Source organism: Nuphar pumila, chromosome 4, assembly GCF_984573655.1.
Source record: "Nuphar pumila chromosome 4, dmNupPumi1.hap1.1, whole genome shotgun sequence".
In the NCBI taxonomy this organism is placed as follows: domain Eukaryota; kingdom Viridiplantae; phylum Streptophyta; class Magnoliopsida; order Nymphaeales; family Nymphaeaceae; genus Nuphar; species Nuphar pumila.
This window is the reverse complement of record NC_143252.1, coordinates 2400936-2473024: the sequence shown is the minus strand read 5'-3', so window position 1 is coordinate 2473024 and position 72089 is coordinate 2400936. Positions and strand designations below refer to the sequence as shown.

Here is a 72089-nt window from a genome sequence, read left to right as displayed (position 1 = left end):
TTTGCACCGCAGTCTACATTATTAACCACATACCAACTCTTGTTCTTAATCGCAAAAGCCTGTATGAGCTTCTTTTTTGCAAACCGTCCAAGTTTAGCCATCTCCGTGTCTTTAGGGCTCAATGTTATCCCCTGTTAACACTTTATTGCACCTCTAAACTTCAACCTAAGACTCTTCTGTATTTTTCTTGGATATTCCTCTCATCATAAAGGCTACCTTTGCTTTGACCTTTCCCAACATCGTGTTTACACCTCTCAACATGTTTATTTTGATGAGTCTGTCTTTGGACCTCCCTCTTTATCTTCCTGTTCCTCTTGCTCCACCCCTCCAGCATGGGTTCTTCCCTCTTTTGTTGCTCCACCACCTCCCAACCTTCTTTCACCGCCCTCCTCACCTTCAGTCGTTCCCCTTGCCTCTTCATTCTTCCTTCCTCACCTGTCCCTTCTTCTCTGAGTCCCATTTCAGCCCCGTTTGACCCTTCTTCTCCCATACCATCTTCTTCTCCTCATTCTGAACCCATTGTCACTCCCCCACCTGATCACACTCACCCAATGGTCACCCATTCTTGTTGCCAAGGGCTTTTATCAAGAGGAAGGTATTGACTTTTTTGAGACATTCAGTTTTGTCGTAAAGCCAACTACCGTTCATGTTGTTTTTGCTCTTGCAGTTTCGTCAAGGTGGCTTATACATCAATTAGATTTGAATAATGTTTTTTTAAACGGTCTTCTTTCTGAAGAAGTCTATATGGCACAACCTCCTGGTTTTGAAGACCCTACTTTTCCACGATATGTATGCAAGCTGGACTGAGCCCTGTATGGCCTCAAGCAAGCTCCTCGTGTCTGGTACCAATGACTCAGTTCTTATCTCTAGTCTTGCGGATTTCATATATCGCTCTCTGATGCCTCGTTGTTTATTCTACAAGATCATGGATTTGTTCTATATATATTGGTCTATGATGATGATATTATCATTACTAGCGACTCTATAGCTCAGTCTAGCCTTTTCCATTAAAGATCTGGGTTGTCTCAATTACTTTCTTGGCATTGAAGTTTTTTATGGTTTCTCAGGGCTTCTTCTCTCTCAACGTGCCTATGCACTCAATTTACTTCATTGCGCTACAATAGTTGATGCAAAACCCATCTCCACTCCTTTAAGTGCCACTGCTCGGCTATCTAAAGATGATGCACCTCTCTTCCACGACTTCACCTTATATCATAGTGTTGTGGGCAGGCTTCAGTACCTCACCATTACGTGGCCTGATATTGCTTTTGCAGTCAATAAAGTTTGTCAGTTCATGCATCAACCCACAGTTGCTCATTGGTATGTTGTCAAGCGTATTTTGCGCTATATCAAAGCGACTATTCATCATGACTTGCACTTCTCATGGTCCTCCTCATGTCAGCTTAGTGCCTTTTCAGACACTGATTGGACTGGTAGTCTCGATGATCACAAGTCCACGAGTGGTTTTGTCATGTTCTTAGGGTTCAACTTAATCTCGTGGTCTTCCTGCAAACAACGAACGATTGCTCACTCCAGCACTGAAGCCGAGTATAAGTCTCTTGCCTGTGCTGCATCTGATCTTCTGTGGCTCAAATCTCTCTTCTATGAGCTAGGTTGTGAGCCCACTTCTCCTCCCATTCTGTGGTGTGACAACCTTGATGCCTTATATCTTTCCGTGAATCCAGTTTTTCATGCTTGCACAAAACATGTTGAAATTAATTTTCACTTTGTTCGAGATCATGAAAAAAAATGACATCTTCAAGTTCAGTTCATACACTTTTCTGATCAGCTTGCGGATGGCCTCACTAAACCTCTTTTATCTTCACGATTCACCTTTCTTAGAGACAAGCTCAATGTTGTGGACCTCACGTTGAGTTTATAGGGGCAAGATAAACATCACGTAAACAAGGAGTACAAACATGATATTTAGGAAGAGTCTACACTCAGAGAGTCTGATGAAAACACGATAGGCTCAAAGGTTGCAGACGTGATAAAGAATTCTGTGGTTATAAAAAATGATAATCTGGACAGACCTTTCTAGAACTCTCACCTCTCTAGAATTCTTTTTGTATTACCAATTTATGATAATCATTATCATAAACGGTAACCCATGTGTTAGCATTATAAGTTTTCATGTACTGTTACATTAATCTATAAATACCATTGCTCGGTCTCTCGTTGGGTGTAGGAAGAGGAGGTGAGAGAGAATTCAAATGAAGAAAAACGTGGGCTGTTGGAAAAGGTTGGACTTGATGATGTGGAATAGTCCCATATTGAACAGGTTTGAGTTTATTGTGGGCTTTATAACCTACATGTAAACTCTTACACTAGTTCCTAAGAACAAGAGGATGGGATGACTACCATGCACGCGCACGCGCGTGCCCGCCCACCCGCTGTGTCGTGCAGTGTCGTGCCATGTCGTGCCGTGCCGAGCCAAGCCAAGCTGGGTCGGGCTCGTGCTGGTGCTCGGGTTCGGGTAATTGGCCCTTTAGGGCCATATTCAATCAAGACCAAAGTACCTTTTTGCCCAAAGTTTCTGTGATTATTTGGATTCATTAATGGGTTATGAGAAATGATAACGGGTCACGACTCCTCAGAGTCCGTGCTCGTTAATGGGTCTTGTCTCTTCAGATTTTGTTAATGGATATCGACTCTTCGGAGTCCGTTAACGAGTCTTGATGCCTCGGATTTCGTAACGGGTTCCTTCCACGTTTTGTAACCATTTGTGGGTTATAAAACATGGTTAGGTACGAGTGTGTTGTAACACAAAATTTTGAGGAAGAAAGGCTCTGTGTTTTCTCTCCCTGCTTCTCTCGCTCTCTCTCTCCTGAGTTTTCCCTGAAGAGTTTTTTTCCGCAACATTGGTTCGTAGAGGTTGTCTTCGAAGGACGATCCGTCAGAGTGCACCGGTTCTGATCGTCGAGGCTATTGTATCCTGGGGGAAGGACGTCCGACCCTGTTTTGCATTATATGTGGGGGGAAATCTTCTCTAAGGGGAGTACTTTCGTACGCCTTAGCCTATTATATAATCTAAACATGTTCCTGTTGTTTTTATTATGTTTTATGCAACTATTTGTTGATTTGCTTTTGTCTGGATTTTGGTGTAATGCAGAATCCGACATGCTTGCTCCCTATTTATGGTTCGGTCGACTGTCTTCCATGAATATCATGTTTGTACATGTTCTGATTTCGTTTATGTTGTTGATTGTGAAACTGTGTGATCTAAAAAATGATCCATCAGTCTTAGAGAAGATTCTAAGCATGTCGACTTCTTCTGCCTTTGTAACAAAAGTGGACATGTCTGGTATGCTGAAAAAGTTTGCTGGTCAGAATTCCAAGCGTTAGCAGTAATGCATGAAAATTTGGTTCACTACGATAGGGATGTTATCTGTTCTGGAACTCGACTGCCCTTCAGTTTCTGATACTGACCCTGATCTTGCTGCGGTTAGTGCAACTGTAGAGTGGAAAGGGAAGGACAATATATGTTGTGGTTGCATTCTGTTGGCTCTATCCAATACTTTGTTCGATGTATACTGCTCCTCATCTACCAATGCTAAAGCCCTATGAGACCAACTTGACAAAAAGTGCAATACCGAAGACCAAGGTCTTGAAAAGTACTCGGTTGCCATGTTTCTGAAATATCAGATGGTTGAGGGCAAGTCGGTAACTGAACAGGCACATAAGTTTATGTTGTTGCTCCATAGTTTGGCTGAGACTGATATGAAACTTTCTGAGAAGTTTCAAGTTATGACCATCGTGGAGAAATTTTCTAAGTCTTGGGTAGACTTTGGTATGTCTCTCAAGCACCGTAGAGGGAAGATCTCCCTGAATGATCTTATGGTAGCCATTGCCATTGAAGAACATAGGAGCCAGAAACAAGTCGTGATGCCAACTGAACAACCTATAGTGAACATGATGACCAGATCTTTTAAGGGGCAACGGACAAAAACCGAAATCTGCAATGAAAATCCAGTTTAAACCTAAGTCCTAAATCCATAAAAAAGGCAAAGAATAAACCATGTTGAAACTGTGGACAGGTTGGGCACTGGGCTAAGGAATGTCCTTCCAAGAAGGTCAAAGCTCATGGGACCACAGATGGAACGCCTCAAGTCAACATGGTGACTGAGGTCGTTAGGACCAGTATTGAGTATGTCTCTGTTAACCCATAAATCTATCACGTTTATGAGCCAACTGAGTGGTTGGTTGACACTGGGGCTAATATGCACGTTTGTGCTGATAAGTCTGTCTTTGTCTCATACCAGGCTGCTGCAAGCAGATCCGTGACTATGGAAAATTCAACGGCTGCAAAGGTGTTAGGGATTGGATGCGTGGATCTGAAGTTTCCTTCAAGACGAGTTCTATCTTTACACAGAGTTAGTTAGAAGAAACATTCTAAGTGATTTATGTCTTGTTAGAGAGGGTTATAAATTTAACTTTAAATGTAATAAAGTTGTTATTTTATATTCTGGATCATTTATTGGCAAGGGGTATTTAGATGATGGTTTGTTTAAACTTTGTGTTGCACATGTTTGCAATGATAAAATAAAAAATGATGTTTCTTTTGATTCATTGTCTAATGTTGCATATAACATAAAATCATCTGATTTATGGCATAATAGATTAGGTTATGTGAATTTCAATTCTGTGAAATGCATGATGAACTTGAAAATGATTCTTGAGCATTCCATTGATAAAACTAAAAAATGTGAAATTTATGTGCAAGCAAAACAATATAGGAAACCATTCCATATGATTGTTAGAGATTCTGAAATATTGGATCTGGTGGACACAGATATATGTGAGTTTAACAGAGTGTTAACCAGAAATCATAAAAAGTATTTTATCACTTTTATAGATGATGACACTAAATACTGTTATGTGTATCTGCTAAAATCAAAAGATGAAGCTTTTGATAAGTTTCTTATTTTTAAGAATGAAGCAGAAACACAAACTGGTAGAAAACTTAAAAGATTGAGGTCTGATAGAGGGGGAGAATATACCTCTAATAAACTCGATGAATATTGCAAATCTGTTGGCATAGTTCATGAGTTTACTGCTCTATATTCTCCTCAATCTAATGGGATTGCAGAAAGGAAGAATAAAACCCTAACTGATATGATAAATGCTCTACTTGAGAGTTCTGGATTACCTACCTATATGTGGGGGATGCTTTGAATACGGCTTGCTATATTCTGAATAGAGTTCTTCAGAAACATAAGGACAATAGCTCTTTTTGAATTCTGGAAAAATAGGAAATCGAGCTTGAAATACCTTAAAGTGTGGGGGTATCTTGTAAAGGTACTTGTCTCAGAGCACAACAGGAAGAAGCTGGGTCCTAAAACCGTAGATATTGTCTTTTTGGGTTATATAGAGAACAATTATGCCTATAAGTTCTTAGTAATTAAGTATGAGATATCTGACATAGATGTAAACTCTATTGTTGAACTTTGAGAAGCTACATTCTTTGAAGATGTATTTCCCATGAAAGTTTGTGTACCTCAGAATCTTTCTTCTTTTGATATATCTTCAATCTCTGATTTCATTCTCGAACATGTGGAAAGGATGACAAATGTGGGGGTAGAACCATCTTGTTCATATCCTAGACCCATTGAGTCTGGGGAAGTTGCTGAACCTAGAAGGAGCAAGAGACCACGAATTACCAAGGATTTGGGAAGTGATTTTATCACTTACCTTATCGAGGATGATCCTCCCACTTTCCGAGATGCTATGGCTTCACCTAAAGCAAGGCATTGGAAAGAAGCTATAAAGAGTGAAATGGACTCCATTGTCTCTAATGGCACTTGGGAACTGGTTGACCTCCCTTGTGGTAGTTCTACTATTGGGTGCAAATAGATTTTTATGAAGAAGTTGAAACTAGATGGATCCATTGACAAGTACAAGACAAGACTGGTTGCCAAGGGGTTCAAACAAAAAGAGGGAATAGATTATTTTGATACCTATTCTCCGGTTACTCGGATGACCACTATTAGGGTGCTTATTACACTCGCTTTCATTTATGATCTTTCGGTCCATCAAATGGATGTGAAGACCACTTTCTTGCATGGCGATCTTGAAGAAGAGATCTATATGGATCAACTTGAGGGTTATGTGGCTCCTGATAATGAAAATAAAGTTTGTAGACTTGTTAAGTTATTATATGGACTAAAACAAGCCCCTAAACAATGGCATAAGAAGTTTGATAATGTTATTTTATCATTTGGCTTTCTTGTCAATGAATCTGATAAATGTGTTTATTGCAAAGTTAAAAGTGATGGTTGTATTATTTTATGTCTGTATGTAGATGATATTCTATTGTTTGGTTCCAATATGAAAATTGTGAATGAGACAAAGTCGTTTCTTAGTAGTAAGTTTGATATAAAGGATATAGGTGTTGCAAATATAATCTTAGGCTTAAAGCTGACTCATTCAGCTGAAGGGATAGTCATTTCTCAATGTCACTTTGTTGAGAAAGTACTTAAGAAATTTGGCTATAACCAAGGGAGATCTATAGCAGCTCTATATGACCCTTCTATTTCTCTTCATAAGAATACGATTAGTGTCCCTGTGTCTCAATTAAGGTATTTCTAGATTATTGAAAGTTTGATGTATCTAGGAAATTGCACGAGATCGGATATTTCATTCTCCGTGACAAAATTAAGTAGATACACAAGTTGTCCAAATCGCACTCATTGGAAGGCATTGGACAGGGTACTTAGGTACCTGAAAGGAACCATTTCCTTGAGTTTGCATTACAAGAGATTTCCTGCAGTTCTTGAGGGATATAGTGATGCGAGCTAGATAGCAATGAACTCTGGGAGTTATGGCGTGACAAGATATGCATTTACCTTGGGTGGCAGCGCAGTCGCCTGAAGATCAGTAAAGCAGACCATCTTTTCTCAGTCTACTTTTGAGGCTGAACTTTGTGCTTTAGATATCATAGGATTGAAAGCTGAATGGTTAAAGGGACTTCTTGAAGAACTTCCTTTAATGAGCAAACCATTTCCAGCAATATCTGTGCATTATGACAATATGGCCACAATTGCAAAGATTAAAAGCATAAAATATAACCAAAAGCAGAGAAGACATATCCAAGTCAGAATAAAATTTGTAAGGGAACTGGTGTCTCAGTTAGTGGTTGTTGTGGACTATGTTAGATCCAAAGAGAACACAACTGATTCATTAACGAAAGGACTAGATAAGTCATTAGTCCTGAAATCTAGAGAGGGGATGGGACTGAAACCCATCAGTAGTTCATCTACAGTAGCAACCCAACCTATCTGAGTGGAGATCCTACAAAGTAGGTTCAATGTGATAATAACAAGTTGTAGGGTGAACTGGATAACACCTTATTTATGAGATACTATGTATCTGTGTCTGTTCTCCTGATTACTTTGGAAAGGTGATGTAGTTGCTAGTTAAGGAAGAGTTAAAACTCTGAATGAGTTCAAAGCCTTATAGGCGAGATGTTAGCAGTGCATCTCTGGAGAAGCCCACCTATGTGAGTGTGACTGTGTGGCCGCAGTTTAAGGAATTGGGTTATTCTTGAAGTCACTCATGAAACAAGATTTGAGCGCATGGCCTTTAACACGCCGCCCCTAAAGATTACAACCAGAACCTTTATCGTGTTGTTGCTAATGGACACTTCTATACCAAAGGTTCAAGTTCAAGACTTCAGTTCACTTTGTTCCTGTGGGGGTAAAGTTAGTCAACTAAGGTAGTGGTTCAAACCGGAAGGTACGATTGCTGAAAGCATGATATGTCCTGTTGCAGATTATCCCATCTTGCATCTTGGTTTTCTCCTATTTTCATTCTTTGAATTTGTGAGGAAATATTGGGTGTAAGAAGAGGAGGCGAGAGAGAATTCAAATAAAGAAAAATGTGGGTTGTTGAAAAAGGTTGGACTTGATGATGTGTCATAGTCCCATATTGAATAGGTTTGAGTTTGTTGTGGGCTTTATAACCTACATATAAACTCTTACACTTGTTCCTAAGAACAAGAAGATGGGATGACTACCACACACGCGCACGCCATGCGTGCCGAGCTGAGCCGGGCTCGGGTTTGGGTAATTGGCCTTTTAGGGCCATATCCAATCAAGACCAAAGTACCTTTTTGCCCAAAGTTTTTGTGATTATTTGGATTCATTAATGGGTTATGAGAAATGATAACGGGTCACGACTCCTCGAAGTCCGTGCCCATTAATGGGTCTTGTCTCTTCGGATTTCGTTAACGAATCTCGACTCTTCAGAGTCTGTTAACGGGTCTTGGTGCCTCGAATTTTGTAACAGGTCTCTTTCATGTTTTGTAATCGTTTGTGGGTTATAAAACGTGGTTAGGGCTGGGGTTACGAGTGTGTTGTAACACAGAATTTTGAGGAAGAAAGGCTCTACGTTTTCTCTCCCTGCTGCTCTCGCTCTCTTTGTCCTGAGTTTTCCCTGAAGGGGTTTTTTTTGCAACATCGGTTCGTAGAGGTTGTCTTCGAAGGACGATCTGTCAGAGTGCACCGGTTCTAATCGTCGAGTCTATTGTATCCTTGGGGAAGGACACCGAACCCTGTTTTGCACTGTATGTGGGGGCAAATCTTCTCTAAGGGGAGTACTTTTGTACGCCTTAGCCTATTACATAATCTAAACATGTTCGTGTTGTTTTTATTGTGTTCTATGCAACTGTTTGTTGATTTGCTTTTGTCTGGATTTTGGTGTAATGCGGAATTCGACATGCTTGCTCCCTGTTTATGTTTCAGTCGACTGTCTTTCATGAATATCATGTTTGTACATGTTCTGATTTCGTTCATGTTGTTGATTGTGAAACTGTGTGATCTAAAAAAACGATCCATCAAAAAACAGTGAGAGAAATTCAAGCTTTTCAATTTTCTGCATCTCTTTTGGTATACATGCTTTTGAATCAGGGCTGGATCCTGAAAACATATTTTGTGTATGGTAAGAATCTATATGTGTGGTTCAGGTCGGAAACTAGTCTAGCCTCTTTCTTTTTCACTTGAAAAACAACAGGTTTAACCTGTTTTTAATTGATCCAATGTCACAGGATTTCACTTTATAAACCAGATTTAGAACTCTATTGCGAGATCCGAGTTGGTTTAATTAGGATCTACAACTGAAGGTGTGGGGTTTTGTGTTCTGCCTTTTCAAGAGAGGGGGCAGTACACTGGCCATTCCCCACCCCTTCTTCAATAGAGGGGCTCCCTTTTTGTTATAAAAGGTGCCTCGGGTTGGGCAGAACACTTGTATAAGTGTCTGCCCCAAACACTGGATCGCTTTCCCTGGAGCTGGGCCCACTTTTCAAAAATCAGATCAAAGTGTTGGATTCAAGCCGGACTCGACCCTTTTCCAACCTATTTTCATCCTTAATTACCTTTAACTTGGTTGGGCAGTGGGAATTTTCTCAAATCCCTTGTGACTAGGGCAACGAAATGAGATGAACCACGTGGGTTGGCTTATGCTCGACTCATAAAGAGGTTGCTCGAATGCGTAAAGTAAGCTTCACAGGCAAAACATGAACCGCTGATTTTCGGTTCGGCTTGTATAAGTTCATTAAATAGTAATACATATATGTTAGGAAAATGGGGTAAAATGTTCAACACATAGCTGCCAGAAGTGCTGCACCCAAAAAGGGCAAGTGCACTTTTGAAGCGGGAAGCATGGGGAAAATTGCTTATGATTTGTGGGAAAAAAAAACAGGCTTTAACAAAGGCCATGACCGCCGCAAAAGTCTGTTTTTTTTTTGTTTAACGTGCACCCACAGCTGATCTCGCCTGTGATCAGCAGCGGGCGTGTGTCCGACCCAACAGTGAGCGATTTGCCCGTCCACTGTTACGGGTTACTCTTATATATCCTGCCTGACCTGACCCAACTAAGCCCAGCGGCCTAAATGGGGGGCTGCAGGCTGAGGGTTTTGTGAATCAGCCGGCTAGAACCAAGCATGAGATTGGCCCATCAATTGACGGGGCTAGCCCAGTAAATGGCCTGGCCAGCCCGCTGCCACCCCCTAGAGAGAGAATAAAAAATGGCAGTAAACCACTGCAACGGGTGTCTTATCTTTGAAAAAAAAGTCGTACTTTTCTTTGGTTCTACAAGATAACTTGACCTCCAAGTCCTTGAAAATCCCAAATGGCCCACCACCATTCAACAAAACCGTCACGCCCACGAAACTTTGCCATTTTCAGCTATAAAAGACAGAATTCTGCATCAAGTCACCACCACCCCTGCCGCCCCTCCTCCCCTCTCTTTCTTTTTCATCTTCCTCTTTGTTTCTTGTAGGACTTAAAGGGCGTATAGAAGGAAGCAACATAAAGAAAATGCGGAGGGAGGGAAGACAGCATGGAGTTGTGAGGAGCTTCACGGTGTTATCAACCAAAAATAAGGTTGTCAATAAGTTCGATTCGCTTCGGGCCACCGGAAAATTCCAAAAAGTATCGTCCAAACCGACGAATCACTCAAAATTCACCGGTGTTTGCCGTCATCCGAGATGCCATGAATGTCACGCATTGCCGGTTAGTAAGTCAAAGGACAAGGCTAAAGGTTTCCACAAGCTCAAGTCTAATGATGTAACCATGAATCAAAAGTTACTTGATTGGAGAGTTGTCGACATGCATAAAGGATTGAATTGCACCAGATCATCAGCGACCGCTACTAGCTTGGAGTGCTTGCTCGGGGATGATATCGATGAAGACTATTACGACGAAGAACATATGGAGGAAGACGAAGATCTTGCGGAAGTTAGCAGCAAATTAGCTTTGAATATTGGCAATGCTAAGGTCTCTGAGGTTATAGATGTTGATCATGGTGCTGACGATGAAATGATTGATCGATGATAAAGATGAGCTTAAGGTTGGTGATTATGACATTGATGATGATGATGGTGATGGCGATGATGATAATGATTATGATTTGGTGCTTTGTCATGTCCAAATCGATTGCGAATCCCAGGAGGAAGGATGGTGCCTAGTTAAGGAGGATTTTTGTAAAAGGTAATCCATTAGTCTAAATCTGCTTGCATTTCATTTTGTAAAAGGAAAGTTTCACGCGTGTTATGTTTTTTATTATCAAGATTACGGGGAAATGATGTGTAGGCTAACAAGTTGGTCTAGTACTATAGGAATTTCTTGTGTTGAAACTCTTTGATTTATGGGTTATGGACTTGTGGTTCTTGTGGCATGCCTGAAAAGGAACTTGGTGTAATTTGTTTCAACAGGAAATGATAATTGTAATTTTTTCTGTTAAGTTCATTGCTAGTGTCACTAGTTATTTGTACCTTATACAAAAATCCAGCAATTTTTTTTTATTTAAAATGTAAGGGTAAGGGAGGCTCATTTTTGCATGGGAAAAAGATACTATTGATCTCTCATTGTGAAACACTTGCATGCTTGAAAGTTAGGCCCATTGATTTGGAAACTTGAGACTCAATTCATTCTCAAATGAAGGCTCCTATTTACAAAGTTGCGAATTACTCAACACTTTTACTAGTTACAGATTTACCATTGCAACTTGTTAGATAGAGTTACAGAGTGAAAGAAATATAATTGCCTTCGGTTAACGTTATTAATAAAGATAAAAGCCATTAAAAATTCTTATAAGAAAATGTTAAATTTGGAAACCTTGGATTCATTTGCAGAGCATGAATGAAACCTTCCGTTATAGAGCTACAACGGGTCTAGTAAAGAGGGTCCAAAATCCAAATTAACCAAGCAAGGTGCTAATCTTTAAAGAAAAAAAAAACAAAAAAGTTACTATTTTTTTATCTCGTGTTGGGAATTAAGCAGCTCGAGTAGAATCCAACTCATTTATTCCCTAAATCACCCTAAATGAACAGGCTATCATGTCATTTTTCAAATCTTTACAAATAAAAACAGTTGGAACCAGAACTGCCCCTGCATAATCTTTATATGTGTCAGCTATAAGTGTTTTTATTTCACGTAAAAAACCTAGCCCTGGTGGCAGGTAGATCATAGATCGACTGCCTACGGGGTAAAACTCCGAGGAGGCTAGGACCCTTGCTCTCAAACCTACCTATGCCGGATGTCAACTTGCAGAAGGGGATATGATGCCTGTAGGATTCTAACCTCAACTGCCAGTGTGACAGTCTCGGCCCAACCACTGCACCCAACACCCTGGTGGCGTTAGCCGTAAGTCTCTTATTAGTAATATAGAGTCCCTGGTAGATTTGCATGCATTTCCTCTTTAATGAATATGGTAAGATTTTATTCAGCCATGTAATGCCACGAGAACGCTCTTCTTTTGAAGCCCATCTTGTTGGAGAGAGAGTGAGGACTTTTCAAGCTAATAGGGACAAAGTTGAACATAGTACTGATCAAACTTATGTGTAAATAGAGATTGTGAACAAAGTGGTAGAAACCTACCTCTATTGCTTCGTAGGAAACCACCCAAACAAGTGGCATAACTTTTTACTATGGCCAAAGTATGCCTACAACACAAATCATCATTCTTTTATAGAGATTACCATGTTCGAGGCATTATACAGGTTTCCTCCTCCATCAGTAACCGCATACAAGTATGAGAGTGTTGTATCTTCTGAAGTAGATCATACCCTACATACATGAGATGAAATTCTTGCTATATTGAGGCAGATCACCGTGAAGGCCCAACAATGAATGAAACAAATCTACAACAATGGTCAATTTGATCGGGCATTCAATGTAGGAGATTGGGTGTGGCTCGCTAGAAGACCCTTTTGGGTTAAGATTATCACAAGCTTCAGGCAAAGTACTACGGACCATACCGGGTTGAGGAACATATAGGAAAACTTGACTATCGTCTAGCACTCCTCGAGGAGATGAAGATTCACCCTGTCTTTTATATATCTTGGCTCAAATAGTTCCATAGTGAGCCTCTAACGGTTATGGATGTGCCCCATGATGAATATTGTGTGCCCCAGTCCATTGCCATCCTGAAGACGAAGAGATTACGAAAGTATAATCGAATGATGTGAAAACATCTTATCGAGTAAGACCATGGCGGAAGGGATTCAATAAAATAGGAATGAGAATTCGAATTGAAAAAGTGGTTCTCAAATTTCAGACCTTAGGGGCAACGTGATTCAAAAGGTGATAGAGTTGTTATGGTGCTAAATCCAAAGAACTCGCCAGATCAGTTGCTCAAGGATCTAGATGTCACCTCAACTGTGAAAGAGGGTTTTCCACATCCAAGTGGGGCCCATAGAGGTGACATGGCTGCTAAGATGACTTCTCCTTCAGAAGAAATTTTAATGGACATGTGTCAACACCAAAGCCAAAGAGAATGTCCCAGTAGGGCCTATAGAGGGGCACCAATTTGGAGGAAGAAAGTGGGACGTCCCCACCTCTCCGGAGCCTTTTCCCTCTTTCAAGGAAAGAGAGGTTGTGTAGAGTCCATCTATGTCTCCTTTATTGATTTTTAATTTTTAAAATTTTAGGCTTATAGAGAGTTCAATTCATGTTTGAGACTCTTGTCTCCTATTTTATCTTAGTTTTGGTTGCTTAGTAGGATATATTTTTAGGCAACTAAAGGGTATTTTGGGTTTATGAGATAGTTTAATTTTATGCACTAAATAAGGACTACTTCAGACCTCCTCTTTATATAAAGAGGCATGAGAACCCCCTTGATGAATATGAATATTGATTCATTCTCAAAGCTCTCTCTCTCTTCCCTCTTCTCTCTCTGATCTTCGTCTAATACACATGAAGATCAAGGCTTCCTTAGGCTGGTCGACACCTCCCCTGAAGAACCCAAGCTCTCCCTGCCTTATACGCATGTGATTTAACTGTTCTGAACACTACAAGAAAAATGCTACTTAGCGACGGAAATTTGCGACGGATTTTTTCCGTCGCCAATTTGCGACAGATTAGCGAGCGAAAACTATTTGTCGCTAACGTTTGAAATATTTGCAAAATTAGCGACGGAAATATCTCCGTCGCTAAAGTCGTCGCTAATTAGCGAGGGATTAGCGACAACATTTTTTCGTCGCCAAAACACTACAAAAAATGCTAATTAGCGACGGAATTAGAGAGGGAATTTTTCCGTCCCTAATCTGTCGCTACTTAGCGATGGATTAGGGACGAAAAAATTCCCTCGCTAATTCCGTCGCTAATTTTCGTCCCACCTGAGACGCGAAATTTTCCCTCCCTCCGTTCAAAAATTTTCCTCCCTTTGTTTTTTCCTCTCGTTCGATTTAAACCATCCCCACTTGAGACGCTTCTCAGGACACCAGAAGCCCCACTGACGATGCACACAAAGAGTCGATCCCCACCTATGGAGAAGTCGCATATGGAGCCGTCGTGGCTTCACCGGAGCCGAGACGTCAAGGGGGCGACGAAGAGGAGGCTGCTGTTGGGGAGCCACTGGAGCCTGTCGGAGTTGCCGACGGACCAGACAGGGGTCTTGTAGTAGAAATCTGATTGCTTGCCGGTGTGGCTGTCCCACACCCCTATGCCGTACTCGTTGCTCCTCCCCCTGCAACTCGCGAAGATCCGCGTGGAGTCGCAGCTGAAGCTGAGCGCCCCCGTCGTGAAGCTCTTCGGCTGGTTCTCGTGGCATACCTGGAACTTGAAGAGGAGCTCCCCCCGGAACGCGCCCCCACTGTGAAGCTCTTCGGCTGGTTCTCGTGGCAGACCTGGAACTTGAAGAGGAGCTCCCCCCAGATTTGCGCTGAGTCGCAGCCTGCCGAAACGCGCCGGTTCTGTGCAAAAAAAAATTGCTCCTTGCCGAAAAACGCGCCGACAGCGAGCAAATTTTTTTTTTATTTTTTTATTTTAAATTTAACGACGGATTAGCGACGGATATTATCCATCGCTAATTTAAAATAGCGAATGACTCATGATGGATCATATCCGTCGCTAATCCGTTGCAAATTAGCGATGGAATTAGCGGCGGATAAATTCTGGCACTACTTAGCGTCGAAAAAATCACGATGAAAGTTTTTCGTCGCTAATCCGTCGCTAAACAGTTTAGCGACGAATTTAGGTCATCGCTAATCCACAGGTTTCTTGTAGTGGAAGATCTGGCCGAAACTTTTACATTATGGATCATGTACCTACACTCTAGAATGCGATGTATTTTTTCTATATGCTACAGACCTTCTAACACTCCTTAATCCTAACCCCAACCTTAGCTAAATCCTTACATAGTTTGGCCCGTTGACCTCACTAGCCTCTTCCTAGACCTAGACAGATATCTCTGAGCCCTAAAACGTATATCAGACCCTTACATATGTCTCTAGGTCACCCTAGAACCCCTTCATAAGGTCATTTCAGTTTTGAAATGAAAACCCTAACCAAACCACTTACTAAGCCCCACACTTACTCGATTAGCCATTTGACCATGTTTTTCATTGTTTCATTGTAGCCGCAACCACGAGAAACCTCAGGCCTCTCCCTCACTGTGTCAATCAAGGTTCAACACCCTAACACGTGTCCCACATATCCCACAACCCAAAATCCACAAGTTTGATCCTCTTCAGTTCGTCGAGCTCAAATTACAATATTTGTCCATTGTAAATCTGGACCTACCTTAATTCTAATCCTTCTTTCGAGCCTTCCACATCAAAAAATCTAAGTGGTATAACATAAGCGGACCAATATCCGAGCTGTTTGCATCTCTATTGACAACATCCTAGGTCAGTGTATAGGTAGTCACTGCTCAATTCTGTATGAGCCGGATCCAGATATAGCATATCGGACATTCTCAAAGAATTGGAGAAGTATGAGATCAGGACATCATGAGTGGGAGCTGGTTTATATCCAGGTCAAGCACATGTAAGTTTAATTTAGATGAATCCTTGTGGTATATAAAACTTTACATACATAGGATCTAGTTGGATCTAACCCATAGTTACGGGATCCACTCATTTGTTGCTTTAACCTGACTCAGGTCCATATCTAAATGTTTTTAGCAGAGCCCAAGGATTCTAATCTTTTAAAAGACTGACAATTTGGAAAGTCAAAACATCAAATTCTCGTAGCATCAAATTTAACAATCAATATGCTGATTTAATTGGAGCTTGAATGTGCAAAAAGCATTTCTAAAATAAATGCAATAAAAATCATAAAACAATGACTAATACAACGTTAATACAACCAATTTGGGAAGTCTTTCTTCGGCAGAACGCACGAATTTTGTGCTGGCCTTACAACTTCAAGAGTTGCAAAATGAAAAGAACCCAATTCAATGTTAAGAAGAATTGCTTCCAGTGAGAAGCTTGTTGATCCTCTGTTGTTTCTAAAGCAGCTAATCAAACACAAAACCAATACTTTGAAAGATGAGATATCATTTGGACTTGCACTTCAAATCATGTTATGAGCATCCACGCATTCCACTCTTCAACAGATCTCATCAGCCAAGCACCTACTCAAAGATGCCGAATCTATCATTCCCTAAAAGGCCAAAGTTCTCTTGATAAATTAAAGATTTTCATATTATCTAGTAGATAGCCTCCTAGTTCATGCTTCATCAACTCATTGATCCAGCAGTTGCTATAAATCTGTCAGAAAGAGCGTGTGTGATCTACAAGGTGTAAGCTGAAAATCTACTCAAATGCAAAATGAATTTGGAAAATAAATATATATCTAGGACTCTAGATTGCCTATAAAAAATTATCATGGTGATCGCTATCTGCATTTAGTTCTGATACCCAAATGTAAGAAATTGTATTTCTACTCTTTGCTCTTTGTCTTGTCCAATCTATCCACTCTCTTATTTGATAGTACTACTGAGAGGACTACTAAAAACCCAAAGACAGAGAGAGTCCACAGGCCGACCATCCAATACCTAGGATACACAATCCAAACATCAGGTGTATCGTGCAGGCTATGTTGTAAATCTCGATACAGTCTAATTGTGGCTTTTTTTCTCTCTTGCCATCTTCCATTAGAAATGTTCGTCAGTAACTGAGTTGAATTGTTTTTGCCATCTGATTCAAGGCACTTCCTTCTTTTGTGATGAAGATAAAGGGCTTCATTCAGCTTCTGGGCACACTCAATGATTAGTTTGTCCCTTCTTAGAGTGCCGTCATCAGTAGCGGTAAGCATGGAAGGATCAGGCGGATCTGGAAACTTTGACCAGCAGACATCCACCAAGTCAGTATTCCTCCAATCAGCTTTGTCAAAACTCCAGTTCCCTACCCCAAATTTCAGCCCATAATGAAAGACCCTGGGTTCAACCCCTGGCTCAGGAACATAACCAGGATAGATTAATATGTCTGGGTTTATTTTGTGCCTCAGATTTAACTGCATGAAGAAGAAGGTCCAAAGTCAATAAGAGCTAAACAAGGAACAATTAGTAGCTTTTTCTCATTGTGCATGTGGTTCATATTGGCTTACTTTTGGATTCTATGATGGATTCATACAATTGGTCTCAGGGAAAATGTCTGAAATCCACACACAGAGAGTAAACACGTTCTCCCTCTTCAAAACATATTAGTAAATCAGTTTTTATGTGTTGAAGGGGAATCACCATTGCTATGTTTTCGGTGCATCATGGAAAAACAAAACATATACAGTTGGATCAGCACTTTATTCATTAAAAGGTGGAAGATCAAGAACTTGTGCCTCAGTTTTGTTAGTGGAGAACAATAAATTGCCAACATATTCACCAAGTCCCTTACATTACTAGCGATGGGGGTGTTGTTAGAGAGTGCATCAGAATTCAGAATCCTTTAGAAATGCATCAAGGGTATTTTTGGTATATTTTGGACCGCCAGAGGCATGTTGGTGTTCACCTCTGAACATCTAGAACAAGTTTTCATGCTTTTCTGGCTCTTTTCTGAGGTCATATCAATGTAAATGTTGTGTTGTTTTTGTGTTTTATTGTATCTTCAAGTGTTTGTACATGATGTGCCTTTATAAGGCATTTTGGTCATTATATCAAAGAACCCTAAAGTATATATATATATATATATATATATATAGTTATAATGAGAGAGGGCCGAGTTCTCCCTCTTCTTTTTCTCTCTCATGCTCACACACTGATTTTTATAAACACAGCATATGTCAAAATAAATTTAGATCCATGCACAAATATGAATATATGAATTTGGAAGCAACAGGATAAGCAGGTCTTACAAAGAAAAAAGTAGGTCAAGCAGAATATAGTTTACAACTTTAAATTCCAAAGATCAATGACTAAACTTGCATTGCTTGCACATTTTATCTTGCATAAGCACAAAAGCAAACAGATGCATACATGAACTTATTTGTTAATGAACATGTGTACTTTTTTTGGTCTTTTTCTTCTTCTTTTGTGTGTGTGTGTGTGTTTCAGCAAGCAGGTATAGTTTAGATGACTGTGTGCCTGTGTTCCAGCAGTATATGTTAGATGATTCTGTGCATGCACAAGCATCTGGTTTTCGTACTGCAACATACCTCAGCCGCACCAAAGGAATAGCCATACATCTCGCTAATCCAACCACTTCCATAAATATCACCAGTAAATTTAGTTGCATAATGTTCCTTGTCAGCTCTTACTTCCTCTGTTTTATGGAGCCAAAATAATGCAAACTTTCGTAGATCATCTATGTGCATAATGATTACTCCACCTACCTTGTCACATGCTTCAGGGCGACGCGTATGAATTCTTGCAAGCTCATTGTCGCAACCAATAAGATACCTATCACAGAACAAACTAATCAGGCATTTAAAAATGGAAATTTCAAAATACTGACTGTCTGGCACTGATAAGCAGACATGGTTGTTTTTTCCCCTCACCCATATGGAGTGGATACAGGATGCCCTCTCTCTGCATTGAACTCCCATGGTGTAATAGGACCTCTTAGTATCATATCTGCGTCTAGAATAACAATGTACTCAGCATCTATTTCTGCATGATTTAACCAATGAAGAACTGCTGCCGGCTTATTGATTGCTGGATACCTGAAAAAGTTCACCAAGAGCTTGGATCAATATGCTACATGTTCAACAATATTGTAATGCACAACGACTTTTATGATCCACTTGTCAGCTTTCACATAATACTCAAATCATCAAGAAGACCAGGATGAGATCAGGAAAAGTAGTTCATAAGACTATAAAATACAGGTCTCATAACATAATGTTTGTCAAGTTCCTATACATAAAATAATGACATGGACATGCCAAGGAAATATATACGTGTCATGTAATCTATTGAATCTTTAACTTGAGCTGGAAAAGGATCTTGGTCAACATAAAATGCTGAATATGCATTCCAGCAATGTCCAATTATTTCTTTTTTTTCTTAAGCATAAGGATATTAGCTGCATTTATCTCTACTGCAACGGAACTGCAAGCATAAAATAGTTTATAGGTGTATTATATTGGTATTACCAGGAACTTTTGTCCTTTTCATTTCCTTCTAGCTTTTAGTCAATGTGCATATGAGGGCATTATGGTCATTTAGCTTATTCATTCTCCTGTAATAGAGAAGTTATTAGCAACAAATTCTGTGTGCTTTGGAAGTATCTTAGGAAAGTTATGATTTGCTATAAAAATTTTGTTTTACTAGTGCAGCCTGGGCTGAATGTGAAGTTTGATAGTTTCTGGAAACATGGATAGATTGACTGTTGGAAAGAACTTGTTCCTCTAGGGTCACATTCGCTCGAGGAATATTGGAATAACATGGTTTTCAGTATTTTGAGTTGTATAATTGATTTTCTATGGTCTTTAGAGGTTTTGCGGCTAATAGCAGCTTGTTATCAATGGCAAGTAGTAGTCAGTTCACTGATGTAAAACCCACGTTAAAAAAAATAATAATTATTATTATTATTATCGGACCCGAGCCGGGTCGGGTCAGGACCCGACCCGGGCCCGTTATCGACAGGGTTTTAAAACCCGACACAGAGGGAGGATTTGTTTAAAAACAAATCCTCTCCCCTGTGCGCCGCACCTCACTCGTACCGCTCCACCCCCCCCCCTCGACAGCAGGTTAAGGGAAACCCTTTTAGGGTTTCCCCGAAGATCGCCCGAGCTCTTTAAGAGTATCCCGGGAGGGGAGGGGAGGCGCACCTCCCTTCTCTTCTCCTCCTCCTCCTCTCCTCCCGACGCTGCTGCCTCTCTCCAATTGCCGCCACCGACGACCTTGCAAAGGAGCCGACAGCGACGACGGCGCCCCCCTTCCAGGTACGCCCTCTATCTCCCCGGCCTTCTGATCCTCTTCCCACTCCCTCTGCATCTATTGGAGGCCCGACAGGTGGCCTACGGGACCCCTGTCGTCTTCCCCTCTCTCTTGAAGTTGCCGGAGAGTCGGCAGGGGGCCAGTCACCCCTGCGGCACCCTCCTCCTCTTTTTTTTTCTCTCCTGGAGGGCTTGCCGAGAGGCCGACAGACGGCATACCGCCTGTGTCGTGCCCTCCTATTTCCCTCTATGCCTACCTGAAGGGTGGCAGGGGATCAACACCCCCCCTGTCGCACCTTCCCCCTTGTTTCGCCGTTGTTCCGTCAGGCAGGGGCCGGACCCCCTGCATTTATTCGTTTCGTCAGGCAGGGGCCGAGGCCCCAGCCAGTTTCTGTTTTGTCTGGCAGGGACTGAAGCCCCTGCCATTCATTGTTTTGCAGGGGCCGAGGCCCCTGTCGTCCAGTATTGTCAGGCAGGGACCCAAGTCCCTGCCATTTGTTGTTTTCGTGAGGCAGGGGCCGAGGCCCCCGCCATTGGCTGTTTTGTCAGGCAGGGGCTAAGGCCCTTGCCATTTATTTATTTCGTTGGGCAGGGGCCGAGACCCCTGTCGTTTGATGTTTTGGCAGGCAGGGGCTGAGACCCCTGTCGTTCGTTGTTTTGGCCGGCAGGGGCCTCGGCCCTTGCCATTTACTGCTTTGTCAGGCGGGGGCTGAGGCCCCTGCCATCCGCTGTCCTGTCAGACAGGGGCCGAGGCTCCTGTCATTCGTTGTTAGGTCAGATAGGGGCCGATACCCCTGCCACTCATTTGTTTCCGCCGACAGGGCAGGTCTTACCACTGTCATTCTGTTCTTTTTGTCAACTACGTCATTATAACTTACACTCTTGCAGATTTACGCAATAGGCCCCGTTCGTGCTCCGCGGCCCGACCCTCGTATTATCCTCACGCATAGGCGTACGCAGCTACACAACATTCTGAGGTAGGGTAAAGTCGCACAAAGGGCAATAAATGAACCTATTTAAGTTGAAATAATTAAGATGCCCATGCTAGACATGTTTAGAGTTATATTGCTTCTGCATTGCGCATTATCTTGTTTGTATGCTCATGGGTCGAGGTACAATTTTATTCTTCGATCATTATTTTGCATAGTTGCTTATGAGTTTGAGGTGTGGTTTAGTACTTCGTGCAATACCTATGCTCTTGTTTGCTTGCATATATTTTTGCCTGCACGTTTCCTTTGAGTGAGGTACGACTTCGTGTCTCATGTATTACTTATGACCTTATGTGTTTGCCCATCTAAGTGGCCAAGGTATGATTTTGGTACTTCGTGTATTACTTATGTGCTTTTCCCTCGATGCGCGGCATCGCAAGTCGAGAGTTGCTTGTTGTCATGTTATAACCTGCATATGCTCAGATTCATGGTAAATATGTACTTACATAAATGTAGTCTTATGCCTATCCTGATATCACTTGTTTTCAAAACACTAGAAGTTGTGCTTGTGCATTGCAGTTCTTTAAAAGCGAGTTCCTTCTGCCAACCCAGTGCTCTTCAAATTGCACAGCTTTTGCAAAGTTAAGTTTTAAGTCTCGCAGGATTACGAAGTCACATTTGGGCCCTCTCAAGTCCACACACTTGGGAGAAATGTTTTATAACCTTGATTCAAGTTGCAGCTCAATTTAAATAACCCCGATTGGGGGTAGGAGCCTGTGATCGAGTGAGGTTCTGTTGAAGGACCCATTCTTCATTTATTAAACTTAGTGTCGCGTGTCGTGCGAATCATGTCGATATTAATATAAATTTTAGATGCAAGATTGATAGTGATGTGCCTTGTGTGAATTGTGGCTTTTAAGGATAAATCGTGCCAAATGAACACTCCTATATTCGTCTGATCGTTATGAAGTTGTGTGTTCCTTTTGAGAAGCCTACGCACCCTCTTTTTTTGTGTAGCGTACTTTTAGTCATGCACGACGTGTTAAGTACTTTGTTGATCGGACGAGAGATCCGAGACGACCTCGTATCATGAAATATGCAAAATATTGTTGAAATGAATTCAAGACTTATCTTGCCAAATTGTGTTGTGTTACTTCTTTTGTAGATAATATCTGTTGGGGTTTCTTTGGTGAAATCATATTCCTTTCATCGTAGTCGTACTTTTGACAAGTACGTCCGTACTTTTTGACAAGTACGTCTTCTTACGTTGCGATGATTGGATGAGTAGGTTGTGGCAACCTTGATGAGTGCAAATAACAAAATGCTGAGATCACCTAAATAAGTGATGATTTCCGCCTTCACCGGCAAGATACTCGAGTTTGGTCGAAAGACCAGAGTATGTAGAATGAGTCTTCAGTTAACTACCCCTGATGTACTTATTCGAACCGCTAACTCCTGTCAGGAGAGAGGACGAAAAGGTACAAAAACTTCGATGGACAAGCCATTAATGGCAGTTACGAGCAAAAGACTCGGCTTCCCCAGTCATCGGAGTTAGGGGAAGGAGACTACCATAATTATCCTAGGTGGTAGCTCTCCATGTTCGGGATGCATCCATTGTTTATGCTGCTTTGGGGATTTCTCTCTTGGTCACTGACCGTCCCCTTAGGTGCGGACTCAGTCAGCTATCCAGGTTATCTTAAAATACATAGCATAATAAACCCTCGGATAAGTCTAGGCTGTTTCTAGAGTCGTGCCTTGTGCGTACCCACTTGGCCAATTAATATCGAAACATAATTTAAATCTGATCACACACTTTGTTGAGTTATGCACGTATGAAAGCTATAGCATGCAACAGGTTTCAATACTTAGGGAATTGTGTGTGTGGTTGATGTAGCATCGTATTTTGCTTGTTTATGCAGTGCTTTGCTTATAATAATTAGCCTACTTGTGCCAGTGAAATGCTTGTATTAGTTTTAGCATTTTTCTCATGATAGTTGCTCCATGAATCTGTTGAAATTAAATTGCTATATGATTGTCTGTCTACTTGACATATTAAATTATTTTGCTTAACTATGTTCTATATCGTCCTGTATGTGCACCTACCAGTTTTTAGTGAAACTGACCCATTTTATAGGCAGATGATGTATAGGTGATACACTCTACGATGGCACGATGGCGTGATGAGATCAAGATTGAGCTCTTTCCCTGACGTTTCGCTCTTGAGGACATGTTGGTAAATTTGGTATAAAGTGTATTTCAAAATTTCTCTTTTTATTAAACCTTGAGTTACTAAAACTGTTTTAGTAAACTTCTTGGTTTCAACAAACAAATTCTTCATCATTGAAATTGCATTTTAAAACCATTTGATTACGATAGTTGTGCGGAATTCGGTAAAGGAAAGTTTACGCTGTAATGCGCTCAAGGTCCATCGACTTGTTGTTTTAAAAATATCATTTTTCCGCTGAAGTACTATTTAGACTCTGATAATTGTATGATTTCAAAGCTTTCTAAACTATTCTAAAAGTTACAAATCCTGGATTTTTTGGGGCGTTACAGATGTAGTGAATTTGGGATGAAAAGAGAAGCAACATGGACAACTGTGAGTCACTCCAGTTGTAAAGGTAGTCATCACAAACTACACTTCATGAAGACGGTTATAAAAGATAGTGTCTTGAAAATGCAAGAAGCAGCAGAAGGTGTCGTTGTCGTCAACCGAAGCTAAGTATCGTGCCAATGCCACCACAACATCTGAAATTGTGTAGTTGAGAAGATTATTGAAAGACATGAGGGTGCATATGCAATCGCCCTCACGGTTATGCTGTGACAATAAAAGTATCATCTACATATCCGGTAATCACACGTTTCATGAGTGCACCAAACATATTGAAATAGATTGCCACTATGAACGTGAAGAGTACCTGAAGAAGTCCATTCTGCCTTATGTAGCATCAAAATTTTATTTGGCCGACTTCTTTACGAAAGCGATTCTTTCTCCCCAATTTCATTTTTTGCTTGACAAACTTTCGGTGATTGCACCATAAGTCAGAGGAGGAGTGTTAAAGTATATATATATAATACTTATTGTTTTGCATATATATATATATATATATATATATATATATATATATTCTTGATGTAATAAGTAAAACCCATTAGGGTTGTTTTAGTCATTTCACCTTATGTAATTAGTTGTGTTCATTAGGGGCACTTTAAGTTTTTATTATTTTTGTAATTTATTCTTTTTATCAAGGGTATTATAATCCTTATAATGCTCTTGAAATAGAGTTGTTGGGAGTGCTCCCAACAACTATATTTCTAGTTGTTGGGAGCACTTCCCAATGGCGCTTCTTTGCTTCCTTTTGTGTATAAATAGGAGATGTAACCCCTCTTGTATGTTGAGCTTGCTCTTAAGCATTGTCTTAATAAAATCCTTATATTTTTTATTTTGTTACTCATGCCCATAAGTGGCATTTTTGTGATTGTATCTTGACCCATAAGTAGTTTCCATTTGTGTATTTGTTCTTGCCCATAAGAGGCACTTGTTTGTGTTGACCACATTTCATTATAACAAGTGTTATTTTTTGTAGAGCCACATATCCTTCATTAGCTCAGGAATTAGCAGAAGAGACTAAAATTCTCATGAAACTTGATAACCAAAGATACTAGTGGCTATAAAGAACATACATAGACGTAGTGGCCCTCACCTACCATGGATTGGCTCTATTAATGCTGATATGAATGTTATAAGCAATTTCAACAAAGAACTAAGGTTCATGATCTATACTTGTCCGAAGTCGTAGAAAAAAAGATTTTGAACCTCAACTACCACCACTCCAATATATAGTTTAATGATAAATGAGAAACCCGCAGAACAATCATGAATCGTGCTCATCAATCATGTGTGTTTCTTCATATCTTAAGTCTTTCACGCATAGTCAATTAGCTTCTTGTGCAGTCTAATATTTCAACCTCATGCTCCCCTCCCGCTCTTACTGCATTGCACCTTCATTTCGGTTTCTCAATATATTCAAGAGCCTTATGCCATACCATGGCTAATAAATCTATTTTAATCAACTGTAGATCTATGTCGTGGTACAATTCATACTCCCAGTATCAAAAGTTGGGTCAGCCACTTTGTTCTCAATCTTTATAGTGAACCAAATATCTTTTAAGTTTGTCATGTTCTTACGATTTGAATTTGATTTTCCCTTTTTTTCCTTAATTAAAAGGAGTTCAAAGCCTATGACATTTTGGATATATAGTCGACTACCTCCTCAAGCACATCATTTTTTGAAACAAATACAAGAGACGGATCATTCCTTTGGCTCACATCCTATCACCTATTCTACCCAATGTTGTATCGCATGATATGTATCGTTACTATTAGCATTTTCGATACGATACACACTCGTATCACAATACGAGTGTGTATTGTACTTGTATCGGATGTATCGTACGATACACCTTCTGGCGCAATTTAAAAAAGGCTCAATCGTATTTTTTACTTTTTCAATTTTAAAGACCTCTTGAGGGTCGACTTCCTCATTTGTGTAGAGGCAATTAGAGGGGAACCCACACACCCTAGGATCCGTGAGAGCGATTTGAGGGTCAATCCTTATGCAAGGGAGAGGTTTTTGTGGTTTGCACAAGAGCAGAGTTACCTGAAGTGCCCATAGACTTGGGGGAGCGCACTTCCCCTCTAGGGGGAGCGCCCTTTTTAAATGGGAAGCGAGCTTCCCATTAATGGGCAGATCACTTCTCTTTTTAGGGGAACATATTTTCTTAAAAAAATGGATTGAATAGTATTATCCCTTAAAAAAAATTTACCAAACAAAATGAAAGAAACATTGTTTTTTAAAAGGGCAAAATAGTCATTTTGAAAGTAAAATCGATTAAAAGATGAAAAGTCGAGCGAGTAGGGTTTTCATTCCCAAATCTGAACTAGGATATTTGATAATAAAGATGATTGATGTTGTTGTTTTGTATCTTTTGTTACAAAACTTGCGTGTAACAGGATCTATATTTAGTTGTTTGTGACATGACATGAGACATCTATGTTTAGTTGAATCGTGAATGTTTAATGACATATCTATGTTTAATTACATCGATCTTGTATTCTTGGATTTTTTTAGATTTTTAGGAAAAAATAGTGAAAATGCATTTTTTTACGATACATATCTTATTTTGATCCTGATGCAGCGAAGGGACCTAGTATTCTCGCTAATGGATGCTGGTGTAGACACTAGTTGATGCAGCATGGACATCGAAGTTTTCGATCACTGTGATGCAACGTGAATATCGGATTCTGTGATGCACTTGAGGTGTAGCAAGTAGGGGCACAACTTTCACGATCGTGCGATGTGCCAAAATGAGTAAAGAGATCACCATAAACTAACGGTGCTGGACTGCAAATTTTATTCAATAAGCTTTGAAACAAGCAATGGGAAATAAAACCACAGGCAACAAAGGAAACAATAAAAAAACAAAGATGTTGCAAACTGAAGTGACAGAGAAATAAAGAAGTGAAAAGAAAAGCTGCTGAATGAGACAAAAGGAATAAATGTCATCAAGTAAAATGTGCAGAAAGACAAAATAATGGAGAAAGGGGAAAACCGACTGGGAAAGAAAAGACTCAGCAAAAACCCAAAAAAGAACAAAAAGGAAAAACCCCACTGACGGCTGCTGCCATTCTGAATATCCTTCTCCTCCTCGCACGCAACCCTAGAGGGGTTTTTAAAGACTGCTACTGAACCCGGGTATCGGGTCCAGTATTGAACCCGGGTCTTGACCCGAATCATTTTCATGCTATTGATGGATCGGGGTGCTGTCAATATGTAGACCGGATCCGATCCTGCTCTGCATCATTCTCCCCCGGTTGAGAAATAGTCGGCTCCGACGACTGATCTCCTCCACAGTGAGCATATAGATCAGACACATCGAAGATAGGTGCTTCCATTTAAAATTGTGATCTGCTCCTGACTCTGCAAACTTACCAATGACCACATCTCCAGCTTGCAAGTTGGCATCAATAAATGAGAATCCATCATCATCAAGTCCGGCCACCTTACCATACCCACAGAACGTTTTTCCAAAATCTACCGCCCCTTTTATTTTGCAACACTTCCCTGTCTCCTTCACAACGTCAACTTTAGATTTATAACTGTTGATATGCTCAACCCTGAACATGTCACGCTGTAATGAAGCTTGATTCAATACCAAAGAGATTTCTTGAATGCCGCCAAGATGAACATTAACATCCACAATTCCATCCAGACCCGTACATCCGGGTCGGACAGAGGTACCCAAGCCCCCAGCAAGGCTCCATGGATTGCCAGGGCCCTGCAAGTCCGACCCACTCTGCGGCACAACCCCCATGGCGCGAGGCCACAATCCCAAACCTACAGTAGGACCCAACGTGACGCTGGGTTCCTGCACACCGGGTCTGGTCTGCATTGCAGTCGCAGTGACCTGCTGCCACGGTTGGGGCACACCCGAGCGACAGGGTGTACCACTTTGATGGTTCGGTTGGAGGGTTCCCAGATCTGGGCGAGCCACAGTCCCCGCAGGTTCGAGATGGAGGGGGTTTACCGAATGGGGAACACTGCTGCGACCCGCATCCCTGTGCAGGGTTTCCACATCACCTTCTCGCCGCGCCGTGTGCTGGAGCGTCTTCGGGGCTGGATCGAAGGCGGTAGTATCAACGGGGTGGATCGTGCGCGTGCCTAACTGATTCAATGGCACTGTGTGCGCATCCACCTTGGATTCAAATGCACCCAACCGTGCTTCGACCCCATCCATGCGTTTCGACAGACCGGCTACCTCCTTCTCTAGGCGTAGAATCTCTTCTTGCATCTCCGTCACCATGTCGAGCATCCGCTTCATGATCTTCTCTCATGCCTTTCCGTTTGTAGGACCGTTCCTCGCCCCTTGCGTCATGCCGTTGACGAAGGAGGAGGGGCTGGGCTCTGATACCACTTTGATGCAGCGAAGGGACCTAGTATTCTCACTAATGGATGCTGGCGTAGACACTAGTTGATGCAGCATGGACATCGAAGTTTTCGATCACTGTGATGCAACGTGAATATCGGATTCTGTGATGCACTTGAGGTGTAGCAAGTAGGGGCACAACTTTCACGATCGTGCGATGTGCCAAAATGAGTAAAGAGATCACCATAAACTAACGGTGCTGGACTGCAGATTTTATTCAATAAGCTTTGAAACAAGCAATGGGAAATAAAACCACAGGCAACAAAGGAAACAATAAAAAAACAAAGATGTTGCAAACTGAAGTGACAGAGAAATAAAGAAGTGAAAAGAAAAGCTGCTGAATGAGACAAAAGGAATAAATGTCATCAGGTAAAATGTGCAGAAAGACAAAATAATGGAGAAAGGGGAAAACCGACTGGGAAAGAAAAGACTCAGCAAAAACCCAAAAAAGAACAAAAAAGAAAAACCCCACTGACGGCTGCTGCCATTCTGAATATCCTTCTCCTCCTCGCACGCAACCCTAGAGGGGTTTTTAAAGACTGCTACTGGACCCGGGTATCGGGTCCAGTATTGAACCCGGGTCTTGACCCGAATCATTTTCATGCTGTTGATGGATCGGGGTGCTGTCAATATGTAGACCGGATCCGATCCTGCTCTGCATCAGATCCCAACTGATACGAGTTACGATACACTTTTTACCATAGTTTAAAAACTCGCCGGATTAACCCGGTGACTCGATTGACTCGGCCCGGATCGCCTTGTCACTGGGTCAAAAAACAGGTGTGACCCGGCTTTAACAAAACTCGGTTGAGTCATGGGCATCACTCCTTACCGACGAATCTGGAGCGATGTGTCAACTAGCAACCGTATTTGGAAATGGGTGAGTCATGCATATATATACATATATAATATATTTTATATATAATTACATATATTATATGAAATATAATATAAATATTATGTATATTATATAAAAATATACATGTATTAATAAAATTATACATTAAATCAGTGTTATCAAAAACACGCCTTGAGGCGCAAAAGGCACACCTCCCCTTGAGGAGAAGAAGAAGAACTTTTTATATGTTAATCTCATATATTTTAACTTTTATATGTTAATCTCATATTATGCAATCAGTTACAGATTCCAGTTATGTAATCAGTTTCTTAGTTACTTTTATTAATCAATTTCTTAGTTACTTTTATATGTTATATTTATTTAGTTTCTTTATTTATTTACTTTTTATTAGTTTCTTTAGTTATATTTTAACTTTTATCGGTTAATCTCATATTTTTTAGTACTTATTCAAGATTTTTTATTGCTTATTGGGTGTTGCTTTATAGGACATTATATTTTTCAATTATATAATTAGTTTTTTGTAATCAGTTTCTTAGTTACTTTTATATGTTAATCTCACATTTTTTAGTACTTATATGAGATTTTTTATTTCTTATTGGTTGTTACTTCATCAATAAAGTATTTTTTATTTATTTGTATTTTTAGATATTTTTTTATGATTTTTTTAAAGTTTTCAAAAAAAAATGAGGCTTATGCTTTACGACTAGAGGCTTACGCCTCGCCTTAGTTTTTGGTGGAGCGCCTCACTAAGCCTCAATGCTTTTCACAACATTGCATTAAATATATTATAAAAATTATCATATAATGTATATTATATATAATATATTGGTAAAATACTATAAAATATAGATAATATATACATATATTTATATATTTTATATAAAATATAAAGTTAACATGACCTGGCCGAGTCACGAGTCACTCAAGGACGAGCCGAGTGACGAGTCACCGGGTTTTAAAACACTGCTTTTTACAACTTTGATTCTACCAATAGAAAACAAGCGCCCTAGGAATCACATATATCTCAGAAACAATGTAGCTCTCAACCTATGTCTCATGGATACGGCTGCGGATATGGAGATAGAACCATTTTTAAGAAGTTTTCAATATGGCTACTATATAAAGGGACACATACAAGGGCCAAAATGGAGAATCTGTGTTACATAGCTCTCGACCTTCTATTCCTTCTACTCATTCTATATATGGAACTTTTTCTGTTGAGCATTACACATTTCTTGCTTAATGAATCCTTATATTGATCCAAGATCATAACGAAGCAGCTTTAAAGACTAAAGTGGTAACAACCTATGGCAGAAAAAAATAGATAAGACATAATATGTTGTATGCACAGCTTCTAGCTGAGAAAACAGTGGTACGATGTAGGCGGATCTACAAAATAAAGGAAACATTAATGACATAAGGAAAGGATTGTAGCTAAAGGTTACAATCAATTCAGATTATGCTAAGACATTTGCTCCTATAGCTCAAATAAATACTCTTCAAACCTTCTTTGCAATTATTGCTGTTAGGCATTGGAATTTGCAGCAATTAGATGTACAGAGTGTATTTTTCAAATGGAGGTTATTGATTCAGAGGACAGAATGTGCTTTACATGGTCTCAAGCAAGTCATTTGAGACTAGTTTCAAAAAAATTAGCTTAGTAGTGGAGACTCCTTGGCTTTCAATAGAGCTACCATGCTCCAGTTTTGTTTGTAACTAATTCCTCCAATAACCCTTTAAGCAGAAAATGACAAACTAAAGCAGAATTTATGCGGTCCCAAATGTCTCTTAGATAAACAAAAAATGATTTCATCAAAAATGCATATAGCTATTTATAATGTAGGAAAAAAATTATTCTTCTTCCTTCATATAGACCAGTAGTGGAAGCAAGCAACTCCAAAAATGTCTTTAGATAAGTAGTGGAAGCAAGCAATTCCTAAAATGACTTGCCTTATCCAAGCACTATTCTAGCTTTTCTCACACTTTCTCATTTGATTGGAGTACAAAGCAGTCATGTTTAGCCACTGAACGACTTTTCCTTCTTTACATGCAATTGTAGCTAACGTAATATATGCTTTATCATTGCACAATCAAGAAGACTAGAGAAACTTTCCTTTTTAAGGGGAAATTTTTCATTCCCTAATTGGACTTCCACTCAAAATTGCCGAAAAAGATAAAGTTTCACAAAACACATCTTTGTGGCCCTTTTGTTGGAGACAATTATGAATAAAATATGGAGCAAATTCTTGGAAAACAAGGAAAAAATTAAGCTAGACACTCGCAGCAGAAACTAGCATATCCAACATCAACAAAATAAGGGCAAGAAGATCACCTAGTTTTACTTGTGAATTTTAAGGAAATAGAAATCTCAATTCTTATTGATGCTAAAGCATATCATAATTTCCATAAATGGGAAACACTCCCAAAAAGAAAATAAAAACTCCAGACAATTCATATCAAGGGTAAGTTTGGTTTGCTGGGTCACATGTGATTCCAAATCAATTTTGATTTGGAGTCACATGTGATTCCAAATCAATTTTGATTTGGAGTCACATGAATCAGAATCACAGGAGACACCTTGTGGTTCTGACTCTCATTTAAATGAGAAAGCAACTCTGATTTGTAAAGGCAAATGATAGTTCATTTCTCACCACTCATTTTCTGATGTTTGTCTAGCCAATGCCAATGAGATTCATTCGCTCATTTGCATAAGAGTCCAAATCTCATGAGACTCGACCAAACATGCTCCAAAATCCAATTACATTTTCGAAGAAGGCTATCAACAAATAGAAACTGAAACAATATCTTAAAGCAAAAGAAATTTCTCATCTTTGAGCACAAGCCTGTGGAGACATTACAGGATGTGCATGATATATGTTGCCTAACCAGAATCTTTAAAGGATTCATAGTATAGTTGCCAGAGGAAAAAACAATAAAAAAGGAAAAGGCATTATACAGGCCATTCATGAAAAGGAATGAAGCCATATACCTCAAGAACAACACTGATTGAATGAAAGAATTGTGCATGAGCAATCAAAAAATGGTCAATGCATAAAAAGATGGAACATAGTTATAGGATAAAAGCTAGTGACCATCTTACCAGTCTCCTGTTAATGGATGTCGACTCATTGAAGGAACATAATGAGTAGGAGCCAGATCATGCCCTTTGTAATTTGTTAAATCCTCATTTGCACAGCTCAAAAGGCGTGTAATATTGCCAGGCTGACCACTAAGATGGAAGCTATGCATGAGTCCAATGGTTTGCCAATCAAAATATGGTGTACATTCAGTTGAGAAAACAGTATGGATTTTTGGCTTTACTCCTCTTAGCCTTTCAGTGGACTGTGTCCGTACTGCTTCCAATCTTTTACGCATTTCAGGAGTTAATGACTTTGGTTTGGTAAGTTCAGAAAATTTTTCGCTTTTTAAGAAACTTAAATATTTTGACCATGTGGGTTTAGGGCAGCCGATTGCTGCATGATGTATCAGTAAGCCTTCGTTCAGGGTATTTATACATTCTATGCTTAGGAACAGGCCTGGTCTTTTGTCAGGATCAACTTCCATCTGTTGAACCTATGCAAAATCAGAAATAAACACTTCAAACAGGGAAAGATAGTTAAAATTTTATCAATATGATGAAAGAAAGTCAGTTTGATTCATTTCACCTAACATAATGTACTTTGACCCATAGTAAGAAAAAAAATTATAAACTTCTACAACACCAAATCTCCCCTACACACCATTGCTAGCAAAACTAAGTGGATTTGATAAACCAACACAAAGGAGATAAATTGTGTAAGCATCATTCACATGGAGAAATGGAAGTAAAACTTCTTCAGAGCTTACTTCTCTTGGATATGGAGGGGGAGTGAAAAGCTGATCACACTTATAGACAATATCATCTTCATGGTGTTGTAATTTATTGAAAGACCAATTTCCTACTGAAAATGCCAAACCATAGTGAAGAACAAGAGGCTCAACATCCTTTCGAGGCACATATCCGGGGTAAATCATCAGTTCATCACTTATCTTGTGGTGTAATCCCACCTGCTCATAAGAGAAATGAAAAAATATATATTGCAGAACAGTTGAAGACAGTGATAACGGGTCACGACTCCTCGAAGTCCGTGCCCATTAATGGGTCTTGTCTCTTCGGATTTCGTTAACGAATCTCGACTCTTCAGAGTCTGTTAACGGGTCTCGGTGCCTCGAATTTTGTAACGGGTCTCTTTCATGTTTTGTAATCGTTTGTGGGTTATAAAACGTGGTTAGGGCTGGGGTTACGAGTGTGTTGTAACACAGAATTTTGAGGAAGAAAGGCTCTACGTTTTCTCTCCCTGCTGCTCTCGCTCTCTTTGTCCTGAGTTTTCCCTGAAGGGGTTTTTTTTGCAACATCGGTTCGTAGAGGTTGTCTTCGAAGGACGATCTGTCAGAGTGCACCGGTTCTAATCGTCGAGTCTATTGTATCCTTGGGGAAGGACACCGAACCCTGTTTTGCACTGTATGTGGGGGCAAATCTTCTCTAAGGGGAGTACTTTTGTACGCCTTAGCCTATTACATAATCTAAACATGTTCGTGTTGTTTTTATTGTGTTCTATGCAACTGTTTGTTGATTTGCTTTTGTCTGGATTTTGGTGTAATGCGGAATTCGACATGCTTGCTCCCTGTTTATGTTTCAGTCGACTGTCTTTCATGAATATCATGTTTGTACATGTTCTGATTTCGTTCATGTTGTTGATTGTGAAACTGTGTGATCTAAAAAAACGATCCATCAAAAAACAGTGAGAGAAATTCAAGCTTTTCAATTTTCTGCATCTCTTTTGGTATACATGCTTTTGAATCAGGGCTGGATCCTGAAAACATATTTTGTGTATGGTAAGAATCTATATGTGTGGTTCAGGTCGGAAACTAGTCTAGCCTCTTTCTTTTTCACTTGAAAAACAACAGGTTTAACCTGTTTTTAATTGATCCAATGTCACAGGATTTCACTTTATAAACCAGATTTAGAACTCTATTGCGAGATCCGAGTTGGTTTAATTAGGATCTACAACTGAAGGTGTGGGGTTTTGTGTTCTGCCTTTTCAAGAGAGGGGGCAGTACACTGGCCATTCCCCACCCCTTCTTCAATAGAGGGGCTCCCTTTTTGTTATAAAAGGTGCCTCGGGTTGGGCAGAACACTTGTATAAGTGTCTGCCCCAAACACTGGATCGCTTTCCCTGGAGCTGGGCCCACTTTTCAAAAATCAGATCAAAGTGTTGGATTCAAGCCGGACTCGACCCTTTTCCAACCTATTTTCATCCTTAATTACCTTTAACTTGGTTGGGCAGTGGGAATTTTCTCAAATCCCTTGTGACTAGGGCAACGAAATGAGATGAACCACGTGGGTTGGCTTATGCTCGACTCATAAAGAGGTTGCTCGAATGCGTAAAGTAAGCTTCACAGGCAAAACATGAACCGCTGATTTTCGGTTCGGCTTGTATAAGTTCATTAAATAGTAATACATATATGTTAGGAAAATGGGGTAAAATGTTCAACACATAGCTGCCAGAAGTGCTGCACCCAAAAAGGGCAAGTGCACTTTTGAAGCGGGAAGCATGGGGAAAATTGCTTATGATTTGTGGGAAAAAAAAACAGGCTTTAACAAAGGCCATGACCGCCGCAAAAGTCTGTTTTTTTTTTGTTTAACGTGCACCCACAGCTGATCTCGCCTGTGATCAGCAGCGGGCGTGTGTCCGACCCAACAGTGAGCGATTTGCCCGTCCACTGTTACGGGTTACTCTTATATATCCTGCCTGACCTGACCCAACTAAGCCCAGCGGCCTAAATGGGGGGCTGCAGGCTGAGGGTTTTGTGAATCAGCCGGCTAGAACCAAGCATGAGATTGGCCCATCAATTGACGGGGCTAGCCCAGTAAATGGCCTGGCCAGCCCGCTGCCACCCCCTAGAGAGAGAATAAAAAATGGCAGTAAACCACTGCAACGGGTGTCTTATCTTTGAAAAAAAAGTCGTACTTTTCTTTGGTTCTACAAGATAACTTGACCTCCAAGTCCTTGAAAATCCCAAATGGCCCACCACCATTCAACAAAACCGTCACGCCCACGAAACTTTGCCATTTTCAGCTATAAAAGACAGAATTCTGCATCAAGTCACCACCACCCCTGCCGCCCCTCCTCCCCTCTCTTTCTTTTTCATCTTCCTCTTTGTTTCTTGTAGGACTTAAAGGGCGTATAGAAGGAAGCAACATAAAGAAAATGCGGAGGGAGGGAAGACAGCATGGAGTTGTGAGGAGCTTCACGGTGTTATCAACCAAAAATAAGGTTGTCAATAAGTTCGATTCGCTTCGGGCCACCGGAAAATTCCAAAAAGTATCGTCCAAACCGACGAATCACTCAAAATTCACCGGTGTTTGCCGTCATCCGAGATGCCATGAATGTCACGCATTGCCGGTTAGTAAGTCAAAGGACAAGGCTAAAGGTTTCCACAAGCTCAAGTCTAATGATGTAACCATGAATCAAAAGTTACTTGATTGGAGAGTTGTCGACATGCATAAAGGATTGAATTGCACCAGATCATCAGCGACCGCTACTAGCTTGGAGTGCTTGCTCGGGGATGATATCGATGAAGACTATTACGACGAAGAACATATGGAGGAAGACGAAGATCTTGCGGAAGTTAGCAGCAAATTAGCTTTGAATATTGGCAATGCTAAGGTCTCTGAGGTTATAGATGTTGATCATGGTGCTGACGATGAAATGATTGATCGATGATAAAGATGAGCTTAAGGTTGGTGATTATGACATTGATGATGATGATGGTGATGGCGATGATGATAATGATTATGATTTGGTGCTTTGTCATGTCCAAATCGATTGCGAATCCCAGGAGGAAGGATGGTGCCTAGTTAAGGAGGATTTTTGTAAAAGGTAATCCATTAGTCTAAATCTGCTTGCATTTCATTTTGTAAAAGGAAAGTTTCACGCGTGTTATGTTTTTTATTATCAAGATTACGGGGAAATGATGTGTAGGCTAACAAGTTGGTCTAGTACTATAGGAATTTCTTGTGTTGAAACTCTTTGATTTATGGGTTATGGACTTGTGGTTCTTGTGGCATGCCTGAAAAGGAACTTGGTGTAATTTGTTTCAACAGGAAATGATAATTGTAATTTTTTCTGTTAAGTTCATTGCTAGTGTCACTAGTTATTTGTACCTTATACAAAAATCCAGCAATTTTTTTTTATTTAAAATGTAAGGGTAAGGGAGGCTCATTTTTGCATGGGAAAAAGATACTATTGATCTCTCATTGTGAAACACTTGCATGCTTGAAAGTTAGGCCCATTGATTTGGAAACTTGAGACTCAATTCATTCTCAAATGAAGGCTCCTATTTACAAAGTTGCGAATTACTCAACACTTTTACTAGTTACAGATTTACCATTGCAACTTGTTAGATAGAGTTACAGAGTGAAAGAAATATAATTGCCTTCGGTTAACGTTATTAATAAAGATAAAAGCCATTAAAAATTCTTATAAGAAAATGTTAAATTTGGAAACCTTGGATTCATTTGCAGAGCATGAATGAAACCTTCCGTTATAGAGCTACAACGGGTCTAGTAAAGAGGGTCCAAAATCCAAATTAACCAAGCAAGGTGCTAATCTTTAAAGAAAAAAAAAACAAAAAAGTTACTATTTTTTTATCTCGTGTTGGGAATTAAGCAGCTCGAGTAGAATCCAACTCATTTATTCCCTAAATCACCCTAAATGAACAGGCTATCATGTCATTTTTCAAATCTTTACAAATAAAAACAGTTGGAACCAGAACTGCCCCTGCATAATCTTTATATGTGTCAGCTATAAGTGTTTTTATTTCACGTAAAAAACCTAGCCCTGGTGGCAGGTAGATCATAGATCGACTGCCTACGGGGTAAAACTCCGAGGAGGCTAGGACCCTTGCTCTCAAACCTACCTATGCCGGATGTCAACTTGCAGAAGGGGATATGATGCCTGTAGGATTCTAACCTCAACTGCCAGTGTGACAGTCTCGGCCCAACCACTGCACCCAACACCCTGGTGGCGTTAGCCGTAAGTCTCTTATTAGTAATATAGAGTCCCTGGTAGATTTGCATGCATTTCCTCTTTAATGAATATGGTAAGATTTTATTCAGCCATGTAATGCCACGAGAACGCTCTTCTTTTGAAGCCCATCTTGTTGGAGAGAGAGTGAGGACTTTTCAAGCTAATAGGGACAAAGTTGAACATAGTACTGATCAAACTTATGTGTAAATAGAGATTGTGAACAAAGTGGTAGAAACCTACCTCTATTGCTTCGTAGGAAACCACCCAAACAAGTGGCATAACTTTTTACTATGGCCAAAGTATGCCTACAACACAAATCATCATTCTTTTATAGAGATTACCATGTTCGAGGCATTATACAGGTTTCCTCCTCCATCAGTAACCGCATACAAGTATGAGAGTGTTGTATCTTCTGAAGTAGATCATACCCTACATACATGAGATGAAATTCTTGCTATATTGAGGCAGATCACCGTGAAGGCCCAACAATGAATGAAACAAATCTACAACAATGGTCAATTTGATCGGGCATTCAATGTAGGAGATTGGGTGTGGCTCGCTAGAAGACCCTTTTGGGTTAAGATTATCACAAGCTTCAGGCAAAGTACTACGGACCATACCGGGTTGAGGAACATATAGGAAAACTTGACTATCGTCTAGCACTCCTCGAGGAGATGAAGATTCACCCTGTCTTTTATATATCTTGGCTCAAATAGTTCCATAGTGAGCCTCTAACGGTTATGGATGTGCCCCATGATGAATATTGTGTGCCCCAGTCCATTGCCATCCTGAAGACGAAGAGATTACGAAAGTATAATCGAATGATGTGAAAACATCTTATCGAGTAAGACCATGGCGGAAGGGATTCAATAAAATAGGAATGAGAATTCGAATTGAAAAAGTGGTTCTCAAATTTCAGACCTTAGGGGCAACGTGATTCAAAAGGTGATAGAGTTGTTATGGTGCTAAATCCAAAGAACTCGCCAGATCAGTTGCTCAAGGATCTAGATGTCACCTCAACTGTGAAAGAGGGTTTTCCACATCCAAGTGGGGCCCATAGAGGTGACATGGCTGCTAAGATGACTTCTCCTTCAGAAGAAATTTTAATGGACATGTGTCAACACCAAAGCCAAAGAGAATGTCCCAGTAGGGCCTATAGAGGGGCACCAATTTGGAGGAAGAAAGTGGGACGTCCCCACCTCTCCAGAGCCTTTTCCCTCTTTCAAGGAAAGAGAGGTTGTGTAGAGTCCATCTATGTCTCCTTTATTGATTTTTAATTTTTAAAATTTTAGGCTTATAGAGAGTCCAATTCATGTTTGAGACTCTTGTCTCCTATTTTATCTTAGTTTTGGTTGCTTAGTAGGATATATTTTTAGGCAACTAAAGGGTATTTTGGGTTTATGAGATAGTTTAATTTTATGCACTAAATAAGGACTACTTCAGACCTCCTCTTTATATAAAGAGGCATGAGAACCCCCTTGATGAATATGAATATTGATTCATTCTCAAAGCTCTCTCTCTCTTCCCTCTTCTCTCTCTGATCTTCGTCTAATACACATGAAGATCAAGGCTTCCTTAGGCTGGTCGACACCTCCCCTGAAGAACCCAAGCTCTCCCTGCCTTATACGCATGTGATTTAACTGTTCTGAACACTACAAGAAAAATGCTACTTAGCGACGGAAATTTGCGACGGATTTTTTCCGTCGCCAATTTGCGACGGATTAGCGAGCGAAAACTATTTGTCGCTAACGTTTGAAATATTTGCAAAATTAGCGACGGAAATATCTCCGTCGCTAAAGTCGTCGCTAATTAGCGACAACATTTTTTCGTCGCCAAAACACTACAAAAAATGCTAATTAGCGACGGAATTAGAGAGGGAATTTTTCCGTCCCTAATCTGTCGCTACTTAGCGATGGATTAGGGACGAAAAAATTCCCTCGCTAATTCCGTCGCTAATTTTCGTCCCACCTGAGACGCGAAATTTTCCCTCCCTCCGTTCAAAAATTTTCCTCCCTTTGTTTTTTCCTCTCGTTCGATTTAAACCATCCCCACTTGAGACGCTTCTCAGGACACCAGAAGCCCCACTGACGACGCACACAAAGAGTCGATCCCCACCTATGGAGAAGTCGCATATGGAGCCGTCGTGGCTTCGTCGGAGCCGAGACGTCAAGGGGGCGACGAAGAGGAGGCTGCTGTTGGGGAGCCACTGGAGCCTGTCGGAGTTGCCGACGGACCAGACAGGGGTCTCGTAGTAGAAATCTGATTGCTTGCCAGTGTGGCTGTCCCACACCCCTATGTCGTACTCGTTGCTCCTCCCCCTGCAGCTCGCGAAGATCCGCGTGGAGTCGCAGCTGAAGCTGAGCGCCCCCGCCGTGAAGCTCTTCGGCTGGTTCTCGTGGCATACCTGGAACTTGAAGAGGAGCTCCCCCCGGAACGCGCCCCCACTGTGCAGCTCTTCGGCTGGTTCTCGTGGCAGACCTGGAACTTGAAGAGGAGCTCCCCCGGATTTGCGCGGAGTCGCAGCCTGCCGGAACGCGCCGGTTCTGTGCAAAAAAAAATTGCTCCTTGCTGGAAAACGCGCCGACAGCGAGCAAAATTTTTTTTTTATTTTTTTATTTAAAATTTAACGACGGATTAGCGACGAATATTATCCATCGCTAATTTAAAATAGCGAATGACTCGTGATGGATCATATCCGTCGCTAATCCGTCGCAAATTAGCGATGGAATTAGCGGCGGATAAATTCTGGCACTACTTAGCGTCGAAAAATTCACGATGAAAGTTTTTCGTCGCTAATCCGTCGCTAAACAGTTTAGCGACGAATTTAGGTCATCGCTAATCCACAGGTTTCTTGTAGTGAAAGATCTGGCCGAAACTTTTACATTATGGATCATGTACCTACACTCTAGAATGCGATGTATTTTTTCTATATGCTACAGACCTTCTAACACTCCTTAATCCTAACCCCAACCTTAGCTAAATCCTTACATAGTTTGGCCCGTTGACCTCACTATCCTCTTCCTAGACCTAGACAGATATCTCTGAGCCCTAAAACGTATATCAGACCCTTACACATGTCTCTAGGTCACCCTAGAACCCCTTCATAAGGTCATTTCAGTTTTGAAATGAAAACCCTAACCAAACCACTTACTGAGCCCCACACTTACTCGATTAGCCATTTGACCATGTTTTTCATTGTTTCATTGTAGCCGCAACCACGAGAAACCTCAGGCCTCGCCCTCACTGTGTCAATCAAGGTTCAACACCCTAACACGTGTCCCACATATCCCACAACCCAAAATCCACAAGTTTGATCCTCTTCAGTTCGTCGAGCTCAAATTACAATATTTGTCCATTGTAAATCTGGACCTACCTTAATTCTAATCCTTCTTTCGAGCCTTCCACATCAAAAAATCTAAGTGGTATAACATAAGCGGACCAATATCCGAGCTGTTTGCATCTCTATTGACAACATCCTAGGTCAGTGTATAGGTAGTCACTGCTCAATTCTGTATGAGCCGGATCCAGATATAGCATATCGGACATTCTCAAAGAATTGGAGAAGTATGAGATCAGGACATCATGAGTGGGAGCTGGTTTATATCCAGGTCAAGCACATGTAAGTTTAATTTAGATGAATCCTTGTGGTATATAAAACTTTACATACATAGGATCTAGTTGGATCTAACCCATAGTTACGGGATCCACTCATTTGTTGCTTTAACCTGACTCAGGTCCATATCTAAATGTTTTTAGCAGAGCCCAAGGATTCTAATCTTTTAAAAGACTGACAATTTGGAAAGTCAAAACATCAAATTCTCGTAGCATCAAATTTAACAATCAATATGCTGATTTAATTGGAGCTTGAATGTGCAAAAAGCATTTCTAAAATAAATGCAATAAAAATCATAAAACAATGACTAATACAACGTTAATACAACCAATTTGGGAAGTCTTTCTTCGGCAGAACGCACGAATTTTGTGCTGGCCTTACAACTTCAAGAGTTGCAAAATGAAAAGAACCCAATTCAATGTTAAGAAGAATTGCTTCCAGTGAGAAGCTTGTTGATCCTCTGTTGTTTCTAAAGCAGCTAATCAAACACAAAACCAATACTTTGAAAGATGAGATATCATTTGGACTTGCACTTCAAATCATGTTATGAGCATCCACGCATTCCACTCTTCAACAGATCTCATCAGCCAAGCACCTACTCAAAGATGCCGAATCTATCATTCCCTAAAAGGCCAAAGTTCTCTTGATAAATTAAAGATTTTCATATTATCTAGTAGATAGCCTCCTAGTTCATGCTTCATCAACTCATTGATCCAGCAGTTGCTATAAATCTGTCAGAAAGAGCGTGTGTGATCTACAAGGTGTAAGCTGAAAATCTACTCAAATGCAAAATGAATTTGGAAAATAAATATATATCTAGGACTCTAGATTGCCTATAAAAAATTATCATGGTGATCGCTATCTGCATTTAGTTCTGATACCCAAATGTAAGAAATTGTATTTCTACTCTTTGCTCTTTGTCTTGTCCAATCTATCCACTCTCTTATTTGATAGTACTACTGAGAGGACTACTAAAAACCCAAAGACAGAGAGAGTCCACAGGCCGACCATCCAATACCTAGGATACACAATCCAAACATCAGGTGTATCGTGCAGGCTATGTTGTAAATCTCGATACAGTCTAATTGTGGCTTTTTTTCTCTCTTGCCATCTTCCATTAGAAATGTTCGTCAGTAACTGAGTTGAATTGTTTTTGCCATCTGATTCAAGGCACTTCCTTCTTTTGTGATGAAGATAAAGGGCTTCATTCAGCTTCTGGGCACACTCAATGATTAGTTTGTCCCTTCTTAGAGTGCCGTCATCAGTAGCGGTAAGCATGGAAGGATCAGGCGGATCTGGAAACTTTGACCAGCAGACATCCACCAAGTCAGTATTCCTCCAATCAGCTTTGTCAAAACTCCAGTTCCCTACCCCAAATTTCAGCCCATAATGAAAGACCCTGGGTTCAACCCCTGGCTCAGGAACATAACCAGGATAGATTAATATGTCTGGGTTTATTTTGTGCCTCAGATTTAACTGCATGAAGAAGAAGGTCCAAAGTCAATAAGAGCTAAACAAGGAACAATTAGTAGCTTTTTCTCATTGTGCATGTGGTTCATATTGGCTTACTTTTGGATTCTATGATGGATTCATACAATTGGTCTCAGGGAAAATGTCTGAAATCCACACACAGAGAGTAAACACGTTCTCCCTCTTCAAAACATATTAGTAAATCAGTTTTTATGTGTTGAAGGGGAATCACCATTGCTATGTTTTCGGTGCATCATGGAAAAACAAAACATATACAGTTGGATCAGCACTTTATTCATTAAAAGGTGGAAGATCAAGAACTTGTGCCTCAGTTTTGTTAGTGGAGAACAATAAATTGCCAACATATTCACCAAGTCCCTTACATTACTAGCGATGGGGGTGTTGTTAGAGAGTGCATCAGAATTCAGAATCCTTTAGAAATGCATCAAGGGTATTTTTGGTATATTTTGGACCGCCAGAGGCATGTTGGTGTTCACCTCTGAACATCTAGAACAAGTTTTCATGCTTTTCTGGCTCTTTTCTGAGGTCATATCAATGTAAATGTTGTGTTGTTTTTGTGTTTTATTGTATCTTCAAGTGTTTGTACATGATGTGCCTTTATAAGGCATTTTGGTCATTATATCAAAGAACCCTAAAGTATATATATATATATATATATAGTTATAATGAGAGAGGGCCGAGTTCTCCCTCTTCTTTTTCTCTCTCATGCTCACACACTGATTTTTATAAACACAGCATATGTCAAAATAAATTTAGATCCATGCACAAATATGAATATATGAATTTGGAAGCAACAGGATAAGCAGGTCTTACAAAGAAAAAAGTAGGTCAAGCAGAATATAGTTTACAACTTTAAATTCCAAAGATCAATGACTAAACTTGCATTGCTTGCACATTTTATCTTGCATAAGCACAAAAGCAAACAGATGCATACATGAACTTATTTGTTAATGAACATGTGTACTTTTTTTGGTCTTTTTCTTCTTCTTTTGTGTGTGTGTGTGTGTTTCAGCAAGCAGGTATAGTTTAGATGACTGTGTGCCTGTGTTCCAGCAGTATATGTTCGATGATTCTGTGCATGCACAAGCATCTGGTTTTCGTACTGCAACATACCTCAGCCGCACCAAAGGAATAGCCATACATCTCGCTAATCCAACCACTTCCATAAATATCACCAGTAAATTTAGTTGCATAATGTTCCTTGTCAGCTCTTACTTCCTCTGTTTTATGGAGCCAAAATAATGCAAACTTTCGTAGATCATCTATGTGCATAATGATTACTCCACCTACCTTGTCACATGCTTCAGGGCGACGCGTATGAATTCTTGCAAGCTCATTGTCGCAACCAATAAGATACCTATCACAGAACAAACTAATCAGGCATTTAAAAATGGAAATTTCAAAATACCGACTGTCTGGCACTGATAAGCAGACATGGTTGTTTTTTCCCCTCACCCATATGGAGTGGATACAGGATGCCCTCTCTCTGCATTGAACTCCCATGGTGTAATAGGACCTCTTAGTATCATATCTGCGTCTAGAATAACAATGTACTCAGCATCTATTTCTGCATGATTTAACCAATGAAGAACTGCTGCCGGCTTATTGATTGCTGGATACCTGAAAAAGTTCACCAAGAGCTTGGATCAATATGCTACATGTTCAACAATATTGTAATGCACAACGACTTTTATGATCCACTTGTCAGCTTTCACATAATACTCAAATCATCAAGAAGACCAGGATGAGATCAGGAAAAGTAGTTCATAAGACTATAAAATACAGGTCTCATAACATAATGTTTGTCAAGTTCCTATACATAAAATAATGACATGGACATGCCAAGGAAATATATACGTGTCATGTAATCTATTGAATCTTTAACTTGAGCTGGAAAAGGATCTTGGTCAACATAAAATGCTGAATATGCATTCCAGCAATGTCCAATTATTTCTTTTTTTTCTTAAGCATAAGGATATTAGCTGCATTTATCTCTACTGCAACGGAACTGCAAGCATAAAATAGTTTATAGGTGTATTATATTGGTATTACCAGGAACTTTTGTCCTTTTCATTTCCTTCTAGCTTTTAGTCAATGTGCATATGAGGGCATTATGGTCATTTAGCTTATTCATTCTCCTGTAATAGAGAAGTTATTAGCAACAAATTCTGTGTGCTTTGGAAGTATCTTAGGAAAGTTATGATTTGCTATAAAAATTTTGTTTTACTAGTGCAGCCTGGGCTGAATGTGAAGTTTGATAGTTTCTGGAAACATGGATAGATTGACTGTTGGAAAGAACTTGTTCCTCTAGGGTCACATTCGCTCGAGGAATATTGGAATAACATGGTTTTCAGTATTTTGAGTTGTATAATTGATTTTCTATGGTCTTTAGAGGTTTTGCGGCTAATAGCAGCTTGTTATCAATGGCAAGTAGTAGTCAGTTCACTGATGTAAAACCCACGTTAAAAAAAATAATTATTATTATTATTATTATCGGACCCGAGCCGGGTCGGGTCAGGACCCGACCCGGGCCCGTTATCGACAGGGTTTTAAAACCCGACACAGAGGGAGGATTTGTTTAAAAACAAATCCTCTCCCCTGTGCGCCGCACCTCACTCGTACCGCTCCACCCCCCCCCCCCTCGACAGCAGGTTAAGGGAAACCCTTTTAGGGTTTCCCCGAAGATCGCCCGAGCTCTTTAAGAGTATCCCGGGAGGGGAGGGGAGGCGCACCTCCCTTCTCTTCTCCTCCTCCTCCTCTCCTCCCGACGCTGCTGCCTCTCTCCAATTGCCGCCACCGACGACCTCGCAAAGGAGCTGACAGCGACGACGGCGCCCCCCTTCCAGGTACGCCCTCTATCTCCCCGGCCTTCTGATCCTCTTCCCACTCCCTCTGCATCTATTGGAGGCCCGACAGGTGGCCTACGGGGCCCCTGTCGTCTCCCCCTCTCTCTTGAAGTTGCCGGAGAGTCGGCAGGGGGCCAGTCACCCCTGCGGCACCCTCCTCCTCTTTTTTTTTCTCTCCTGGAGGGCTTGCCGAGAGGCCGACAGACGGCATACCGCCTGTGTCGTGCCCTCCTATTTCCCTCTATGCCTACCTGAAGGGTGGCAGGGGATCAACACCCCCCCTGTCGCACCTTCCCCCTTGTTTCGCCGTTGTTCCGTCAGGCAGGGGCCGGACCCCCTGCATTTATTCGTTTCGTCAGGCAGGGGCCGAGGCCCTAGCCAGTTTCTGTTTTGTCTGGCAGGGACTGAAGCCCCTGCCATTCATTGTTTTGCAGGGGCCGAGGCCCCTGTCGTCCAGTATTGTCAGGCAGGGACCCAAGTCCCTGCCATTTGTTGTTTTCGTGAGGCAGGGGCCGAGGCCCCCGCCATTGGCTGTTTTGTCAGGCAGGGGCTAAGGCCCTTGCCATTTATTTATTTCGTTGGGCAGGGGCCGAGACCCCTGCCGTTTGATGTTTTGGCAGGCAGGGGCCGAGACCCCTGTCGTTCGTTGTTTTGGCCGGCAGGGGCCTCGGCCCTTGCCATTTACTGCTTTGTCAGGCGGGGGCTGAGGCCCCTGCCATCCGCTGTCCTGTCAGACAGGGGCCGAGGCTCCTGTCATTCGTTGTTAGGTCAGATAGGGGCCGATACCCCTGCCACTCATTTGTTTCCGCCGACAGGGCAGGTCTTACCACTGTCATTCTGTTCTTTTTGTCAACTACGTCATTATAACTTACACTCTTGCAGATTTACGCAATAGGCCCCGTTCGTGCTCCGCGGCCCGACCCTCGTATTATCCTCACGCATAGGCGTACGCAGCTACACAACATTCTGAGGTAGGGTAAAGTCGCACAAAGGGCAATAAATGAACCTATTTAAGTTGAAATAATTAAGATGCCCATGCTAGACATGTTTAGAGTTATATTGCTTCTGCATTGCGCATTATCTTGTTTGTATGCTCATGGGTCGAGGTACAATTTCATTCTTCGATCATTATTTTGCATAGTTGCTTATGAGTTTGAGGTGTGGTTTAGTACTTCGTGCAATACCTATGCTCTTGTTTGCTTGCATATATTTTTGCCTGCACGTTTCCTTTGAGTGAGGTACGACTTCGTGTCTCATGTATTACTTATGACCTTATGTGTTTGCCCATCTAAATGGCCAAGGTATGATTTTGGTACTTCGTGTATTACTTATGTGCTTTTCCCTCGATGCGCGGCATCGCAAGTCGAGAGTTGCTTGTTGTCATGTTATAACCTGCATATGCTCAGATTCATGGTAAATATGTACTTACATAAATGTAGTCTTATGCCTATCCTGATATCACTTGTTTTCAAAACACTAGAAGTTGTGCTTGTGCATTGCAGTTCTTTAAAAGCGAGTTCCTTCTGCCAACCCAGTGCTCTTCAAATTGCACAGCTTTTGCAAAGTTAAGTTTTAAGTCTCGCAGGATTACGAAGTCACATTTGGGCCCTCTCAAGTCCACACACTTGGGAGAAATGTTTTATAACCTTGATTCAAGTTGCGGCTCAATTTAAATAACCCCGATTGGGGGTAGGAGCCTGTGATCGAGTGAGGTTCTGTTGAAGGACCCATTCTTCATTTATTAAACTTAGTGTCGCGTGTCGTGCGAATCATGTCGATATTAATATAAATTTTAGATGCAAGATTGATAGTGATGTGCCTTGTGTGAATTGTGGCTTTTAAGGATGAATCGTGCCAAATGAACACTCCTATATTCGTCTGATCGTTATGAAGTTGTGTGTTCCTTTTGAGAAGCCTACGCACCCTCTTTTTTTGTGTAGCGTACTTTTAGTCATGCACGACGTGTTAAGTACTTTGTTGATCGGACGAGAGATCCGAGACGACCTCGTATCATGAAATATGCAAAATATTGTTGAAATGAATTCAAGACTTATCTTGCCAAATTGTGTTGTGTTACTTCTTTTGTAGATAATATCTGTTGGGGTTTCTTTGGTGAAATCATATTCCTTTCATCGTAGTCGTACTTTTGACAAGTACGTCCGTACTTTTTGACAAGTACGTCTTCTTACGTTGCGATGATTGGATGAGTAGGTTGTGGCAACCTTGATGAGTGCAAATAACAAAATGCTGAGATCACCTAAATAAGTGATGATTTCCGCCTTCACCGGCAAGATACTCGAGTTTGGTCGAAAGACCAGAGTATGTAGAATGAGTCTTCAGTTAACTACCCCTGATGTACTTATTCGAACCGCTAACTCCTGTCAGGAGAGAGGACGAAAAGGTACAAAAACTTCGATGGACAAGTCATTAATGGCAGTTACGAGCAAAAGACTCGGCTTCCCCAGTCATCGGAGTTAGGGGAAGGAGACTACCATAATTATCCTAGGTGGTAGCTCTCCATGTTCGGGATGCATCCATTGTTTATGCTGCTTTGGGGATTTCTCTCTTGGTCACTGACCGTCCCCTTAGGTGCGGACTCAGTCAGCTATCCAGGTTATCTTAAAATACATAGCATAATAAACCCTCGGATAAGTCTAGGCTGTTTCTAGAGTCGTGCCTTGTGCGTACCCACTTGGCCAATTAATATCGAAACATAATTTAAATCTGATCACACACTTTGTTGAGTTATGCACGTATGAAAGCTATAGCATGCAACAGGTTTCAATACTTAGGGAATTGTGTGTGTGGTTGATGTAGCATCGTATTTTGCTTGTTTATGCAGTGCTTTGCTTATAATAATTAGCCTACTTGTGCCAGTGAAATGCTTGTATTAGTTTTAGCATTTTTCTCATGATAGTTGCTCCATGAATCTGTTGAAATTAAATTGCTATATGATTGTCTGTCTACTTGACATATTAAATTATTTTGCTTAACTATGTTCTATATCGTCCTGTATGTGCACCTACCAGTTTTTAGTGAAACTGACCCATTTTATAGGCAGATGATGTATAGGTGATACACTCTACGATGGCACGATGGCGTGATGAGATCAAGATTGAGCTCTTTCCCTGACGTTTCGCTCCTGAGGACATGTTGGTAAATTTGGTATAAAGTGTATTTCAAAATTTCTCTTTTTATTAAACCTTGAGTTACTAAAACTGTTTTAGTAAACTTCTTGGTTTCAACAAACAAATTCTTCATCATTGAAATTGCATTTTAAAACCATTTGATTACGATAGTTGTGCGGAATTCGGTAAAGGAAAGTTTACGCTGTAATGCGCTCAAGGTCCATCGACTTGTTGTTTTAAAAATATCATTTTTCCGCTGAAGTACTATTTAGACTCTGATAATTGTATGATTTCAAAGCTTTCTAAACTATTCTAAAAGTTACAAATCCTGGATTTTTTGGGGCGTTACAGATGTAGTGAATTTGGGATGAAAAGAGAAGCAACATGGACAACTGTGAGTCACTCCAGTTGTAAAGGTAGTCATCACAAACTACACTTCATGAAGACGGTTATAAAAGATAGTGTCTTGAAAATGCAAGAAGCAGCAGAAGGTGTCGTTGTCGTCAACCGAAGCTAAGTATCGTGCCAATGCCACCACAACATCTGAAATTGTGTAGTTGAGAAGATTATTGAAAGACATGAGGGTGCATATGCAATCGCCCTCACGGTTATGCTGTGACAATAAAAGTATCATCTACATATCCGGTAATCACACGTTTCATGAGTGCACCAAACATATTGAAATAGATTGCCACTATGAACGTGAAGAGTACCTGAAGAAGTCCATTCTGCCTTATGTAGCATCAAAATTTTATTTGGCCGACTTCTTTACGAAAGCGATTCTTTCTCCCCAATTTCATTTTTTGCTTGACAAACTTTCGGTGATTGCACCATAAGTCAGAGGAGGAGTGTTAAAGTATATATATATAATACTTATTGTTTTGCATATATATATATATATATATATATATATATATATATATATTCTTGATGTAATAAGTAAAACCCATTAGGGTTGTTTTAGTCATTTCACCTTATGTAATTAGTTGTGTTCATTAGGGGCACTTTAAGTTTTTATTATTTTTGTAATTTATTCTTTTTATCAAGGGTATTATAATCCTTATAATGCTCTTGAAATAGAGTTGTTGGGAGTGCTCCCAACAACTATATTTCTAGTTGTTGGGAGCACTTCCCAATGGCGCTTCTTTGCTTCCTTTTGTGTATAAATAGGGGATGTAACCCCTCTTGTATGTTGAGCTTGCTCTTAAGCATTGTCTTAATAAAATCCTTATATTTTTTATTTTGTTACTCATGCCCATAAGTGGCATTTTTGTGATTGTATCTTGACCCATAAGTAGTTTCCATTTGTGTATTTGTTCTTGCCCATAAGAGGCACTTGTTTGTGTTGACCACATTTCATTATAACAAGTGTTATTTTTTGTAGAGCCACATATCCTTCATTAGCTCAGGAATTAGCAGAAGAGACTAAAATTCTCATGAAACTTGATAACCAAAGATACTAGTGGCTATAAAGAACATACATAGACGTAGTGGCCCTCACCTACCATGGATTGGCTCTATTAATGCTGATATGAATGTTATAAGCAATTTCAACAAAGAACTAAGGTTCATGATCTATACTTGTCCGAAGTCGTAGAAAAAAAGATTTTGAACCTCAACTACCACCACTCCAATATATAGTTTAATGATAAATGAGAAACCCGCAGAACAATCATGAATCGTGCTCATCAATCATGTGTGTTTCTTCATATCTTAAGTCTTTCACGCATAGTCAATTAGCTTCTTGTGCAGTCTAATATTTCAACCTCATGCTCCCCTCCCGCTCTTACTGCATTGCACCTTCATTTCGGTTTCTCAATATATTCAAGAGCCTTATGCCATACCATGGCTAATAAATCTATTTTAATCAACTGTAGATCTATGTCGTGGTACAATTCATACTCCCAGTATCAAAAGTTGGGTCAGCCACTTTGTTCTCAATCTTTATAGTGAACCAAATATCTTTTAAGTTTGTCATGTTCTTACGATTTGAATTTGATTTTCCCTTTTTTTCCTTAATTAAAAGGAGTTCAAAGCCTATGACATTTTGGATATATAGTCGACTACCTCCTCAAGCACATCATTTTTTGAAACAAATACAAGAGACGGATCATTCCTTTGGCTCACATCCTATCACCTATTCTACCCAATGTTGTATCGCATGATATGTATCGTTACTATTAGCATTTTCGATACGATACACACTCGTATCACAATACGAGTGTGTATTGTACTTGTATCGGATGTATCGTACGATACACCTTCTGGCGCAATTTAAAAAAGGCTCAATCGTATTTTTTACTTTTTCAATTTTAAAGACCTCTTGAGGGTCGACTTCCTCATTTGTGTAGAGGCAATTAGAGGGGAACCCACACACCCTAGGATCCGTGAGAGCGATTTGAGGGTCAATCCTTATGCAAGGGAGAGGTTTTTGTGGTTTGCACAAGAGCAGAGTTACCTGAAGTGCCCATAGACTTGGGGGAGCGCACTTCCCCTCTAGGGGGAGCGCCCTTTTTAAATGGGAAGCGAGCTTCCCATTAATGGGCAGATCACTTCTCTTTTTAGGGGAACATATTTTCTTAAAAAAATGGATTGAATAGTATTATCCCTTAAAAAAAATTTACCAAACAAAATGAAAGAAACATTGTTTTTTAAAAGGGCAAAATAGTCATTTTGAAAGTAAAATCGATTAAAAGATGAAAAGTCGAGCGAGTAGGGTTTTCATTCCCAAATCTGAACTAGGATATTTGATAATAAAGATGATTGATGTTGTTGTTTTGTATCTTTTGTTACAAAACTTGCGTGTAACAGGATCTATATTTAGTTGTTTGTGACATGACATGAGACATCTATGTTTAGTTGAATCGTGAATGTTTAATGACATATCTATGTTTAATTACATCGATCTTGTATTCTTGGATTTTTTTAGATTTTTAGGAAAAAATAGTGAAAATGCATTTTTTTACGATACATATCTTATTTTGATCCTGATGCAGCGAAGGGACCTAGTATTCTCGCTAATGGATGCTGGTGTAGACACTAGTTGATGCAGCATGGACATCGAAGTTTTCGATCACTGTGATGCAACGTGAATATCGGATTCTGTGATGCACTTGAGGTGTAGCAAGTAGGGGCACAACTTTCACGATCGTGCGATGTGCCAAAATGAGTAAAGAGATCACCATAAACTAACGGTGCTGGACTGCAAATTTTATTCAATAAGCTTTGAAACAAGCAATGAGAAATAAAACCACAGGCAACAAAGGAAACAATAAAAAAACAAAGATGTTGCAAACTGAAGTGACAGAGAAATAAAGAAGTGAAAAGAAAAGCTGCTGAATGAGACAAAAGGAATAAATGTCATCAAGTAAAATGTGCAGAAAGACAAAATAATGGAGAAAGGGGAAAACCGACTGGGAAAGAAAAGACTCAGCAAAAACCCAAAAAAGAACAAAAAGGAAAAACCCCACTGACGGCTGCTGCCATTCTGAATATCCTTCTCCTCCTCGCACGCAACCCTAGAGGGGTTTTTAAATACTGCTACTGGACCCGGGTATCGGGTCCAGTATTGAACCCGGGTCTTGACCCGAATCATTTTCATGCTGTTGATGGATCGGGGTGCTGTCAATATGTAGACCGGATCCGATCCTGCTCTGCATCATTCTCCCCCGGTTGAGAAATAGTCGGCTCCGACGACTGATCTCCTCCACAGTGAGCATATAGATCAGACACATCGAAGATAGGTGCTTCCATTTAAAATTGTGATCTGCTCCTGACTCTGCAAACTTACCAATGACCACATCTCCAGCTTGCAAGTTGGCATCAATAAATGAGAATCCATCATCATCAAGTCCGGCCACCTTACCATACCCACAAAACGTTTTTCCAAAATCTACCGCCCCTTTTATTTTGCAACACTTCCCTGTCTCCTTCACAACGTCAACTTCAGATTTATAACTGTTGATATGCTCAACCCTGAACATGTCACGCTGTAATGAAGCTTGATTCAATACCAAAGAGATTTCTTGAATGCCGCCAAGATGAACATTAACATCCACAATTCCATCCAGACGCGTACACCCGGGTCGGACAGAGATACCCAAGCCCCCAGCAAGGCTCCATGGATCGCCAGGGCCCTGCAAGTCCGACCCACTCTGCGGCACAACCCCCATGGCGCGAGGCCACAATCCCAAACCTACAGTAGGACCCAGCGTGACGCTGGGTTCCTGCACACCGGGTCTGGTCTGCATTGCAGTCGCAGTGACCTGCTGCCACGGTTGGGGCACACCCGAGCGACAGGGTGTACCACTTTGATGGTTCGGTTGGAGGGTTCCCAGATCTGGGCGAGCCACAGTCCCCGCAGGTTCGAGATGGAGGGGGTTTACCGAATGGGGAACACTGCTGCGACCCGCATCCCTGTGCAGGGTTTCCACATCACCTTCTCGCCGCGCCGTGTGCTGGAGCGTCTTCGGGGCTGGATCGAAGGCGGTAGTATCAACGGGGTGGATCGTGCGCGTGCCTAACTGATTCAATGGCACTGTGTGCGCATCCACCTTGGATTCAAATGCACCCAACCGTGCTTCGACCCCATCCATGCGTTTCGACAGACCGGCTACCTCCTTCTCTAGGCGTAGAATCTCTTCTTGCATCTCCGTCACCATGTCGAGCATCCGCTTCATGATCTTCTCTCATGCCTTTCCGTTTGTAGGACCGTTCCTCGCCCCTTGAGTCATGCCGTTGACGAAGGAGGAGGGGCTGGGCTCTGATACCACTTTGATGCAGCGAAGGGACCTAGTATTCTCACTAATGGATGCTGGCGTAGACACTAGTTGATGCAGCATGGACATCGAAGTTTTCGATCACTGTGATGCAACGTGAATATCGGATTCTGTGATGCACTTGAGGTGTAGCAAGTAGGGGCACAACTTTCACGATCGTGCGATGTGCCAAAATGAGTAAAGAGATCACCATAAACTAACGGTGCTGGACTGCAGATTTTATTCAATAAGCTTTGAAACAAGCAATGGGAAATAAAACCACAGGCAACAAAGGAAACAATAAAAAAACAAAGATGTTGCAAACTGAAGTGACAGAGAAATAAAGAAGTGAAAAGAAAAGCTGCTGAATGAGACAAAAGGAATAAATGTCATCAGGTAAAATGTGCAGAAAGACAAAATAATGGAGAAAGGGGAAAACCGACTGGGAAAGAAAAGACTCAGCAAAAACCCAAAAAAGAACAAAAAGGAAAAACCCCACTGACGGCTGCTGCCATTCTGAATATCCTTCTCCTCCTCGCACGCAACCCTAGAGGGGTTTTTAAAGACTGCTACTGGACCCGGGTATCGGGTCCAGTATTGAACCCGAGTCTTGACCCGAATCATTTTCATGCTGTTGATGGATCGGGGTGCTGTCAATATGTAGACCGGATCCGATCCTGCTCTGCATCAGATCCCAACTGATACGAGTTACGATACACTTTTTACCATAGTTTAAAAACTCGCCGGATTAACCCGGTGACTCGATTGACTCGGCCCGGATCGCCTTGTCACTGGGTCAAAAAACAGGTGTGACCCGGCTTTAACAAAACTCGGTTGAGTCATGGGCATCACTCCTTACCGACGAATCTGGAGCGATGTGTCAACTAGCAACCGTATTTGGAAATGGGTGAGTCATGCATATATATACATATATAATATATTTTATATATAATTACATATATTATATGAAATATAATATAAATATTATGTATATTATATAAAAATATACATGTATTAATAAAATTATACATTAAATCAGTGTTATCAAAAACACGCCTTGAGGCGCAAAAGGCACACCTCCCCTTGAGGAGAAGAAGAAGAACTTTTTATATGTTAATCTCATATATTTTAACTTTTATATGTTAATCTCATATTATGCAATCAGTTACAGATTCCAGTTATGTAATCAGTTTCTTAGTTACTTTTATTAATCAATTTCTTAGTTACTTTTATATGTTATATTTATTTAGTTTCTTTATTTATTTACTTTTTATTAGTTTCTTTAGTTATATTTTAACTTTTATCGGTTAATCTCATATTTTTTAGTACTTATTCAAGATTTTTTATTGCTTATTGGGTGTTGCTTTATAGGACATTATATTTTTCAATTATATAATTAGTTTTTTGTAATCAGTTTCTTAGTTACTTTTATATGTTAATCTCACATTTTTTAGTACTTATATGAGATTTTTTATTTCTTATTGGTTGTTACTTCATCAATAAAGTATTTTTTATTTATTTGTATTTTTAGATATTTTTTTATGATTTTTTTAAAGTTTTCAAAAAAAAATGAGGCTTATGCTTTACGACTAGAGGCTTACGCCTCGCCTTAGTTTTTGGTGGAGCGCCTCACTAAGCCTCAATGCTTTTCACAACATTGCATTAAATATATTATAAAAATTATCATATAATGTATATTATATATAATATATTGGTAAAATACTATAAAATATAGATAATATATACATATATTTATATATTTTATATAAAATATAAAGTTAACATGACCTGGCCGAGTCACGAGTCACTCAAGGACGAGCCGAGTGACGAGTCACCGGGTTTTAAAACACTGCTTTTTACAACTTTGATTCTACCAATAGAAAACAAGCACCCTAGGAATCACATATATCTCAGAAACAATGTAGCTCTCAACCTATGTCTCATGGATACGGCTGCGGATATGGAGATAGAACCATTTTTAAGAAGTTTTCAATATGGCTACTATATAAAGGGACACATACAAGGGCCAAAATGGAGAATCTGTGTTACATAGCTCTCGACCTTCTATTCCTTCTACTCATTCTATATATGGAACTTTTTCTGTTGAGCATTACACATTTCTTGCTTAATGAATCCTTATATTGATCCAAGATCATAACGAAGCAGCTTTAAAGACTAAAGTGGTAACAACCTATGGCAGAAAAAAATAGATAAGACATAATATGTTGTATGCACAGCTTCTAGCTGAGAAAACAGTGGTACGATGTAGGCGGATCTACAAAATAAAGGAAACATTAATGACATAAGGAAAGGATTGTAGCTAAAGGTTACAATCAATTCAGATTATGCTAAGACATTTGCTCCTATAGCTCAAATAAATACTCTTCAAACCTTCTTTGCAATTATTGCTGTTAGGCATTGGAATTTGCAGCAATTAGATGTACAGAGTGTATTTTTCAAATGGAGGTTATTGATTCAGAGGACAGAATGTGCTTTACATGGTCTCAAGCAAGTCATTTGAGACTAGTTTCAAAAAAATTAGCTTAGTAGTGGAGACTCCTTGGCTTTCAATAGAGCTACCATGCTCCAGTTTTGTTTGTAACTAATTCCTCCAATAACCCTTTAAGCAGAAAATGACAAACTAAAGCAGAATTTATGCGGTCCCAAATGTCTCTTAGATAAACAAAAAATGATTTCATCAAAAATGCATATAGCTATTTATAATGTAGGAAAAAAATTATTCTTCTTCCTTCATATAGACCAGTAGTGGAAGCAAGCAACTCCAAAAATGTCTTTAGATAAGTAGTGGAAGCAAGCAATTCCTAAAATGACTTGCCTTATCCAAGCACTATTCTAGCTTTTCTCACACTTTCTCATTTGATTGGAGTACAAAGCAGTCATGTTTAGCCACTGAACGACTTTTCCTTCTTTACATGCAATTGTAGCTAACGTAATATATGCTTTATCATTGCACAATCAAGAAGACTAGAGAAACTTTCCTTTTTAAGGGGAAATTTTTCATTCCCTAATTGGACTTCCACTCAAAATTGCCGAAAAAGATAAAGTTTCACAAAACACATCTTTGTGGCCCTTTTGTTGGAGACAATTATGAATAAAATATGGAGCAAATTCTTGGAAAACAAGGAAAAAATTAAGCTAGACACTCGCAGCAGAAACTAGCATATCCAACATCAACAAAATAAGGGCAAGAAGATCACCTAGTTTTACTTGTGAATTTTAAGGAAATAGAAATCTCAATTCTTATTGATGCTAAAGCATATCATAATTTCCATAAATGGGAAACACTCCCAAAAAGAAAATAAAAACTCCAGACAATTCATATCAAGGGTAAGTTTGGTTTGCTGGGTCACATGTGATTCCAAATCAATTTTGATTTGGAGTCACATGTGATTCCAAATCAATTTTGATTTGGAGTCACATGAATCAGAATCACAGGAGACACCTTGTGGTTCTGACTCTCATTTAAATGAGAAAGCAACTCTGATTTGTAAAGGCAAATGATAGTTCATTTCTCACCACTCATTTTCTGATGTTTGTCTAGCCAATGCCAATGAGATTCATTCGCTCATTTGCATAAGAGTCCAAATCTCATGAGACTTGACCAAACATGCTCCAAAATCCAATTACATTTTCGAAGAAGGCTATCAACAAATAGAAACTGAAACAATATCTTAAAGCAAAAGAAATTTCTCATCTTTGAGCACAAGCCTGTGGAGACATTACAGGATGTGCATGATATATGTTGCCTAACCAGAATCTTTAAAGGATTCATAGTATAGTTGCCAGAGGAAAAAACAATAAAAAAGGAAAAGGCATTATACAGGCCATTCATGAAAAGGAATGAAGCCATATACCTCAAGAACAACACTGATTGAATGAAAGAATTGTGCATGAGCAATCAAAAAATGGTCAATGCATAAAAAGATGGAACATAGTTATAGGATAAAAGCTAGTGACCATCTTACCAGTCTCCTGTTAATGGATGTCGACTCATTGAAGGAACATAATGAGTAGGAGCCAGATCATGCCCTTTGTAATTTGTTAAATCCTCATTTGCACAGCTCAAAAGGCGTGTAATATTGCCAGGCTGACCACTAAGATGGAAGCTATGCATGAGTCCAATGGTTTGCCAATCAAAATATGGTGTACATTCAGTTGAGAAAACAGTATGGATTTTTGGCTTTACTCCTCTTAGCCTTTCAGTGGACTGTGTCCGTACTGCTTCCAATCTTTTACGCATTTCAGGAGTTAATGACTTTGGTTTGGTAAGTTCAGAAAATTTTTCGCTTTTTAAGAAACTTAAATATTTTGACCATGTGGGTTTAGGGCAGCCGATTGCTGCATGATGTATCAGTAAGCCTTCGTTCAGGGTATTTATACATTCTATGCTTAGGAACAGGCCTGGTCTTTTGTCAGGATCAGCTTCCATCTGTTGAACCTATGCAAAATCAGAAATAAACACTTCAAACAGGGAAAGATAGTTAAAATTTTATCAATATGATGAAAGAAAGTCAGTTTGATTCATTTCACCTAACATAATGTACTTTGACCCATAGTAAGAAAAAAAATTATAAACTTCTACAACACCAAATCTCCCCTACACACCATTGCTAGCAAAACTAAGTGGATTTGATAAACCAACACAAAGGAGATAAATTGTGTAAGCATCATTCACATGGAGAAATGGAAGTAAAACTTCTTCAGAGCTTACTTCTCTTGGATATGGAGGGGGAGTGAAAAGCTGATCACACTTATAGACAATATCATCTTCATGGTGTTGTAATTTATTGAAAGACCAATTTCCTACTGAAAATGCCAAACCATAGTGAAGAACAAGAGGCTCAACATCCTTTCGAGGCACATATCCGGGGTAAATCATCAGTTCATCACTTATCTTGTGGTGTAATCCCACCTGCTCATAAGAGAAATGAAAAAATATATATTGCAGAACAGTTGAAGACAGTGCATTTTAAACTTTCTACATCTAGGCAGGATACATGATATCAGTGAATTTAAGAAGCTAGTACATGCTAACTATTAGTTACTGGAAGAGGTTCCATTCACACCTCTGCAGCACCAAAAGAATATCCATACATCTCGCTTATCCAACCACTATTGTAAATGTCACCAGTAATGTTAGCTGCCCAGTGCTCCCGATCTTGCCGTACTTCTTCTGTCTTTGAAAGCCACAGTGGTGCGAAGGACCTCAAATCATCAATATGCATTACAACAAGGCCACCAACTTTGTCACAATATTCTGGATGTGCCGTATGCAGTTTTGCAAGAATATTATCACAGCCAATCAAGTATCTGCAACAGCCATAAGTGATGGACGATCACTCATGAGATTCTACCGTATAATAGGAGTATAAAATAGCAATAGAAGTTGGATGATAGCACAAGTAACTAAAAATGATCTAAACAGAAAACAATTGATCACACCAAGTGCTAGTGTAATATAAGCTTAAACTCATTTTCAATATTCTCAAAGTGTCAGAATATGATCACATGACATAGACACGTTCAACCTTCCTCCAGGTAAAAGGATTTGGAGAAATAAATAAATAACCAAGACCCTTTAGCTTTCTCCTTTGATAAGAATTTGTATTGGTAAGCTATCAACATGAAACATTTGGAATTCATTTCTCATCAGAAAACAAAGAGAAGAAAAGGAAATCTTCCGGTTTACAAAGAGCATTGAAGTATGAAGCTCTTCTGCCTACCCATAATATGCCGCAACCGGCTTTCCCCTTTCTGCACCAAGATCCCATGGTAAAATAGGGCCTCTGATGATCATATCAGCATCCATAATAACAACCCAGTCAACATTCTTCGCATCTTCACTATGATTAAGCCAATAGACAACTCCAGCAGGTTTATTGATTGCAGGGTACCTAAAAAAATGTCACCAAGGAGAAAATTCCATTACTTTCTAGATACTGTAATACCCATTAGATTATAAAAAAAAAACTAATACTATTTACCGTAGCACTCTGTCCTTCCTAACGTCAATGATCATACTAACACACAATCAGATAGTCGCCACTTGAGCATGATGCATGTTGAACATGAATGCTCAAATGGGTATGCATCAAAAAAGCAATATGACTTGTTTTCAGAAGAAATTTAGAAAATCAGAATTTCTCAAATAGAAGCGAGCCTTCCCTTTCTCCCTTCTCGACCAGACGAAGGAGTGCGGAAGGTCAGAAGAAGTTACTTGCCTTCCCCAGCTTGAAGTCAAGTGAGGCACTCTTTCTCTTAAAATAGAGGCTATTTTGCCTTGAAACCCATTCTATCCATCTTCTTCTTATGTGTAAAGACTAGCAGGGCGTTCTCTTGAAACATCCCGGTGAACGCAAAATTTCCATAGAGACCCAGATGAATAAATCATTCAAAACTAAATAAAAAAGGAAGCAAACCACAAGTTGGAAATCCATGCACAGAGAAGTTGATCCAAGAAGAACAATTTTCATCAAAATTCATAAACAATAAAACAGCAGAAGTTAGCAATTACAGAAATTTCAAATTTCACTGGTCAGAGAGAGAGAGAGAGATGTAAGCGAAATTTCAACCAGAACAAAACGACCATGCAAATCAAAGGACACCAACATCACTCAAACCAATCCAACCAAGAAAGAAACAGGAAATTGGTGATTTGGGTGTTCGAATTTTGGCCATTTCCAAATTACCAATCTCCCGTCTTGGGGTGCATGCTCATCGACGGCACCCGTAGGGTGGGCGCCAAATCCATCCCCCTGTACCCCTTCATCTCCTCGTCCGTGCAACTGAGCAGCCTGGTGACGGGTCCCGGCTGCCCACTCTTCCTGAAGCTGTGCATGAACCCCACCGTCTGCCAGTCGAAGTAGTTCTGGCACTCCACCGAGAACAGCGTGTGCATCCTCCACGGCCGCCTCCTCGCCCTCTCGCCATCCGATTCCAACGGATCGCATCGACCAACCATCGCCATCGTCAACACCACCATCACCATCAGCAAACCCATCTTCCCCCTCCCCATCTCCACATTCCCCATGGAGAGTTTCACTTAGATGGGTCCTTTCATTTCTCTCCTCTTACATTTCACGTTTGTTGGTTTGTCTGAATTCCAATTGCCACCACATTACAGATGTGTCAGAATTGGAAAACAACAATTAAAGTCAACCCGTTTGAGGTTTGAAACGTTCTCCTCAAAATTATTTTAATTCGAGGATCATGGGGTTGGACGTGAACTATTGAAAACACAATTGCTACACCATTCCTGCTCCTACTACAGTCTGCTGAACCAAAATATTATTATTGTTATCAAATTATTACTATTTATTATTATTATTACCACATTGTTATTAATATTAATGATAATATACTAAGAACTTCGTCACCATCATTAGTATTATTTAGTACTTTTATGGATAGAGGATGATTGAAACACTCCACTGATGTGCATTGGTGATTAATAGGTAAATCACGAGTTTGTTGCTTATAGTACCGTACAGGGGATGCAAACGGATCAGATCCAGAATAGCTAATGCATAGAGAGTCAGATCCGGATCGGATTGGGAACAGGTAAAAATTACAAAACCTCTATCATGGATCCAACCCATTTGCATCCCTAGTACTACATATTCTAGAATATTGGATCCAACCCATTTTAACAACATTGTTCTAGGTTCAAATCCCATGGGTGTTACCTTAAGCAACTCCCTTGGGGCAAGGGGTAAGCCAAAGGAGTTTTATGCTGTCAGGATAGCGACCATAAGCACGGCAGGCAGAGCCAGCGCAGTTAGATCTTAATTTGGTGCCGGGGTTGGTTTCTCCATGTAATATAAAAAACAACAACATTGTTTCATACCATAAGGTCACGCACTATTTTCCAATATCAAGAGCATAAACTAATGTACGATTCACAAATATCAGCGGCACTAATAAAACATTGCATGTTTTTGTTCCAATATTTTCAAAGATCAATAAGTTTTCAGAAAAAAAGGTATTTTAAAACATCAGGCTTTTGTTCTGATCATATTGCAATAAAAAGCACCTATATAATATTTTAGATTTTTATTTATGATTTTATATGCATTTTTATATTTAAGATTGTCGTAGATACTAATATTTTCTCCAGTTTTTTCAAAAAAAAGTAATTAATTTATTGTGAGATTTTCCGAGAAGGAGCTGTGCATATAAGATCCAGCCATTCAATTAGTCTGATCAAGTTTACCAAAAAGACACTGAAAAAAATTAACGAGTTTAACAAAGCCACGTCTTAGTTTCCTTGGCCATGTTTGATGTTCAACAAAGCTCGTGGTAACAATATGATATTTTACCTTAAGGTAGTAAACCTTGACAAGGTTGGAACCCGAACGGCTTGAACTTGACATTCTGCTTATGGTAATGGATCTGCAGTTCAAGACTGAGATCAATCCAAGTTTTGATGAGCTAAAATAAATCAACATATTGTTTTTTTTTTCTATAATAAATCAATGCCATTACTCATCACTGACAAAAACAAAGGCATCAAATCACAAAGTTCTCCATTAATAGGAACTTCGACCAGCACTCTCGCATAATGAAGACGCACCTTAGACAAAGTACGCTCATCGACAGCCACCAATTTACGATCCAGCGCTATAGCTATCATAACGAATATATCGTTGCACCACATGGAAGGGAGGAGACCAAAAATATGAACCCATACCGCTGCCAAGCTAAGAACATGGAACTTTGGTTTGCTCAAACCATCCCAAGACTCCATGAGTCGGATCGACCACATATCGTCTTGATTGTCAAAGCGAACCAAAAATTCGTTGTCTGGAAGAGAACATAGGATTGATATTGAGTTCCCACTTTTTGCAGAACTCTGCAACGTAAAACTCATGTTCCATGAGACGAGTGTCCCGCTTGCATACGAGAGAGAACGAGTAAGATTTCATCTTTTCTTCATAAATCTGTTGCGGGAACACTTTCTTAACGTAAAGGAAGCAAGGCTTAGGCTAGTCTCGGCTCGCAGAAATAGCGTTGCAACCTACGATCTGTGCCCATGATTTCATCGAACCGAAAGTAGACAGTTTAACCTTATCATCGATGATATGATGGGCCTCCTGGCTTGAAGTCTCATCCTTAGCATTATTGCTTAGCGGGCTATGAATTACCTCATTAATAGCATCATTGACGACGACATGATCGAACTGATTCGTGGATTTGATAGATATGTCCTCATTGATGGAGAGTGGAGCATGTGCAACCTCATAATCATGCTTCGGAACCCCGCACGTGAAAGGCGTGTTGATCCTTTTTCTCCAGCATAGAACACGAAACCGATAAGAGAGGAACGTTTGAGCCGGAGTTATGTTGGATTTAGAAATCCATGGAAAATAAAAAAGGACCGATTTACATGTTCTCGCTAAATCATTGAAACGAAAAACGGAATCCAAACTTGATGTGGAAGCATACATGAATCTATTGGTGCTCCGATAGATCGTTGACGGTATAGACCTACCCTGTCTATAATTCTGACCATTTTTTCTTTCTCTAGACCCAATGAGAGAGATACTGAATTCTCTATCTGACTTATGAAGAGCCTGGAGAGAGGACCATTATATAAGGTTTGCCAAATGTGTTTAGGAGTCTGTCTCCAATTCATCCCATTACAGAATTATAGACAGGGTAAGTCTCTCTACATAGTGTACCATACCATATGAGATACCACATGGCCTATCCGGATTAGATCACATGAACCGGGCCTGAACTTAAGACAACCTTATAATATGTGGTTTAACGTATGTAGGCCCAATTTTTTTTAACAATCTCTCACTTAGGCCATATACGTAACCTTATAATCATACATTGTAACCTTATGAGCTCAAAAATAGTGTCTTATCAATTGATATCTCTCTATCAATCTGGTCCATTGATCATGTCAATATAGAACCAAAGCGGTCTTTATTACAAATAACATAATTAGACCCATCAATGATCACATATATCGATACAACCAAATGACATGGATCGAGTACGGTTGTGAAGCATAAAAATTACATGCAATGTGATCAAACAAGCATATTTCCAACTGGTCATACTTTAAAACTTTAGTGCGATCACAAAATAATGAGTACAGAATGAAACTGAAACTTTAACTTTATAGCAAAATGGCAAAAAGAACTTTATTATATCATAGAACGTCTAAATACAAACTCCTACTAAACTAGCATGTCATAAAATGATAAAACACCCATGCGAGTTGTATGCTCATGAAAGACCTTGGGTGGCAAACCTTTAGTAAGCAGATCCACAATTATGAAGTTTGTGCCAATATGTTATATCGATATCTGACCATTATGCGCTCTTTCTTTAACAACAAGTAACTTAATATCAATATGCTTTGACTTCGATGAGCTCCTATTGTTATTAAAATACAACACTGCTAAATTATTGACATAAAAAAACTTTATCATCCTTCCAACATTATCTAAAATCTGCATCCCTTGACCAAATTACATAACCATATCTCATGGTTGGATGTCTCACAACAAGATACAAATTTTGTTGCCATGGTGGAAGAATCAATGAGTGTCTGCTTGGCACTCCTCCAGGAAATAGCTTCTCCAACCAACAGAAAAAATATAGCCTAACGTGGATCTGCGACTGGCTTGGCATCCCGTAAAGTCAGAATCAGAATACCCAATGATCTTCAATTGATCTGACTTCATATATGTGAGCATGCAACATTTTTTCTTTGCAAATACCATATAACATGTTTGGCTGCTTTCCAATGATCCATACCTGGGATATCTGTCTATTATCCTAACAATGTACGCTAAATTCAGACGCGTACATACTTGAGCATACATGAGACTCCCCACATCAGATGTATAGATAATCTATTCCATAACCTTAATTTCAGATTGATGTTTGGGGCAATGAGCGAGACTAAACTTGTCTCATTTAGCAATAGGAGTATCGTCTAGTTTGCAATCCTTCATGCCATACATTTCTATAATCCTTTCGATATAGCTCTTTTGTGATAATCTAAAAATACCCTAAGAATGGTCTTGATGTATCTGAATCCTTAATACAAAAGCGACATCTCCAAGATCTTTTATTTCAAATTTCTTTGATCCCTATAGTATGCCTATATCATTAATGGCAAACAATATGTCATCCACATATAAAACCAGGAAAATGAATTTACTTTCACTGAACTCATGGTATATGCATTCATCAACCACATTCATCTCAAAACCAAACGAGATGACAACTTGATGAAATTTATGATACCACTAACAGGAAGCTTGCTTAAGTCCATAGATAGATTTCTTTAGTTTGCAAACCATTTTCTTGGCATCGCCTGAAACAAAATATTTTGGTTGGACCATGTATATTTTTTTATCAATGTTTTCATTAAGAAATGCAGTCTTAACATCAATCTGCTGAAACTCTAAGTTATAATGAGCTACAAGTGTTATCATAATCTTAAAAGAGTCTTTCATAAAAACCGGAGAGCAAGTCTCTGTGTAGTCAATGACTTTCCTTTGAGTAAAGTTTTTTGCAACAAGACAGGCCTTATATCTTTTCATATTACCCTTTGAATCTCTTTTGGTTTTAAATATTCATTTGCAACCAATGGGTTTCACACCTTCAGGTAATGGAAGAAGATCCCATACGTCATTGTGCTTCATGGATTTAATCTTCTCATGTATTGCTTCAATCCACTTCTGAGAGTTAGAACTTTGTGTGGTTTGATGAATGTTGATTAGTTCATATTTCATTAGGCTAGTATCTTTCTCATGTTCTTGTAGAAAGACAATATAATCATCTGAAATTGCTCTTTTTCTCTCTCTAGTGGATTTCTTTAATGGCATTGGTTCTTGAGGTATTTTTTGAGGTTGTTGAGTTTGAACTCCAAGAATAAAAGCTTGATTTTGGATAGGGAGATCTAAAGCATTATCTTGATCCAAATTTGTGGAAACAATGTCAGAAATAAAAATCTGATTATTATGATCCACAACTGTAGGAAGAGAAAGAGACTCTTCTTCAAAAGCAATGTCATTTACTTTATCACTCTCCCAAACTCAACACCCTTAAAGAAACAAGCACTTCCTGTTTAAAAAAGAACTTATTCGTAGGGTCATAAAACTTATAGCCCCTAAACCTTTCAGAATACCCAATGAAATAGCAACTAATCGTTTTAAAATCTAATTTCTTTTCATATGGCCTAGCTTCAGCTAGACATCCCTAAATATGAAAATATTCCATACTAGGCTTTTGGCCTGTCCATAATTCATATAGGGTCTTAGTTACTGCTTTAGAGTGTACCCTGTTAAAAACATAAGCTGCAGTCTTTAATACTTCTCCCTAGAGAAACTCTGGTAAGGTAGAATGAAAAATCATACTCCTTACCATATCCTTAAGAGTCATGTTTCACCTTTCAGCAACATCATTCATGCTAGGGGTGCCTGACATGGTATACTGAGAGATGATCCCACATTTCTCTAAGAATTTAGTGATGCAATTTTTTCAATAAAGCATTTTAAAAATATATTTTCAATAAAAATGTTTGTGCAAACCGTGCATCAAATAATAAAAACCGGTTCACACTAGTGGTGAAGTCTGGGTTGAACTTAGGGAACGAGAAAAATACTTTGTATTCTATAAATAACTAAGCTACTCTTTATTGCCTTAAAAAATAAAAATTAATTAATTAAATAAATAAGAGTGATGCCCCTGCGGAGGGCGTAAACAAATAAAAATATAGTGCCTTATTATAAACTCAAATTGAATTGAATTAAATAAAATAAAAACCTAAGCTAAAGAGAAAAGAGTCTTCATTGCTTGAGCTTCTTATCCCTTGGTGTTTCTTCAGTTGCTTATTGTCCTTTCTCTATTCTGAGGGTTGCCTGAGGGGCCTTTTGAGAGGACCTTTTGGCGACCTTAGAGGGTTCTTCAGGGGTACTTTTGAGGGCTCATCTATAATCAAACACTTTTCTGCAAAACAAAAACAAAAACAATTATGCCAAAATCTAAGGTTAGTTTTATGAAAAATCATAAAAAAATAAGAAACTAACTAACGTGAAACAAACTAAATCACTAAATGACAAAATAGCTAAACAAACAAACTAACTAACTTACTAGATTGAAACAAATTAAAAACAACTAACTGAATCAAAACAAGAAAACCATGAATTGTATTTAAGCATGAACTTAACTAAACTAATTCTAATAAAAGAAAACGTGAATGCAAAGCTAATTAACTAATTGCATTAAAGAAACTAAGATGTTAGATCAAAAATCACAAAGTAATAACGACTGCATCTCACTAACCCAAATCAAATTGAATCAAACTTTAATGTCATTCAAAACTAATTAATTCAGATCTAACTATCGAATTATAAATTATGAAATTAACAATTACTAAGAAGAATATTAAAATATTTTAACTACCCAAAATTGTAAATCACGAAAAGTAAATTCTGAGCTAACCGAATTAATCTAAATTGAATAACCAAATTATTCTAAATCTAACACTATTTCATGATAACTCCGCCTGTGTAGTTATACACTGCCAGTCCCAAGCCCGGATAAAGGAGGAGGGTTGCGGTAGGCCTGTGACAGCCAGCATAAAAACTTTGTCATATCCTATGAAAATGAACCAATATGAGAATTTCGTTGGGGCGTTCCCTACTGAGCGACGCGCTGTACTCTCTAGGCTCGGAGGCAGTGATAAATGTGCAAGGGTTGCTAGGTCGTCGCCCAGAAGCGACGCGTCACACCGGCGCCCGGGTGTGGTGTCAAATAGGCAAGGGTTCCCTCACTTTGTTGGACGGGTGGGGGTAAAGAAGTTAGTCCAAGACCATAAAATTAGGTTAGCCACTTGGAACATAGGGTCTTTAACTGGTAAGTTGGTAGAGTTAGTAGATGTTATGTGTAGGAGAAAGATTGATATTTTATGTCTTCAAGAGACCAAATGGGTAGGTGAGAAAGCTAAAGTGATAGAACCTTGGGGATATAAGATTTGGTATACAGGAATAAATAGGAATAGGAATGGAGTAGGGATTGTTATGAGTCGTCAGTTTATAGATAATGTAGTTGAGGTCCGTAGGAAGGGTGATAGAATTTTACTTATTAAATTAGTATTAGGTACGGATATTATTAATATTATTAGTGTTTATGCACCTCAAGTAGGTTTAGATGATTCTATTAAGCATCAATTTTGGGAAGATTTAGATGGAGTAGTACAAGAGACATCCTATAGAGAAAAGCTTTTCATCGGCGGTGACCTTAATGGACATGTAGGCATTAGTAGGGATGGATTTGAGAATATCCATGGAGGCTATGGTATAGGAGAAAGAAATGAAAGTGGAGAAAGGATTTTAGATTTTTGTTTGTCCTATGATATGATCTTAGCAAACACTTGGTTTAGGAAGAGGGAGTCTCACCTAGTAACATTTAAAAGTGGGGTTAATACGAGTCAGATAGATTTTTTCCTACTTAGAAAGAGAGATAGGGGTTGTTGCATCGATTGTAAGGTTATACCAGGAGAAAGTGTAGCTACACAACATAGAGTCTTAATTTTAGATCTTAGAATTAGACAATGCCGCAAAAGGGATAGACATAGGATAGATCCTAGAATTAAGTGGTGGGCACTGAAAGGAGCTAAACAAGGAATGTTTGTAGAGCAGGTAGTTAAGGAAGTTGATTGGTGTCTCGAGGAGGATTCAGAATCAATGTGGAATAAGATAGCGGGTGGTATGAGAAAAGTAGCTAAGGAGGTATTGGGTGAGTCTAAAGGCGGTGCACCACTAGGTAAGGATACATCATGGTGGAACGAGGATGTCAAATTAGCTATTAAGGTTAAAAGAGAGTGTTATAGAAATCTAAGTAAGAGTCGTGATAATGAGAATTTGGAGAAGTATATGATAGCAAAGAAGGAAGCTAAAAAAGTTGTTCGAAACGCGAGGGCTAAGGTATATAAGGAGGTTTATGACAAGTTGGATACCAAAGAAGGCGAGAAGGATATTTATAGGCTTGCAAAGATGAGAGATAGGAAATCGAAGGATTTGGGTATGGTTAGATGTATCAAAGATGAAACGCAAAGGGTTTTAGTCAAAGATGAGGAGATTAAGGAGAGATGGAAAGATTATTTTGATAAGCTATTTAATGATAGTCATGCTCAAGATCTTGGAGACTTCTCCATTCCTTTTCATGAGATAAATCGTGACTTCATGCGCAAGATTGAAAAGAAAGAAATTGCAGAGGCTTTGAAGAAAATGAAATCAAGAAGGGCAGTTGGCCCAGATGGTATACCTATCGAGGCTTGGAAATGCTTGGGAGAGAAAGGTTTAGAATGGTTGACAAATCTTTTTAACTTGATTTGGCGAATAAATAAGATGCCTAATGAGTGGAGGAAGAGTACTTTGGTGCCTTTATATAAGAATAAGGGTGATATACAAGATTGCACAAACTATCGTGGTATAAAACTCATGAGTCATACTATGAAACTTTGGGAGAGGGTGATTGAGTCTAGGTTGAGGAAGGTTGTCATGATATCGGAGAATCAATTTGGTTTTATGCCTGGAAGATCAACTATGGAAGCTATACATCTTCTTAGACAACTTATTGAAAGATATAGAGAGAGGAACAAAGATTTGCATATGGTTTTTATTGATTTAGAGAAGGCATACGATAGAGTACCTAGGGACGTTCTCTGGTGGACAATGATGAAGAAAGGTGTTTCTCTCAAGTACATTAGTATAATTAAAGATATGTATGAAGGAGTAGTAACCAATGTCCGCACTTGTGGAGGGGTGACAACCAATTTTCCGATAACGGTTGGGTTACATCAAGGATCTGCTTTAAGCCCTTTCCTATTTGCGATAGTGATGGATGAGCTTACGAGATCAATTCAAGAAAATGTACCGTGGTGTATGTTGTTTGCTGATGATATTGTTTTGATTGATGAGTCTAGAGCTGGGGTTAATGCTAAGTTAGAATTATGGAGACAGACATTGGAAGCTAGAGGTTTTAAGTTGAGTAAGAGTAAGACTGAATATATGGAATGTCGGTTTAGTAAGCAACGAAGTAGGGATGGGAGTGTAGTGAAGCTTGGTGAGCAAGATATACCGGTGAATGATTATTTCAAATATTTGGGATCCATCATTCAAAAGTATGGAGAAATTGATGGAGATGTAAATCATAGGATAAAGGTTGGGTGGATGAAATGGAAAAGTGCTACTGGAGTGCTGTGCGATCGTAGAATGCCATTGCGGTTGAAGGGAAAGTTTTATAGGACGACTATTAGACCCGCTTTACTATATGGTACGGAATGTTGGGCTGCCAAGAGACATCATATTCAAAAAATGAGTGTAGCTGAGATGCGGATGCTTAGATGGATGTGTGGAAATACAATAAAAGATAAGATTCGGAACGAAGAGATACGTAAGAAGGTAGGTGTTGCACCCATTGAAAATAAGATGCGAGAGAATCGTTTACGGTGGTTTGGACATATTCGGCGAAGGCCTAATGATGCTCCAGTTAGAAGGTTGGAGAAATGGGAAAATATATTAGTTAAAAGAGGTCGGGGTACGCCTAGGAAGACTTGGATGGAGATGATAGGAAAGGATATGAATGCTTTGAACCTCACCGAGGACATGGCGTTGGATAGAAATGATTGGAGGAAAAGGATTCATGTGGAAGACCCAAAATGAATTTCTTTTTTGGTTCATATCGCTGACCCCAATTGTTTTGGGATGAAGGCGTAGTTGTTGTTGTTGTTGTTGTTGTAACACTATTTCATGATGCTACGAAGAAACATATACTTATCTAATCTACAGAAAAACAAATACTAATGGAATCAACATATGCTAATGAGAATCATAATGCTGAAAATAAAATGCGATGCATGCAATGATCTTAAATACTACGGAAAAGAAGTTTACCTTGCGACTTACCTCTGACGGATATGGGTTGAGAAGAAGAAGATGGTTTCTCCATTATAATCATACACACTCCACTCTCTCCGATGATGAGGGCAAGAAGAACCGGCGATGATGAGGGGAAGAAAAAAAGAAGAGCAAAAAGAAGAAAAAAGAAAAAAGAAAAGGGAAGAAAACGAGCTTGAGAAGAGAAAGAGAAAAAAGAAGAGGAAGAAGAGGTAGAGAGGAGAGAGGGGGGGCATATCTCAAGAGGGAAAAACATGTTTCTCTTCTTAAAATTTTCTTTGTATAGTTTTCTAATTAGGTTTTCAGAAAATCTTTCAAAAAGTGTCTTTAAAATTTTTAATATTTCAAAAGACCTCTCTTTCTAAAACTATTTTCTACAAACTTAATTAGTTTTCCCAAATTACTCCAAAAAGGCTCAAATTGCATTTTTGATAAAAATCATGAAAACCTTCGCAAACAAGCATTTTTAAATGATTATTGCACATGATCATGCTTGAAAATGTATGAAATTATGCATGATCATTTAGCAAAAGGCCCTAGACGTTGTTTAACTGATCCATCATATCTGTCATAGTACTCACCACCATGGTCAGATCTGACGGCCTTAATTCTTTTGCAAAGTTGGTTTTCAACTTCAGCCTTAAACGATTTGAACACATCTAGGAACTGAGACTTTTCATGAATTAAATATAGGTACCCATAACGAGAATAGTCATCTATGAATATAATAAAATATTATTGACCATTCCAAGAAGTCGTATGGAAGGGTCCACAAATATCAATATGGATTAGTTCTAAGACGTTTGTTCTCCTTTCGGCACCTAATTTTCTTATGTTTGTTCATTTTCCTTTTATACATTCAACACAAACCTAAAAGTCAGTAAAATCAAGAGAATCAAGAATCTCATTTGACACAAGCCTTTCAATTCTTTGTTTAGAAATATGACCTAAGCGCTTATCCCATAACAAAACATAATTCTCATTTGTCAATTTTTGTTTTGTACCACGAGAACTTAATTGCAAGGTTTAATTAAATGAGGCAATAATATCAAGCATATAAATGTTATCAACCGTAGATAAAGAACCAGTCCCAATAAGGTTTGAATCATGAAATGATTTAAATGCATTGTTTTCAAATAAACAAGAATAACCATATTTGTCAAAAATGAAAATAGAAAACAAATTTCATCTAAAAGACGACACAATAAATGTTTCTTTCAAATCCAAATATTTTTCAGTCTTTAATAACAACCTAAATGTCCCTATTGCCTCAACTTCAACTATTTTTTCATCGCCCACATAGATGAATCTTTCAGTATCAATTGACGGCTGACAACTTAGGCAACCCTTCATAGTAGTAGCACCAGAATTCATCCTCCAAATGTGTTCGAGCACAGAAGTCAAATTAACTTTAGAATAAACCAAAGTAAGGAATGTACATTTCTTTTCACGCTAGGCATAATACTTAGTACAGTCCTTCTTCATGTGACCCTCCCCTTTGCAAAAGAAACAACTAGACTTTGGGTCATGATGCCTTTTTTGTTTCTTCTGCGATTGAGGGTCAAATGCAGCTTCCTTAATTTTTTTTTCTTAAACCTATCTTTATAGGTTACTGCCAAATGAACACTCTCAGTCTTCTCTTGCTTCATCATATTCTCTTCTTGCACACAGTGTGAAATGAGCTCATTAAGAGTCCATTTCTCCTTCTGACAGTTGTAACTGACCTTAAACTGACTATATTGTGTAGGAAGGGATATCAAAACCAAGTGTACGAGTAAATCCTCAGATAACTCTAACCATAGTGCCTTGAGTTTTAAAGCAAGATGGGACATCTCTATGATGTACTCTCGAATGTTTACTTTGCCCTTATACCTCGTTGAGAAAAGACTCGAAAGAAGAGTACTTGTTTTAGCCTTTTCATTTTTCGCAAAATGTTTTTCAATCTCTTCAAGGAAACATTTGGCATTTGCCTCTTCAGACATGGTGCCCTTGAAGGATTCAAGAATTGCATGTTTCATGATTATGAGACTTATGCGATTAGATCGATCCCACCACTTAAAGTTCTTTTTATCCTGAGTAGAACTCATATCCGTAAGAGCAGGTGGTTGATCTTCTCGTAGTACAAGATCCAGATCCATACATCCAAGCACAATCATAACGTATTCTTTTCAGTTCTTGAAATTGGAATCTCTCAAAATAGAAATAGAATTAATGTTTATAGTTATCATAGAAGTAGATGTATTAACTGAATAAAGAACAAACAAACTCATAATTAACATACATTTCTCACATGCAATAACATATTTAAACAATGGTGAACCCCATTACAAGATACCCAACACAACATTGACATTTAGTCTTTAGA

General features: G+C 39.5%; 2 protein-coding genes across 3 annotated transcripts; both read right to left on the bottom strand.

The window, feature by feature from the left end:
- Positions 1-16016: 16016 nt before the first annotated feature.
- LOC149839054 (peptidyl serine alpha-galactosyltransferase-like) lies at positions 16017-34981 on the bottom strand. The gene is made up of 6 exons (XM_090003920.1): positions 34904-34981; positions 32715-32915; positions 31969-32441; positions 18711-18875; positions 18369-18612; positions 16017-17234 (listed from the first exon to the last, which is right to left on the bottom strand). The coding sequence occupies exons 1-6, from the start codon at positions 34979-34981 to the stop codon at positions 16662-16664; spliced, it is 1734 nt and encodes a 577-aa protein (XP_089860046.1). The 3' UTR covers positions 16017-16661.
- Positions 34982-40811: 5830 nt separating this feature from the next.
- LOC149839053 (peptidyl serine alpha-galactosyltransferase-like) lies at positions 40812-59820 on the bottom strand. 2 transcript variants are annotated; one of them, XM_090003984.1, is made up of 8 exons: positions 59486-59820; positions 58520-58690; positions 57863-58106; positions 57508-57708; positions 56762-57234; positions 43500-43664; positions 43158-43401; positions 40812-42029 (listed from the first exon to the last, which is right to left on the bottom strand). In XM_090003984.1, exons 1-8 carry the CDS (start codon positions 59809-59811, stop codon positions 41457-41459), a joined length of 2397 nt encoding a protein of 798 aa, XP_089860110.1. In that variant the 5' UTR covers positions 59812-59820; the 3' UTR covers positions 40812-41456. The 2 variants fall into 2 exon arrangements, with proteins under 2 accessions (XP_089860110.1, XP_089860111.1); XM_090003985.1 differs by having other exon boundaries at positions 43335-43401; positions 59486-59807.
- Positions 59821-72089: the final 12269 nt, after the last annotated feature.

What these genes read in the sequence shown, in the direction of transcription:
- LOC149839054 (XM_090003920.1), bottom strand. Translation starts at nt 34,981, where the DNA reads ATGGCAAAGTTTCGTGGGCGTGACGGTTTTGTTGAATGGTGGTGGGCC. An exon ending in CATCCATTAACAGGAGACTG is followed by an intron (nt 18,876 to 31,968) that starts GTAAGATGGTCA and finishes GAACTTTTTCAG; the next exon opens with GTATCCAGCAATCAATAAGC. An exon ending in CCTGTATCCACTCCATATGG is followed by an intron (nt 18,613 to 18,710) that starts GTGAGGGGAAAA and finishes GTTCTGTGATAG; the next exon opens with GTATCTTATTGGTTGCGACA.
- LOC149839053 (XM_090003984.1), bottom strand. Translation starts at nt 59,811, where the DNA reads ATGGGGAGGGGGAAGATGGGTTTGCTGATGGTGATGGTGGTGTTGACG. An exon ending in ATTCTTTTGGTGCTGCAGAG is followed by an intron (nt 57,709 to 57,862) that starts GTGTGAATGGAA and finishes TCTTATGAGCAG; the next exon opens with GTGGGATTACACCACAAGAT. An exon ending in CCCCTCCATATCCAAGAGAA is followed by an intron (nt 57,235 to 57,507) that starts GTAAGCTCTGAA and finishes GATTTTGCATAG; the next exon opens with GTTCAACAGATGGAAGCTGA.